The sequence below is a fragment of the Bufo bufo genome, chromosome 4 (genome assembly GCF_905171765.1).
Source record: "Bufo bufo chromosome 4, aBufBuf1.1, whole genome shotgun sequence".
NCBI classification, from domain to species: Eukaryota; Metazoa; Chordata; class Amphibia; order Anura; family Bufonidae; genus Bufo; species Bufo bufo.
In genome coordinates this window covers 108,384,592-108,456,680 of record NC_053392.1, presented here as the reverse complement: position 1 = coordinate 108,456,680, position 72,089 = coordinate 108,384,592, and the positions used below count along the sequence as shown (strand labels likewise).

Below are 72,089 nucleotides of genomic sequence, written 5' to 3'. Positions count from 1 at the left end.
GGTGTCCAAAAAAACAGTCTAGCAAAATTTGCCTTCCAAAAACCGTATGGCATTCCTTTCCTTCTGCACCCTGCCGTGTGCCCGTACAGCAGTTTACGACCACATATGGGGTGTTTCTGTAAACTGCAGAATCAGGACCATAAATAATGAGTTTTGTTTGGCTGTTAACCCTTGCTTTGTAACTGAAAAAAAAAAATTAAAATGGAAAATCTGCCAAAAAAGTGAAATTTTGAAATTGTATCTCTATTTCCCATTAAATCTTGTGCAACACCTAAAGGGTTAACAAAGTTTGTAAAATCTGTTTTGATTACCTTGAGAGGTGTAGTTTCTTAGATAGAGTCACTTTTATGGAGTTTCTACTCTAGGGGTGCATCAGGGGGGCTTCAAATGGGACATGGTGTCAAAAAAACCAGTCCAGCAAAATCTGCCTTCCAAAAACCATACGGCACACCTTTCCCTCTATGGCCTACTGTGTTCCCGTACAGTAGTTTACGGCCACATATGGGGTGTTTCTGCAAACTACAGAATCGGGGCAATAAATATAGCATTTTGTTTGGCTGTTAACCCTTGCTTTGTTACTGGAAAAAATTGATTAAAATGGAAAATTGAAATTCTTAAATTTCATCTCCATTTGCCAATAACTCTTGTGCAATATCTAAAGGGTTAACAAAGTTTGTAAAATCAGTTTTGAATACCTTGAGGGGTGTAGTTTCTAGAATGGGGTCATTTTTGGGTGGTTTCTATTATGTAAGCCTCACAAAGTGACTTCAGACCTGAACTCGTCCCTAAAAAGTGGGTTTTTGAAAATTGTCACGATTTTTTTCTAAACTTCTAAGCCTTGTAACATCCCCCAAAAATAAAATATCATTCCCAAATTAATCCAAACATGAAGTAGACATATGGGGAAAGTAAAGTAATAACTATTCTTGGAGGTATTACTATGTATTATAGAAGTAGAGAAATTGAAACTTGGAAATTTGCAATTTTTTACAAATTTTTGGTAAATTTGGTATTTTTTTATAAATAAAAATGAATTTTTTTTACTTAATTTTACCAGTGTCATGAAGTACAATATGTGACGAAAAAACAATCTCAGAATGGCCTGGATAAGTCAAAGCGTTTTAAAGTTATCAGCACTTAAAGTGACACTGGTCAGATTTGCAAAAAATGGCCAAGTCCTTAAGGTGAAATAGGGCTGAGGGGTTAAAGTTCTCCTCCAACATAAGTACGGAACAGATACAGTTCCTTGATTTGAATATAATAGTGAAGGAATCAAGGTTTTTATGCAATACTTATCAGAAGTCGATTGCTAGAAATAGTTTCATAATAAATTCCAGTTGTCATTTGCCCCATTGGCTGATAAATATGTCATTTAGTCAGTTTTGCCGACTAGTGAAGCTGTAATTTACATTTTGGAGTGTCCGTGCGCAAAACAGTACATTGGTTGCACAGCGAGGAAATTTAGGACTAGGGTTTTGGAACACATTAATAACATTAGAAAAGGATATGAAAAACACACTGTATCACATCATTTCAAGTTACATCATGCTAGCAATCCAGCAGGTCTAAAATATGCGGCCATCTAAACTCTGAAAAAAGATTGGAGGGGAGGTGACTTCTTATCTAAGATGTCTAGATATGAATCGAGGATGATCTACAAATTCGGTTCATTAGCACCTTTGGGACTCAATGCAGAACTGGAGATCTTCGGGAATCTATGAATGGTCCAGTGGTAGGCATGCATGACAAATCGACACACGATTATGTAGTGTGTCAAGGTGTCCTGCGTCCCCCCACTGTACCAATAACATCTTCTCAGAATATTAGTATGATCCAATCAAGTGTATTTTTGTCTTTTTAGTTATTATTTAAAACATTTTTATTTCATCTTATTATCGTGTTCTTTCTCACTGCATTTTTTTATTATTCTCTTTTTTTCCATAACCTTGTATAGTTAAGAGTATATAGAGAATGCCCAATATGCACTATATGGTCAAAATATGCAAATAAATCGCAAAATGCGAATAGTGATGTATAACATTCCCTATATGACCCTCTATAGAAAATATTGTAATATATATGTGGCGGCTTATATAAGTCTCCAATATTAAATAGAGGAGCACAATGGGAAATCGCAATGTATGAAAGGGAGGACAGCATTATATGGTTTAAATGGTAGAAATCTAGTAATAATCCAATGTGAATGATGGTCCGGTCCATGTCTAGACAATTGAGTGCGGTCCAGATTTTAGATGAAGGGACGAACCTAATAAAAGGAGTAATCCAAGCCTCTTTTCAAAAAATACCACTGAGGAAAAAAACTGTATAGGTTTCGAAACGCATATGGTGACATTGGCGGCATCGCATCAGATCCTAAGTGGGAAAGAACCCTTATATGAAAGAATAAGGATACTGACATACAGCTAATCGCGCGTCTCGCGATCTTCAGTCCACATGCGCGATGAAGTAAGTGTCGACACCAGTGCTAAAGACCAGCCACGAGACAAAGTAGCTGGGAGAGACGCACAGTCACGTATGTATCAGAACACCATATGAATGGGGCCACATGCTGGTAAGCGAAACTATGACAATAAGTGACTCTTGGTGTGTACTGATTGATAACACAGTGTGCGGAAACAATACATGGTTGCACACAAAGTAACAACACCACTGGAGGTATCTATGCATTTTAAGGGACTGCATTAACCATCCCACAATAGGACTACAATCATCGCAACTGCAGAGCAGTTTTTTGCAAGACCGCCATATCAGGATTATAAGCAGTCAAGTGAGTTCTGCAGCAGCTATGAAATAGGGACCATGACTATCATTTAAATACAGGCGTTTAAAGTTTTTTATGTAATCCATGCATGGTGAAAACATTTTTTAGTATTATGCTTAAGATTTTATATTTGTTTATGTACATATAGAGATTTAATAAATTATTGATTGAAGCTGGCCGTTAATTGTACATTAAAATTGACACCCTGGCCACGTTTCACCTTCTGTCCACAGATTCTACATATGGCCATGTTCACCTCCTCCGACGCCTTAACAAAAAACTGCCACACCGCCGAGTAGGTGATTTTACTCCCAACACTACGCACTGACACACTGCTACCGCCACTGTCTCCATGATGCCGTGCACTTCTACTTCCCAGGCAGGTAGGCTCCTGCAAAGCAGGTGGTCTACCCCGGGCATGCTCGGGCATGCTTGGCTCCCAACCTCGCACTGTGGCCACCCTGCTGACTCCCGGCCATGCTAGCGACTTGCTGGCTCCACTGCTGCCTCATGGGCAAGCTGCCACCCTCTTCTCCCAATGATAATGAAGCTCCTTCGTCACCTGGCTCCCAAGTGCGATCAGCTACATCATCATCATCGAGTACTGTCTGCGCATCACTGATCTCAACCGTCTCTGGGTCAGGACCCTGACTGCTCGCAACACCAGCTCCCACTTCACTCTCCTAATCACTACTTGCCCGCCTAGTGGAGGAAGCGGCGGATGTCTCCTCCACATCTTAGCTTGCCAGTAGCTGCTGACTCTCTTTTAGTAGCTCGTCCTCACTGTATAGTGGAGCTGAGCTCACAGCATACAATACTTCTCTGGCTGAGGGAACAGAAAAGGACAGAGGCAGGTTGAGGACAGGTGAGGGCACAGGGCCTGCTCCCGGGCCATGCCAACTAAGAGTTGAGTCTGACCAACCCACTGACTCTTGGCTGGGGGTGTCTGATGTCATTTGCAACGAAGTTGAAGATCGAGTCAACCATTCAAGCACCGCTGGGTTGCTGGTCAAGACACGACTGCTAGCTGACACGGGGAGCTCAGGCCTCTCGAAGTGACCCCTGCTGCCACGGCCCCTTACTCTGTTGCGACCTCTGCCTGCGCCAAAAACTTTTAGGCCTCTACAACTCCCCTGTGTAGGGCCTGGCACTTCTGACATACTGTTAGATCAAATAAATAAATAAAAAGGAAATTAAAACACTCCAGAAAAGTCTGTATTTTTCTCACTTCACCACACAATGGCTAATAAGCCTTTTTTTCACACTAATACACACAAAAAAGCGATTTAGAACATATTACTGCACCGCTGAACGTCAAATATATATTTATTTTTCCACTTATAAACGCCATAAAAGGCTTTAGAACATATAACTGCACCGCTGAACGTCAAATATATTTTTCTTTTGCCACTAATACACATCATAAAAGGCTTTAGAACATATAACTGCACAGCTGAAAGGTAAATATATTTTTTTTTTGCCACTAATACACGACAAAAAGTGCTGTCATTTTAGCACTTCACCACACAACGGCTAATAAGCCCTTTTTTCCCACTAATACAAGCCGCACAAGGGTAAATAAAACGTAGAAATATTTCCTTGTAATAAACCCTGTTAATGGCTGTATCAAACAGCACTTGCATGCTAATAACAATAATGGTTTGCTGGAATTACGGAGCTGTATAATGGCAATTTGGGTGCCCAGTCAGTGCAGCAGGGTGTAATAGGATTGTTCCTATTAACCAGGCTGTAACCTCCTTTACTGAACCCTGTTCAACATAAATGCTGTGGAATGATTTGTCTATATTCTTTCCCTACACCTTGAATAATCTTTCCCTGCACTTGTAAATCGTTTCTTTTAGCACAATGAAGTTTTTTCCAGCAGAATCCAAGATGGCTGAGGCTATTTATAGGGCTGTGACATCACAGGGCTGGCTGGCTGCTGATTGGCTGCATGCATGGCATTATGGGTGATACCGCCTTCCCAGAGTTCCCTGCTCCATTTCCTCTTACGTGCAGCAGCCATTTTAGGAAAAAATGTGATTCGTTACCACGAAGCGTGAGGAAATTCAGATTCGGTGCAAATCAAATTTTTCCTGAGATTCGGATAGAGTCCCACTTCATCAGCTTCGATATGCTCATCTCTAATGGTGAAATCAGGTGTGTCAGTTCTTTGTCAGTTTGAATGTGAAATCCCAGAATATTTTGGTACATTTGTTTTCATTTGTTTTCAACCACTTTATCAGGCTTGTGGTCACACCATTGTTTTGCTGCTGGTAACTAGTAGCTTTTGCATAGGTTCCTGTGGACCATTTTTGCTACTGATTTGTGCCATTCTTTATAGTCAGTCAAGCTTATCATTATTATTATTATTGTTATTATTTGAAAGCACCATCTGAGCACTTCTAAGTACAATGTGCATGGACTTGGTAACAGACTGGTACAGAGGTGGAGAGGACAGTGCCCATGAGAACTTACAATCTACAAAAGAAAGGGGAAAGGCACAATAGGTGACTCTCATCTGCTCACCTGACTGTGTGGTGGCAGCATACTTATAGTTGGTAGGCTTTCCTAAAGGTTTGGATTTTTTAGTTTGGATTTTGGGGGGAAGCCTGATGAGCTCTGATGAGTGTGAGTGGCAAATTCTTGAACAAGCAACAGAAGAAAGTGAATTTCCCAATGAGGGAGATAAAATGGATATGCCTTTAGGTCATTTTTTTAACATACCTTGAAAAATAAAAATAGAAGTCAAAGTTACAGGATAAAGTGCATATGATTTACAACCATAGATAACTCACATAAAATCAAATATAATAATGGATGCAAGATGGCAGCAAAGTACACTAAATATAGTCGTTAACAGTTATAACACTGAATGCAATTAATATGAATGAGAAACCATTAGCTGGGACAGAACACTCCCCATCTGAAATCCTTGGATTTACCGTAACTATATTAACTGACATTAAGGAGTAATGTCTGTCTGATGTTCAACAATTCTTCGTATAATCAAATGGATAACATCTTTGTATGGAGAAGCCAAACTAGGTCAGTTGTAATCCAGTAGTCAAGTTTGGTCGTACATATTCAGGCTGAACACCTAAGTTGACTGAAAGTTCTTTAAAAGTTCCTTACGGCCTGACAGCGATTTACTCCTCAACAGATAAGAGCAAAACAACCATGGATATAGGCCCAATAAAAGATTTTGAGTCACCTTGTTTTGCCATGGTAACTTCCACTTTACAAATTTTCTTGACTTTGCTAGGAAAGATCTTTGAAACACTGTAAGTCCCAAGGGCCAAGCATTGTTTTCCACTTTCTAGTCCTTCATTAGAACAAAATTCCTACCTGTTTTAGTTTTGTTTGGCATGCTGCTATTTTCTTCGTCCTTGAAGAAAAAGATATTCCTTTTCCATCTACTCCAGAAATAGCCAGATGTTGAACATGTTTCCACTGTCTCTGATACTAAATACCAGATCTAGATTTTTTGGGGTGGACTAGGAACAGTTCCAAGTTTTTTATGTGAGAATTGTAGTTAGAATGAGGAGATTCTGGATCCATCAATACAGGAACAAGAGTCCTTGAGTTGACAATAGCAGACACTTCAGCTAAGAAGTCTCATGAATAAGACTTAAGAAATTTGAATCCATGAACATAGAATCTAATATGTTACAAGTGATGCCTATCATCCTTTCCCATGATCCCCCATATGAGACGTATGAGGATGGTTTAGCGTTCATTTGAAATTCTCGACAAGCAGCTGTGTTCCACAGTCAGATCGCAACAGTTTTACTGTTGGTGAGAAATAATTATAAAACATTGATGAAACTGAAAGTGTCCATGGATTCTATCTCTTCTATGTGTATAACACGTACTTTCATGCATGTGAACAATACCGTCCATTGTAAACAGTGGCTCAGTACTAAGCTGTGGGCAAATTAGACATTTGCTGTTGTTCTAATTTTCCCATTGACTTGCAACACTGAACACAATTAGGTGGGCAATCTGTCTTTTTGTTCCTACTATCCAAAGGCCTCTAGCTCTTAAAGCACCCTCAGTAAAGTATTGGAGTTGCTGCTTGACCCTTTCATGATAATGGTGTATCAGCAGTGTGGTAACATTGTAACAGCCGGGAATAATGAGATAATTATTTTCTGAATTCTCCAACTTTTCTTGAAGTGACACCAACCCTCAGCATGCCATGACTGTCAATTACTGGTTTTAGGTTGACAGTGGGGCTATTTTTTTTTAATCTTGCTTGTTGAGTATACATTTAAGTTCTATGTCAAAGACACTCTGCTGTACACTACGTATCAAAATGTACTTAGGGCAATGTCCTTTACAAAGAGAGGCTTATGACATACAGTATATGCCTACCACAACGATGTTAGCGTTCTCAGTATGATACCATTGTACAATGTGAACTAACCTTGCAATGGCATGTGAATTGTTATGCTAGCAGCTTGTGTCCGCCGCTCCACTTGCTATGTGTCTGTCTGCCTGGTGTGAAAAGGATCTTAGTTCAGTGTATCTCACCTTAGGTTCAGCACTGAAGGGGCTACACCCTTTCTCGCTCTGTGTTTTGTTGTCCAGCTGCTGATTAACTAGCTCATCAGCTCCCATATAAATATTTGCTTTTCTCTTTCATTCCTTGCCTGATCAACAAAGGTCTTGATAGTTTCTGCTAGTCTGCTTTACTTTCCTATCTGAACTATAATACATCTACCAGTCGGTATACTGACAGTTGCTGTAACGGTCGCGTACACACACACACAGGGGGAAGGGAAGTGACCACTGCGCTCCACCCTTACCCCTGGCCCTGCCTACTTGCCTCGCGAGTCCTAATGACAGGGGACAACTGGACGGCAATCCCTAACTTGGAGTAAGTGCAGGGATGACAGACAGACAAACAACAGGACGTGAACGGACCGAGTCAATAGCAGGAAAGCTGCAAAGTACAAATGGAGCAAGCAGAGAATTGTCAGGAGAAGCCGGGGTCATAAATACCAGGAGAGCAGAGAAGTACAAGAGGAGTCCTAAGAGAGTAGTCAGGTGGGAGCCGAGGTTACAATACCAGGACGGATGCGCAGTACAGGATGATCAGGCAAAAGGATGGTCAAGGAACAGGATCAGGTAAGTATTCAGCAGTCCAACAAATACCAGGAACCTAGAAATTAACAGGCAACCTGTAGCCAGCAGGCTGCCTGTATTTATAGTGGGGAGTGAGGGTCATGTGACGTGGCCAGCGTCACATGACCGACAGACCAACCAGTCGAGCACCGAGTGATCAGCTCGGCGCTCAAGGCAGACTTAGGAGCAAGGAGCCACCCAGCTAGTAAAGCCGCCCTGGGAATGAGGTCAAACACAGAACCTCATTCCAAAAGCTAAGCAACAGTTCTGCGGGCAATGGGGGACCGAGTGCACCTTCGGAACCCCGTGACAGTACCCCCACTTTTACGAGGGGCCACCGGACCCAAGACTTCAGGCGATGGCTTTTCAGGGTGTTCTAAATGAAATTTACGAACAAGTCTAGGAGCATGAACCTCCCTGGCAGGTACCCAAGATCTCTCTTCAGGTCCATACCCCTTCCAGTGAATCAGGTACTGCAAGGAATTACGCACCTTCCTGACATCCACTATTTTAGACACCACATACTCGACAGCATCATTAACAAGAACTGGCGGAGGCGAGGCTTTTGATGGTACTACCGGTTCAAAATATTTTTTAAGCAGAGATTTATGGAACACTTTATGAATGTGGAATGACTCAGGCAGCTCCAACCTAAAAGATACCGGGTTAATCACTTCCGTGGTCTTATATGGTCCAATAAAACGAGGAGCAAATTTTTTAGAAGTTACCTTGAGAGATAGATTCTTGGAGGACAACCATACTTTATCCCCAACCTGAAAGTTTACCCCCCTTGAACGTCTCCTATCGGCCTTGAGTTTTTGAGAACATTGAGCCTTTTCTAGGTTCGATTGAACCCGGGCCCAAACTGTGCACAGTTCGGAGGAGAGTTTATCAGCTTCAGGGTTAGAGGAGGAGACGGACGACCCAGAATGAAAACGGGGATGAAAACCATGGTTACAAAAGAAAGGGGAGACCCCAGCAGAAGAATTGACACAGTTATTCAGAGCAAATTCAGCCAATGGAAGGAATTTGACCCATAATTGCTGGTCATCAGCAACATACAACCTCAGGAATTGTTCCACAGACTGATTAAGGCGTTCAGTCTGCCCATTACTCTCAGGATGGTAGGCGGAAGAAAAAGACAACGAAATTTTACATCTTTGACAGAAGGCTCTCCAGAATTTGGACACAAACTGCACACCCCTGTCCGAAACAATATTTTCCGGGATACCATGCAATCGAACAATTTCTTTCACAAAAATAGATGCCAGGGTTTTGGCATTCGGGAGTTTAGACAGGGGAATGAAATGGACCATCTTGCTAAACCTATCCACCACTACCCACACTACAGTCTTACCCTCCGCCAGCGGTAGGTCAGTTATAAAGTCCATCGAGATATGGGACCAGGGTCTACTGGGAATGGGTAGGGGTCGTAGGTTACCAGCAGGGCGAGTCCTAGGTGTCTTGGACCTGGCACAAACCTCACAGGCTGACACATAGGACTTGACATCCCTAGTTAGAGTGGGCCACCAATAAGATCTAGAAACCAGATCCTTAGTGCCCTCAACACCCGGATGTCCACAAAAGGCAGAATCGTGACACTCACCCAACAGCTGGAGACAAAATTGTACGGGAACAAACAACTTATCTGTTGGGGTGGATACCGGTGCCAGATGTTGTTCCGACCTAATGCGAGCCGAGATATCCTGGGTAAGAGCTGCTAAGAAGATTTTTGCTGGTAGGATGGATTCAGGTGGTACCTCAGTAGGTTGAAAAGCCTGGAAGCTCCGAGATAATGCGTCCGCCTTCACATTTTTACTTCCCGGCCTGAACGTGATGGAAAAATCAAAACGAGTAAAAAACAGAGCCCATCTGGCTTGACGGGGATTTAACCTCTTAGCAGACTCGAGAAACATAAGGTTTTTATGGTCAGTGACAACAGTTACACAATGCCTTTCCCCCTCCAGAAAATGCCTCCACTCCTCAAATGCCCATTTAATGGCCAGCAGCTCCCTATTCCCTATGTCGTAGTTTCTCTCCGTGGGAGAGAATTTCCTGGAGAAGAAGGCACATGGTCTCAGATTAGTGAGGCTGGCAGGACCTTGTGAAAGGACTGCTCCTGCGCCGTCCTCGGACGCATCTACCTCCACAATATAAGGTTTCTCCTGATCAGGCTGGATCAGAATGGGAGCGCTACTGAATGCCTTTTTTAATTTTTCAAATGAAGAAATGGCCTCAGTAGACCAATTCTCCAAATCCGCCCCTTTTTTAGTAAGGTCGGTCAACGGTTTAGCAATTACGGAAAAATTCATAATAAATTTACGATAGTAATTGGCGAAACCTAAGAACCGTTGTAAGGCCTTTAAGGATGAAGGTCTTACCCATTCCTTAATTGCTAGTACCTTACCAGGATCCATCTTGAAGGCGTGAGGAGTCAGAACATGCCCTAGAAACAGAATCTCCTGCACACCAAAGACACATTTCTCTTGTTTAGCGGATAGCTGATTCTCCCTCAACACCTCTAATACTTGTCTAACATGAGACACATGGGATTCGAAGTCAGGAGAGAATATCAAAATGTCGTCAAGATAGACAATAACAAATTTACCTAAGAATTCCCTAAGAATGTCATTCATGAAGTTTTGGAACACAGCTGGGGCATTGCTGAGTCCAAAAGGCATCACCTGATATTCAAAGTGTCCTACCGGAGTATTGAACGCCGTCTTCCATTCGTCTCCCTCCTTGATTCGGATTAGATTGTATGCCCCTTTCAGGTCAATTTTGGAAAACCAGGTTTCCCCCAGGACCTGGTTAAATAAATCCGGAATCAATGGGAGGGAGTATCTATTCTGGACAGTGATTTTATTTAATCTCCGGTAATCGATACATGGCCTAAGACCACCATCTTTTTTCTTAACGAAGAAAAACCCCGCCCCCATAGGAGAGACAGAAGGTCTAATATGCCCTTTACCAAGGCTCTCCTTAATATAATCTTCCATGGCTTTGCGTTCGGGAATAGAAAGATTATAAATTTGTCCTTTAGGAAACTTGGCCCCCTCTACTAGCTCTATGGTACAATCATAAGGTCTATGGGGGGTAGAACCTCTGGGGTTGGTGATGAGAATACATCAGAATATTCTCTAACAACAGAGGGTAAAGTATCAGACTTTACTGAGACCCCAGCCTGTACCACGGACAGGCACGAGTCACACTTAGGCCCCCATCTCACCAACTCCCCATTGGACCAATCTATAGTGGGGTTATGTAGTCGGAGCCAAGGCAACCCTAGTACCACCTCAGCAGGTAGGTTCTCCAGGACTAGAAGCGAACATCTCTCTGAGTGGCACACACCCACGGTTAGAGAAATCTCCGAGGTACATAAGCTCACCGTACCACCAATAAGAGGAGTAGCATCAATAGCCATGACATGGATAGGAGTTGGTAAGGCAAACATAGGAATACCCAATCTAACAGCATACTCAGAGTCAATAAAGCTAGCCGCTGAGCCAGAATCAATAAAGGCCTTACCCGCCCATTTATCTACTCCCAGAGAAATCGTAATGGGTACCGAAAGCTTACATTTAGAAAATTCAGGGTGTACCTGGTCTTTAGGTTGCCTTGCCTTAGGAGACTTGACAGAGAGGACCTTCTTAGGACACTGGTTGATCCAATGGTCAGAATCTCCACAGTAAAAGCATTCTCCACGTCTGCGGCGAAGATTCCCTCGGGTCATGCCAACCTGCATGGGTTCCTCGGTGGAGACCTCCGCATTGTCTCTGGGATAGGCCTCTGGCTGGACCACCATCTGGGAAGAGAACTGTTGTTCCTGACGTCTCTCTCTAACCCGTCGGTCAAGTCGGACAACAAGGGTCATCATCTCCTCTAAGGTCTCTGGAAGTTGATAACTGACCAGAAGATCCTTTAATTTATCAGACAGACCTGACCTGAACTGACTCTTCAGGGTTGGTTCGTTCCATCCTGAGGGGACACACCACCTTCTGAATTGGGTGCAATAATCCTCCGCTGGTAAATTGCCCTGAACCAGTGCCTTTAGAGCCGTCTCGGCTACTAGAGCCCTGTCTGGTTCATCATAGAGGGTACCTAGGGCCTGAAAGAACCCCTCCACAGAATATAAACAACTGGCGCCAGGAGGTAAAGAGAACGCCCAGTCCTGGGGATCACCCTGTAATCGGGAAATAATAATGCCCACGCGTTGACTCTCGGGGCCAGAGGACACGGGGCGCAAACGGAAGTAAAGTTTACAACTCTCCTTAAAAGAGAGAAACTTCTTCCGGTCTCCAGAAAAGGTTTCTGGGAGCTTAATCTGGGGCTCAAAATGCGGACTGGAGGCCTGAGGAGTGGAAGAGCCTTGCCCTAACTCAAAAGAGCTGAGTTTTTCCCCTAACTCCTGCACCATCTGCGTCAGATTAGAGACATAGTCAGTCAGGGTCACCAGAGGATTCATAATACAGTGGTTATTAGGCCTGTTAATCTGTAACGGTCGCGTACACACACACACAGGGGGAAGGGAAGTGACCACTGCGCTCCACCCTTACCCCTGGCCCTGCCTACTTGCCTCGCGAGTCCTAATGACAGGGGACAACTGGACAGCAATCCCTAACTTGGAGTAAGTGCAGGGATGACAGACAGACAAACAACAGGACGTGAACGGACCGAGTCAATACCAGGAAAGCTGCAAAGTACAAATGGAGCAAGCAGAGAATTGTCAGGAGAAGCCGGGGTCATAAATACCAGGAGAGCAGAGAAGTACAAGAGGAGTCCTAAGAGAGTAGTCAGGTGGGAGCCGAGGTCACAATACCAGGACGGATGCGCAGTACAGGAGGATCAGGCAAAAGGATGGTCAAGGAACAGGATCAGGTAAGTATTCAGCAGTCCAACAAATACCAGGAACCTAGAAATTAATAGGCAACCTGTAGCCAGCAGGCTGCCTGTATTTATAGTGGGGAGTGAGACCAACCAGTCGAGCACCGAGTGATCAGCTTGGCGCTCAAGGCAGACTTAGGAGCAAGGAGCCACCCAGCTAGTAAAGCTGCCCTGGGAATGAGGTCAAACACAGAACCTCATTCCAAAAGCTAAGCAACAGTTCTGCGGGCAATGGGGGACCGAGTGCACCTTCGGAACCCCGTGACAGTTGCCTTCCTGGACTTTTAACTTAGCCTGTTCCTAATTACGAGTTAGCTTAATTTCTTTGGTGCTCCACTCCGATGTCTCTGACCCCCATGGGTCAGCAGACTATCACTCCTGGGTGGTTGGCATAGTGGATCCAAATTCATAGATAATAACATTAATCACATCAAAGGTATATAGAGATTCTTTCCAAATACTGGGGGCATTACTGAAGGGAATTATACCTACTGGGAAACTATAAGGGTCCATTATAAATACTGGGTGCACTACAGAGGGGAAAATTTAAATACTGGGGGAACTACAGCGGGGCAATATAAATATTGGAGGCACTATAGCAGGGGATTGTAAATACTGGGGGCACTATAGGAGGGGCATTATAACTACATGTAGGGAGTTTTATAAATACTGGGGGCACTATAAGGGGGCATTACAACTACATTATTACTACTGGGGGTACTGTGGTAGCATTAATATTATTGAACACAATATGGAAGGCACTACTACTAATAGGGAACTCTGTGAGAGAATTATTAGTATTGGTGAGACTTTAGGGTGCACTATAACTATGAGGGGGACTATCTCTATGGTATAATAATTTTTGCAGTATAGCACTTGTGAGCATTATGGATCATAGCAGGCACAGTATTGTGGTTGATAGCAGGGTAAGGGCACATTCAGACGGCCGTATGTTTTCTTCCACACCCGTTTTCCATTCATTTCAATGGGGCCGCAAAAGATGCGGACAGCACACCGTGTGCTGTCCGCATCCGTTGTTCCATTTCGCAGCCCCGCAAAAAATATAGAGCATGTCCTATTCTTGTCCGCAATTGTGGACCGCAAAACACATATGGCCGTCTGAATGAGCCCTAACACTGTTTGGGTACTAGGAGTGTGAGGATGATGGAAAAATTATAAACCTAAGAGGTCTATGTAGCAAACTCTGCACAAACATGACATGGCTAAATTAATTGGTCATGGAGGTGTGGTCGGCAAGGAGAAGATGAGGAAAAAGAACATCTATATCAGAGGAGACTTCATTGGATGTAAGGTGCAGTTCGCATCAGCGTTTTCAATTCCGTTATTGTGAACAGGACTTTCTTTTCCATCCTGGATAACGGAAACCAGACAGATCCGTTATGTTTGCCTATAGACCACTATTATGACAGATCAAAACGAAATGCCTCTAAAGGTTTACATTTTGAATTCCGTCTTACAATTCCATTATTTTCCGTTATAACCATGTTATAATGGAAATCAATAACAGAATTGCAAAGCTGATGCGAAGAGGTATATGGTGCTGTATTACCCTGTATGTTTTGAAGTGCTGTATAGTATGTACTGTTTATCAAAATATGTCTTTAGCAGTAGGACTGGGGAGGGATTCGATTGAGAATTTGCACCGAAAAGGGAGGCGCTATTTAAATTTTCACCTCAGGCAGCAGAGAAACTAGAATCTGCGCTGTCATATGGTGCATCGTCTGGTCCATTGCATCCTTGGTACACCTTATGAACTATCAGAATATCTTTCCTGAGCAAGATTAGAATTAGTGTTGAACTAATCAAAGTTGACAAAGCATCAGAGGATTTCATGCTCCAATGCTCTCCCTTGCCATGCACTAAATTGCGCAGGGCAAGAGCTTTTTCTGGATATCCGGTGATGTACCAGGCTCTCCATGGGTAATCTAGGTAGAGGCTTCCACCAAGCAGTGAGCCCGATGATGACACCGGCACTAATGGGAGGGCTTTAGCGCTTCCCTAGTCTGTAAAATGGCTAGGGCAACGCTAAATCCCTCCCATCAGTGCCGATGATGTCACTGGGAACACTGCTAGGCGGAAGCCTCCACCTGTGTAAAAATGTAAACATCCCTTGGTCTGCGCAATAACGTGCAGGGCAAGGGAGAGCATCAGAGCATGAAATGCTCCAATGCTCATGTCAGAGGGGCTGAGTGGGGGAAGAAGAGGATCTGTCTGGACTAAGCTCTCAACCCGGACAACCCCTTTACTGACTTGATGTGCTCTGCAGATTTTGGGCCTAACCAGTTGATGAGCAAGTCAAGTGCTCTCTTTGCTGCCTGAGGTTGAGATCATGGATTATACCTTCAAAGGTCAATTTTTAGGTCCTTTAGTTCTTAGCAGAGTTGTCAAATTTTGAGACACTATTGTTCATTAGCTCCCTGCATGTAAGTTGTCTGGGGTATAAGGCTAAGATGTACATATCAGGAAAAAATTATGTAGTATAAGGGTTAAGCTGTGGTTTAGTCTCTAGAGGACCTGCTGGCTTGATTTTGGAAGTTACTTTGTCACTGGTCACTGGATGAGATGGGTCTTCCACTTCTCATGGGATGAAGCAGTCCAGATCATTATCTTTGTGTAATGCTTGTTTAAGGACTTTCAGTTTAGCTTAGGGCAGCTGCTTTTCTTTTCCAATTGGAAAATTCCTAACTGGGCTTTTTCTTTTGGTTTCCTTCTGTACTATTTTTGCACTACATGCCTTTTCCTGCACCATTTCTGCTCTTATCTCTGCTTCCTGGTATATGAACTTCTAACACTAGCTTCTTCTCTATTGGCCCGGAATTCTATTAGCTTGTCATATATAATGCTGACCTTCTACAACAAGACGATCTGGAAGATGGAGATGTAAGTTTGGTTGAAGTAGATGGATGTGATCTAACCTCTTGCAAAATGCAGAGTTCTGCCTTATCCTTGGCACCTTGTAATAAGGCATCCGTATTTTGGAGTAGAATCTTTCTCTGTGCTTGCTCTGCTGAGGCATCATCAATGTCAGTTACTCAGGAATATGATGTACTTTGCAGACAGTTGCTGGTAGCGATCAAAGATGGAGAGACAGATGATTCAGAGCTGTGGTTAACTCTGCTACATCATTGTTAAAGTGTGGAAGAATTTCTATGCAGTGTTCAGCTCTTTTCCATAAATCATCTAATTCATGCTATAGAAATTGTCTCTGGTTGCCTCAATGTACAGAGGAGCCTCTAGTGAGAGTGGCAATCTCTTGTACACGCAATGGAAGATAGTGAACTCGCTATAGTCATTCCCCTAATGACACAAGCTGAATGCAGAATTCCAGAGAGGGAGATACAATGGATATAAACAAATCAGATTTGTTCAAAATTTCACAAAAAATTATTTCCAAACAAATCTGTACTCTAAACAAATTTGCAACAAGGGATGGCAGAAGAACAGCTTAGGCCTCTTTCACACTTGCGTTGTCCGGATCCGGCGTGTACTCCACTTGCCGGAATTACACGCCGGATCCGGAAAAACGCAAGTGTACTGAAAGCATTTGAAGACGGAACCGTCTTCCAAATGCGTTCAGTGTTACTATGGCACCCAGGACGCTATTAAAGTCCTGGTTGCCATAGTAGTAGTGGGGAGCGGGGGAGCGGTATACTTACCGTCCGTGCGGCTCCCGGGGCGCTCCAGAGTGACGTCAGAGCGCCCCATGCGCATGGATGACGTGATCCATGTGATCACATGATCCATGCGCTTGGGGCGCCCTGACGTCACTCTGGAGCGCCCGGGGAGCCGCACGGACGGTAAGTATGCTGCTCCCCCGCTCCCCGCTACACTTTACCATGGCTGCCAGGACTTTAGCGTCTTGGCAGCCATGGTAACCACTCTGAAAAAGCTAAATGTCGGCTCCGGCAATGCGCCGAAACGACGTTTAGCTTAAGGCCGGATCCGGATCAATGCCTTTCAATGGGCATTAATTCCGGATCCGGCCTTGCGGCAAGTGTTCCGGATTTTTGGCCGGAGCAAAAAGCGCAGCATGCTGCGGTATATTCTCCGGCCAAAAAACGTTCCGTTCCGGAACTGAAGACATCCTGATGCATCCTGAACGGATTTCACTCCATTCAGAATGCATTAGGATAATCCTGATCAGGATTCTTCCGGCATAGAGCCCCGACGACGGAACTCTATGCCGGAAGACAAGAACGCAAGTGTGAAAGAGCCCTTACGCATTTTTCTGGCCTCCCTGTAGCTGTTGGTGAACCACACAGAGAAAATCATATGAAGGTGGAAGTGGAGGATGAAGAGCTACCACTGGAGAAGGAGAAGGAGTTGCTTCTGCAAGAGGATGAGGCTGATAATGATGACAGCAATATCGACCATGATGACTAGAGATGAACAAATCAAAGTTGACGAAGTCGAATTCAATCCGAATTTCAGGAAAAATTCTATTAGTCCTGAAGTCGAATTTCCTCGCTCTTCGTGGTAACTAATTATTTTTTTCTAAAATGCCTGCTGCACATGTTATAACAAGGAAGTAAGAAGCCCAGGAATGAGGGATCACCCACAATGCCATGCATTCAGCCATCCAATCAGCAGCTAACCAGCCCCTATGATGTCACAGCCCTTTAAAAAGTCTCAGCCTGCTCGGTCTCCGGCATTTTACAGTGAACTTAGTGCAGGGAGATACATTACAGGCGCTAGGGACAGTGTTTAGTAAACAATTAATTGGCAAAAAAAATATTGAGCAGTTCAGAGAAAGATTATTTGTAGTGTAGGGAAAGGATATGGAGGCATTATCCATACTGTAGGGAGAGAGCAGGGTCTAATAGGGGAGTGTAAAGCTGGGGTAATAGGAGTGATTACTATTACATCTTGCTGCACTAATTGGGGATCCAAAGTGCTCTAATACTACACATTTTTAGGTTTGCATTCTTTGATACATCAGTAATTCCAGTAATCCTTGCTTCTGTTACTGGTGTGAAATTGTGTTCTGATACAAACAGTTTTGGGGTGTTTTTATTTTCTATATAAGTACACCCATTCCTCCTTGATTCTGGTGTGAAATTGTAATCTGATACAAAAAGTTTTGGGGTGTATTTAATTGATATATAAGTATATCCATTCCTCCTTGATTCTGGGGTGAAATTGCGTTCTGATACAAACAGTTTTGGTGTGTTTTTATTTTCTATATATCGTATTTTCCGCCCTATAAGACGCACTCCCCCCCAAAAGTGGCGGGAAAATAGCAGTGCATCTTATAGGGTTAATGCTGCGATTTACAATGATACACGGCCGCCGCGATGCCGCACAGAGCAGTCGGAGGGTGTATCAACTGAGAGGGAGGAGGGGCTGGGGGCCGGCATCTGGATTAGGAATGACAGGGGGGACCGGTGCAGTCCCTGTATTTTATTGCACCGGCCCTGCTCACTGTTGTATAATTTTATCTAACCTGTAGGCATTGTTAAGATATAATAATCATGTGTAATCCAGCTGTATTACTTACAACTAAGTTCCGGAGCAGAGAAGAGGAGGCAGGCCAGGAGGGAGGGCGGGCTGGCGGCGTGTCACTCACTACGTCATACGCCTGCACCACCCACTTTATTAATGAAGCAGGCGGCACGGGCGCGTGACGTAGTGAGTGACTCATCGCCCGGCCCTCCTACCAGCCTGCCTCCTCCCTCCTCTCTGCTACGGAACTTAGTTGTAAGTAATACAGCTGGATTACACATGGTTATTATATCTTAACAATGCAGGTTAGATAAAATTATACAACAGTGAGCAGGGCCGGTGCATTGGAATACAGGGATTGCACCGGTCCCCGCTGTCATTCCTAATCCAGATGCCAGCCCCCAGCCCCTGTATTTGGGGTCATTCACAGTGCAGAGACACTGTTATGGGGGGAATCTGTGGATGGCATATAGCATAAGATGCTATATATGTGTCATCCACAGATCCCCCCATAGCAGTGTCATCCACATATCGCCCCATAGCAGTGTCATCCACAGATCCCCACATAGCAGTGTCATCCACAGATGTGCCCATAGCAGTGTCATCCACAGATGTCCCCATAACAGTACCATCCAGAGATCCCCCATAACAGTGCCATCCAGAGATCCCCATAACAGTGCCATCCAGAGATCCCCTCATAACAGTGTGTCATCCAGAGATCCCCATAACAGTGTGTCATCTACAGATCCCAAATAACAGTGTCCTCCACAGATCCCCCATAACAGTGTGTAATCCACAGATCCCCCATAATAGTGTCATCCACAGACCACCATTAGTTCAAAACCCACCAAAAGCACACCTTTTGGTTAAAAATATATTTTTCTTATTTTCCTCCTCAAAAACCTAGGTGCGTCTTATAGGGAGAAAAATACGGTAAGTACTACAGGTGATCATACCATAAAGGACCGCCGTTCGCCAAAGCACTTAGGGTGGTCAAATTCTTTTACACTTAATTTGATGCGTCAATCAGTAGTTGTGGAGTTGGTGTGAAATAGCGGCCTGATACTACACCCTTTAGGGTGAGTTCACGCTTCAGTTATTTGGTCAGTTATTTCCATAATTTTTGTGAGCCAAAACCAGTAGTAAAGCCTACTCAGAGATAAGGTGTAATGGAAAGATCTATGCCTGTTCTGTGCTTTTGACCCAAACCTGATTTGATACTACACGTTTTTGGGTGTTCAAATTCTTTTACACTTAATTTGATGCGTCAATCCCTAGTTGAGGAGTTGGTGTGAAATCCAGGCATAATACTACACACTTTCAGGGTGTTCAAATTCTTTTACACTTAATTTGATGCGTCAATCAGTAGTTGCAGAGCTAATGCGAAATTGTGGCCTGACACTATTGCTCTTTTACCCTTGCAGTTAATGTTACAGTACAGTATGTCCAACAGACAGGTGAGAGATCCACTGCTTCCTCCAGTAGGTGGGCAAGTAGCGATGATGAGAGTCGAGTGGGAGTTGATGTCATCATCATCAGTAGTGTTGGGCGCGAATATTAGAATCGCATATATTAATCGCGAATATCGGCAAATATCGGCAAAATTTGCGAATATTTAGAATATAGTGATATATATTTGGAATTTCGAATATTCTGGATTATTTTTTTCATCAGTAACATCCCTTCTTGCTTGTGGGCCAATGAGAAGGCTGCAATGTCTTTGTCTGAGCTTAGCAACATCCCTAGCAACCAATAGGAAAGTTGCCTACCCCTTACTATATAAGAACCTCCCCAGCAGCCATTTTCTACAGATATTTAAAGTTCTGAGAGAGACAGCAGTGTCATTGCTTGGCTCTGTGCTTTCCACACTACATTAGATACAGTAGATAGTTAGATAGCTTATATATATAATACAGATAGTTAGTAATGATGAGCGGCAGGGGTCATATTCAAATTCGTGATATGTCGCGAATATTTTGTACAATATTCGTCATATATTCGCAAATTCGTATATTAGTTATATCTTACATTCTTTTTTGCTTTACGCAAAAATTGGCAAGGTAATGATCGCATAATATGCGAATATTACGCGCTCAATACAGGCGTGGGTCAAAAACAAATATATAGCACTATAGAATATAGTGCTACATTTTCGTTTTTAAGAATATTCTGCATTTTTTCCATCTGAACACCCTGATTCCTCCCTGCTTCTTGCCTGTGGGCCAATGACTTAAGCAGGGAGGAATTATGACTAGTGTTGAACATTAGGAGCGAAGGCTGTTGCAATATAAACAAGATGTATGCTAACAATAAAGAATGCAATGGTACCACATCTAACGCACTTGACATGAATAGGGTGAAACTATGGTAGCACAGAACTAGACCTATCTGGGCCTGTATTCAAGCCAAAATCGCCCTTAAAGGAAGATTATGAACAAATAATATTGAAGAAAAATACAAAAAAAAGGGTAATGACTCAACATCCATTCCGGATTTTGTGTCCAGCCGTATGAGGGTATAAAAGCACTAAATAGAGAGTTGTGGGTTACCACTGGTGAAGAAGTCAGAGCTAGACTTCAAAACGCGTCTGGTGAAACTTATTATTGTACCCGCATACTTCTACACCAGGATGACCTTTGATTGATTAAGTTTTGGGAAGCGCTTTTCTGAATTCCAGTTTTCCATCGATACCGGCCCATGTACGCAACTGAGCATCTCAGTACATCAGCATAAAACCACTTGGGACGCTCAAACCTCGCGCGCATATACTGCCGACTACATAGCAGCGGTCAGCACATCTACCCGCATTGACCTGCACTTGTGCCTCAGCGTCCAGATATCCTATCACAGAGCCACGTGGGATGCAATCGAACACGGTGCCGGCTACACAGCAGCGGGCAAAGTCTGTGAAGACTTCAGGAGAGGTAACAGCGGCCAGTATACCAGTGCATGGTGGGACGCCACCGGAGGCACAAACTAATACTAGTCCGCTCTCTCATATAACATAACTCCCTAAGTACGGAGTAATGATATGAAATTGTACTGTCCTACATAACTACACCTATTAGATTGTGCAAATTGGAACCGCTCAGTAATTGCTGAAGTACCGATACTCCACTAGATTGGTATCAATCGCTATATGAAACAAAATCAAACTGATACTGCGCAATATAATATAGTGGGTCTAACTAATAGACAGTTTGATAACATTGTGGCCTTTTATATGATGGGATTATACAATTACCTCTAATATCTGAAAGACACAAGTTTATTAGCCCGGCTTTGACTTGGGGAAAGGGACCGGATCACCCACTACGATGTTCATCACTGTCATCCTGGACATTTGAGGTTACATTTGTTTTCAGCATTTTTTCTTCTTCTTTTTTATCCCATATTTTTTTTAATCTTTATCCTTGCATTTTTATAACATGTATAATTACATTTTGGGAGTAATATCTCTACCATTTATGTTTTTTCCTATTTTTTTTTATTATCATTTTTTATTGACTAATAAATAGACTATTTAAATCAACCATTTCTGTGTAACCCCAGATATAGAATGCCGGTCTACTTTTCTACTTTTCACAAGGAAAAAATATATTTTTCATTAAAACTCAGATCACACCACTAGTCCTCATCAAGCCCCCAAATCAGACCCACTTTCTTCATCAGACTTCAGATCAGATGCCAAAATCAGACTCTCAAAGTCAGTGAGACCTCAGATCAGACCCTAATTAGACCCCCAAGCTCCATTAGTCTCAGACCAGATCCCCTAAACTCCATCAGCCTCAGATCAGACCCCCAAGCTCCATCAGCCTCAGATTAGACCCTCCAACCTCCATTAGCCTCAGATCACACCCCTATCAGCCTCATATCAGATCCCCAACAGCCTCAGATCAGACCCTCATCAGACTCAGATCAGACCCCCATCAGACCTTAGTTCAGACATTAATAATATAAACTTACCTCACTTGCTCTGGACTGTGCTGCCACTCTGCAGATTCAAGATCCAGGACTCACCGCTCCCTGGTCTTCTTCCAGCCCACACTGCACTGTGACCTGACACACAGCATCAGGTCATAGTGCACTCCAATGTGCATACACAGTCAGGACACAGTGCAGAGCAGGGCCCGGAAGAAGACCAGGTAGGGTGAGTGCAGCAGGTGCAACACTGTAAGTGGAAGCCATCATTAGCATTTGGACTTTAAGACGAACTGCCATTTTTTCATCACTTTTGGGGGGAAAAAGTGTGTATTATAGTCCAAAAATACGGTATATATATTTTTTTTTATCTCAGACAATGCTTAGGAGTACAGTTGTAAGCCAAGGGGCCAGGGGAGGCAGTACAGAGTCATTAAAGGCTATGGACATCTTCAGGGCTTTTTTTTATGATTTATGTTTTCTCCTTTTAGGTTAAAAATCATTTCTAAATGTTTAAATACTCACTATAGCTAAACTCTTTTCCCATTGCTAAGAATATGACTTAAATGTGTGTTTATCAGGTCAGGAGATCAGAGATAAGGCTTCATATGAGCCATTAGCTGACAGAACTCTGGAAGGATAGTCTGCAAATAGCCTAATTTTTAACTGCATGTATAACAAAAACTACTTACTTGATGATGATTTTTAGCCCAAAATGAATAAAATTAAATCATAAAAACATTGTCACAGAGGTGTCCAAAGCCTTTAATCCTATTTATTAACTTCCACATCACTCCACTTGACTATGCAATTGATCCCCTTTATGGTTTCAGTAAGAAATTAATCACCACATAGATATACTTGCGATGCAATGTAACTTTTATGAAAGTTTTTCTAGCAAGACATAATAAGCCTGTGGTGTAAATTAATTCAACTTTTTTATATTTCTCCACTACTGCATGCGTAAATAAAAATCACTTTGTTCCCATCTACGTCTCTACAGATTCTTCAGAACTATCGGAAGTTTAGTCCAGAGCCATATTCCTTTTAAGGCTTTGCTAGAATTACCATTGTTTCTCTTAGCAGGTTATAGCCCATATTTCAGGAACAGTCCTTTTTGTCAAACTTGCTTCTTTTGCTTCCCACCGCAACTGTCAGATTTTTCTGTTATTCCTCATACCACAATGTCACATGCCACCTCACTCCCATCCTTATCTAATCCTCCTTATGTGGGCATCTGTGTGCGCTGATTACCACGTGCCTCCATATACTTAGATTAATCTAACAAGGCTATACTTCAGGTGTTGGGGTCTACTGCATCCCAAGCCCAATTATACAATAAATGCATTCTACTCCCCAAGGTCTCCTGTATGGATATACAAGCATGTTACTGTACTCTACACCACAGGCCATATATAACTATTTATTTTCGTATAGCTAAGGCTACTTTCACACTAGCGTTTTTTGCGTATGTGTCATGGATCTGCAAAAACGCTTCTGTTACAATAATACAACAACATGCATCCGTCATGAACAGATCTGGTTGTATTATGTCTTATATAGCCATGACGGATCAGTCATGAACACCATTAAAAGTAAATGGGGGACGGATCCGTTTTCTATTGTGTCAGAGAAAACAGATCCATCCCGATTGACTTACATTGTGTCAGGACGGATACGTTTTGCTCCACATCACATCGCGGACAGAAAAACGCTGCTTGCAGCGTTATTCTGTCCGCGATGGGAGCACAACCAATTTTGTGTAATTCCGTTTTGTTCAGTTCAGTTTTGTCCCCATTGACAGTGAATGGGGATAAAACTGAAGCGTTTTCAATAGCAGAATTGAAAATGCTAGTGTAAAAATAGCCTTACTCCAACAATAAATATCTTAAAACCTCTTATACAGTTAAAGGGATTGTCTTGGGAGGCACTTCTATAATACAGAACGTGATTCAAATGGACATCATGTAATAAATACTAAACTTGCCCTGTTGTGGCTTCTGCAGGGGAAATATCGGCTGGCTCTGCATTTCCTCAGCAAGTTTACATTTTGGCTTCTGTTTTGAAATCTTCTACTTTTATCCAATAGTATGAATCTGATTGTTTAGTTTGTTCACATATATCTTCCAATACCTAGTCATTTTTTTGGTTATGTGAAACTTACTACCTTTTATGAAAATGTTAGTTATGTTAGAATCGTGTAATAAATGTATAGTCTTTAAATAGCTCACACTGTGCATTTCATATATTTATTTCCTTTGCATATTAATCAAATTATCTATGAGCATTCATTAATGATACCTCAATTTTAGACGACATCATATTTCAGCTTCAAACTAACTGGTGATTGGCCTGTCCTGTGACCTCATAGTCACTCATTTACAACAGTGTATAACCTACAGTAGAGGGTGATGTAATTGGAGAATTCATCCCCAGGAAAAAATGTTTGGGAGAACCAGAAGGGTCCAGGTTGTTTTTATTGGCGCTCTCCAAGGCAATGATGCATATGGACACCAGGTGAGCCAGAAGAGCTGAACGTGTGGTGTCAAAGGCTAAGTGACTGCAAAAGCAACCACACCCGAAAGCAAAACCATTGGAGGAGTGGAGATAGCCTTCTGGACCGGCTTAAGTGTAAAGGAAGGTGCTCCCCATCAATATTGAATGCCTACCCAGGGGAATCCTGGAGAATCCCACTGCTTTATCTGCTCATATCTCCTAATGCTTTTACTTTAACTTTCAGCTGCATTCACTGGATTCCAATTTCTAACACTGATATCTTCCCATGTAGTGAAGATAATGCTGTGATTCTGGTATTGTTTAAAAGCTTAGAATTTCAGTTTCAAACAATCCAGAGAAAAGAGCAGCTAAAACAGCTGCCCCCCCCCCCCCCCTCTCTTGTTCAGTCTGGATGAGGAGGATGGGGGAGCCGTTGGGGAGCTGACAGTTGGAGAAGGAGAGAAATGATAATTAAACATGTATATAATTTTTTTTATTAACATCGTTGTAGCAACCAACATAATAAAGTTATGTTAATTATACCACACAGTGAATGCCGTAAATTAATTCTACAAAATAATGTAAAAATTCCACTCGCGCGGAAAAATCGTGCATGTTCCCGCAACGCACCCGCACCTTTTCCCGCAACGCCCGTGTGAAAGAGGCCCAAGAGGTTGCACCTATTATTAGGTTTAGTGGGTAGTGCAAAAAGTGCAGGATTTTAGGATGTTTTTAACATATAGACAGTGACATGGAAAATTAAATATATCACCAAAATTCCTAAAAAATATTTTAAACATAAAAGCTTAATTTAGACAATAGGTAATTTTCTGATGACACATTCCCTTTAGGCACTGTATACTGCAAAATGATCAAAACATACAACAAAAACTATCAGACTTGTCTCATGATTTTGACAAACACTATATTTTCTTTGCTTGTTGCTTTCTATGGGTGTAGCTACAAGGAGGGCAGAGGCAGCTGTTACACCACGGTCCTGATGACTGAAAGTGGTCATGTCAGCAGACACTAATATTAACGACATACAGTATGGTACAACTTTTGTATTGGGGACCAAGATCTTCAAGTTGGGCCTCTGTTGCCTTGATATCGCTTGAAGTGAGACCTATACCTTTGTGATGCACTTTGAATTACTTTGAGTTATAACCTACTGTATATGGGCAAAGCATTTGGACACATCTGCGAATCATTGAATTCATGTGTATAAAATCTAGCCCCTAGCCATTCAGTCTTCCTTTGGAAACATTTGTGAAAAGAACTGCTAGTTCTAAAGAGCCCACTGAATTCCAGTGTGGTACTGTGATAGCCACCCCTGCAAGTTAGTTTGTGAAATGTATCCCCTCCTAACTATTCCACAATCAATTGTGAGTGGTATTATTGAAAGAGGAACCACAGCAATTCAGCCAAAAAATTGCAGACCACGTAAAATTACAGAGTGCTGAGGCACATAGTGCATAAAAGTCGCCAATGCTCTGCTGACTCCATAACTGCAGAGCACCAAACCTCATCTAGCCTTAACATCAGCACAAAAACTGTGCACTGGGAGCTTCATGGCATGGGTTTCCATGGGTGAGTGCTGCATGGAAGCCTGCATGGAAGCACAATCTTGGATGAAGTGGTGTAAAGCATGCCACACTGTATTAGGCTACTTTCACACTTGCATTCAGAGCGTATCCGTCTGGGGTCTGCCCAGACGGATCCGCTCATATAATGCAGACTTTGGATCCGTTCAGAACGGATCCGTCTGCATTATATTGTAGAAAAAATTCTAAGTGTGAAAGTAGCTTCAGACGGATCCATCCAGACTTTACATTGAAAGTCAATGGGGGACGGATCCGTTTGAAAATTGAGCCATATTGTGTCAACTTCAAACGGATCCGTCCCCATTGACTTACATTGTAAGTCTGGACGGATCCGTTTGCCTGCAAGCAGCGTTCGGGTGTCCGCTTGCGGAGTGGAGGCTGAACGCTGCCAGACTGATGCATTCTGAGCGGATCCGCATCCACTCAGAATGCATTGGGGCAGTACGGATGCGTTCGGGGCCGCTTGTGAGACTCTTCAAACGGAGCTCACAAGCGGACACCCGAACGCTAGTGTGAAAGTAGCCTTATAGAGCAGAAGAAATGTGTTTTGTGGATTAATGAATCATGCTTCTCTATCTGGCAGTCTGATGGACGAGTCTGGGTTTGGCGAATACCAGGAGAACATTACCTGTCTGACTTGCACTGTCCCACTGCTACACAGTGTTCCATTGCTTAAGTGGTTACAAATGTGCTTTTATATGTGATATGAGCTTTTAATGTCTATGAGCTGTCAAGGAGTATCCAGGCTGTTAGTAGGTAGGTCAGTTACACCCACTCTACAGTGGTGGACAGAGAATTGCAAGGAGGCAGAAAGGAAAAAAACAGCTCTGTGTAGTGAACCATAGTGAACAGGACCAGATTCTGCTCAAAAGAGAGTTGATGTTTGCTGCCTGGTGAGGCACGCAACATTTCTGAATCTGGCAGCAGATTTTATGTGGAGATAGAAAGCAGTTCACCAGAGAGCCACTGAACTGTCCCAATTCCTATTTCTGTGGAGGTCAAAACAGCTGCGGTGATGGCCCCAATACTAGCTTCTCTCTGTTCTTTGGTGCAGATCCACTGAGGGTGGGACAGACAAAGGAGCCAGCTGTGACCTCCAACTTCGAAGAGTCTATGTATCTTAACCTAATACTAAAATCTGTTTGTCTGTTTTCTCTTGCAGATTTATACCGTCATACAATGACATTCACAAAACACTTCAGGATATTCCATTTCATATTATTGTTGATTGGTTCAGGATTTCTCTACAAAATCATCTATCAAAGGACCGATGTTTCCTACTTGTCCTATATCTTTACAACAGACCTTTTTCAAAATTCCTGGAATAAAAATCCGCCTGTGACTTCATTTACCTCAAAAAATACAGAAGAACACATAAAATCTAATGAAAAAAGGCTAGAAGATCTCTTAAATCAGGGAGATGGCATCATTTTTCTGGAGACTACTGACACAATGAAACCAAAACCTTTGGTTTTATGCTCTATTGAATCAGCAGCTCGTGTATATCACAATAGGCCAATAGTCTTCTTTATGAAAGGATTAGAAAAAGTAGAGTCAAATGTTGATGAGAAAAACACACTAAGATATTTTCCAACCCTATCTTCTCTGGATAACATCTTTATTTTCCCTCTGATATTCAATGATATTTTTAACAGCACCCCATTTCTTCCATGGTATAACAAGGTATTAAGGTTTTCATGATTTTCAAAAATTATACTTATTATTTCTTTGCCTTTTTTTATTTCAACATATCCTTCCATCCAAAATGTTTATTACATATTAACCTATATATGAATATTCTAAGGGCTGTTTCACACGAGCGGATGCCGTGCGTGGCATCCGCTCCGTGAAAGAGTGCCAAGACCCGATGCAGACTGCAGAGGCACGGAGCATTAACATGACTGATAATGCTCCGTGCCTCTCTGTGACCTCTTTACTACGAAATCACAGTTGTCACAAGGCTCTGGACAGGAACTAGTCTATATGAAATGACGTCAAAAATATTATACCAGTCCAGAGAACCATCATCCATTTTTTTTATTTTTTATTAAAAAAATCACTTAGGGCTGTTTCACACGAGCGGATGCCGTGCGCGGCATCCGCTCCGTGAAAGAGTGCCAAGACCCGATGCAGACTGCAGAGGCACGGAGCATTAACATGACTGATAATGCTCCGTGCCTCTCTGTGACCTCTTTACTACGAAATCACATGACACGGTGATACCAGATGTGTGTCTTCTTTCCAAAATGGGGTCACTTGTGGGGTAGTTATACTGCCCTGGCATTTTAGGGGCCCAAATGTGTGCGAAGTAGTTTGAAATCAAAATCTGTAAAAAATGGCCGGTGAAATCCGAAAGGTGCTCTTTGGAATGTGGGCCCCTTTGCCCACCTAGGCTGCAAAAAAGTGTCACACATCTGGTATCGCCGTGTCATGTGATTTCGTAGTAAAGAGGTCACAGAGAGGCACGGAGCATTATCAGTCATGTTAATGCTCCGTGCCTCTGCAGTCTGCATCGGGTCTTGGCACTCTTTCACGGAGCGGATGCCGCGCACGGCATCCGCTCGTGTGAAACAGCCCTAAGTGATTTTTTTTATAAAAAAAAAAAAAAAATGGATGATGGTTCTCTGGACTGGTATAATATTTTTGACGTCATTTCATATAGACTAGTTCCTGTCCAGAGCCTTGTCTGAACTTTTAGCATGGCAGAGACTTTTCACAGGTATTCACTGATGGGCATAGTAAGTTCATAGAACTTTTTATTTTTTGTCACAAGTTAGCGGAAAATGATGAATTTTATTTTTATTTTTTTCCTTACAAAGTCTCATATTCCACTAACTTGTGACAAAAAATAAAAACTTCCATGAACTCACTATGCCCATCATGAAATACCTTGGCGTGTCTTCTTTCCAAAATGGGGTCACTTGTGGGGTAGTTATACTGCCCTGGCATTTTAGGGGCCCAAATGTGTGCGAAGTAGTTTGAAATCAAAATCTGTAAAAAATGGCCGGTGAAATCCGAAAGGTGCTCTTTGGAATGTGGGCCCCTTTGCCCACCTAGGCTGCAAAAAAGTGTCACACATCTGGTATCGCCGTGTCATGTGATTTCGTAGTAAAGAGGTCACAGAGAGGCACGGAGCATTATCAGTCATGTTAATGCTCCGTGCCTCTGCAGTCTGCATCGGGTCTTGGCACTCTTTCACGGAGCGGATGCCGCGCACGGCATCCGCTCGTGTGAAACAGCCCTAAGTGATTTTTTTTATAAAAAAAAAAAAAAAATGGATGATGGTTCTCTGGACTGGTATAATATTTTTGACGTCATTTCATATAGACTAGTTCCTGTCCAGAGCCTTGTCTGAACTTTTAGCATGGCAGAGACTTTTCACAGGTATTCACTGATGGGCATAGTAAGTTCATAGAACTTTTTATTTTTTGTCACAAGTTAGCGGAAAATGATGAATTTTATTTTTATTTTTTTCCTTACAAAGTCTCATATTCCACTAACTTGTGACAAAAAATAAAAACTTCCATGAACTCACTATGCCCATCATGAAATACCTTGGCGTGTCTTCTTTCCAAAATGGGGTCACTTGTGGGGTAGTTATACTGCCCTGGCATTTTAGGGGCCCAAATGTGTGCGAAGTAGTTTGAAATCAAAATCTGTAAAAAATGGCCGGTGAAATCCGAAAGGTGCTCTTTGGAATGTGGGCCCCTTTGCCCACCTAGGCTGCAAAAAAGTGTCACACATCTGGTATCGCCGTGTCATGTGATTTCGTAGTAAAGAGGTCACAGAGAGGCACGGAGCATTATCAGTCATGTTAATGCTCCGTGCCTCTGCAGTCTGCATCGGGTCTTGGCACTCTTTCACGGAGCGGATGCCGCGCACGGCATCCGCTCGTGTGAAACAGCCCTAAGTGATTTTTTTTATAAAAAATAAAAAAAATGGATGATGGTTCTCTGGACTGGTATAATATTTTTGACGTCATTTCATATAGACTAGTTCCTTTCCAGAGCCTTGTCTGAACTTTTAGCATGGCAGAGAGTTTTCACGTGTATTATGCCTCATTCACACATCAGTGTTTTGGTCAGTGATTTCCATCAGTGATTTTGAGCCAAAAACAGGTGCGGCTCTAAATACAGAATAGGTGCAGATCTTTCCCTTACACCTTATATCTGTGGAGGCTCCAATCCTGGTTTTTGCTCACAATCACTGATGGAATCACTGACCAAAACACTGACGTGTGAAAGAGGCTGTACAGTGCATTAAAAGATTTTGCAGGTGATTGACAGGAAGGAAGCGTTCTTTCCCGGCAATAGCCTGGTCTTTCTGCTGCTATTACATGCAGTTATCTCCTCCATAGTCCCTATACTGACTTGTTGTTTGATTAGACGCCACGATCTGCGCCTGGCAAAAGATGTTTTCTAAGCATGTGTAATTGATGGCACTTTTATGGCTGTATTACATCTCATTATCTCAATAGAAATGATCTGGCCCACCATCTGCCAGTGTAATACAGCACTAACACCATCTATCAGACCATCAGTCAGACCAGAGAGGGTTCTAAAAATACTCTGTGTAATAGACGTTTCCTTTTTAAAACAATTTAATCCTGTAAAATTTCTGTTACAGATCTATGAATTCTCTGCTTCACCTCACTGTTCAGCTGTTCAGTTGCCATTGCAGCCTGTGGTCTCCTGAAAGCTCCCAGGCCGGGCATAGTTAAGTTATAAGCTATTAAGCCCTACCATTGGCAGAGTTTAAAAGGAATACAGTGAGTTTACAATAGACTGCAATAGTAAACTGTTTGCATGTTCAAATACCCTAGTGGAACAAAAAAATACACTAGAAAAAAGAGTTTAAAAAATAGTTTTAAAAATCAAAAAATTAAAACATCATCTATTCCCCATTTTACAAATAAAAATAAACAGTAAATAAATGTCATTGTCTCATCTGAAAATGCCTGAACCATTTTAAATATAAAAGTATCCCGTATGGTGAATATCATAACAGAAAAAAAATCAAAGAGGCTAAATTACAATTTTTTGGTAAATCAAGCTCAATTCGCTCAAAACTTCGTTTTAAGGCCTCATGCACACGAACGGTTTTTTTCACAGTCCGCAAAAACGGGGTCCGTAGGTCCGTGATCCGTGACCGTTTTTTCGTCCGTGGGTCTTCCTTGATTTTTGGAGGATCCACGGACATGAAAAAAAAAGTCGTTTTGGTGTCCGCCTGGCCGTGCGGAGCCAAACGGATCCGTCCTGAATTACAATGCAAGTCAATGGGGACGGATCCGTTTGACGTTGACACAATATGGTGCCATTTCAAACGGATCCGTCCCCATTGACTTTCAATGTAAAGTCTGGAGTCCCTTTTATACCATCAGATCGGAGTTTTCTCCAATCCGATGGTATATTTTAACTTGAAGCGTCCCCATCACCATGGGAACGCCTCTATGTTAGAATATACTGTCGGATATGAGTTAGATCGTGAAACCTCATTTCCGACAGTATATTCTAACACAGAGGCGTTCCCATGGTGATGGGGACGCTTCTAGTTAGAATATACTACAAACTGTGTACATGACTGCCCCCTGCTGCCTAGCAGCATCCGATCTCTTACAGGGGGCCGTGATCAGCACAATTAACCCCTCAGGTGCCGCACCTGAAGGGGTTAATTGTACTATCATATCCCCCTGTAAGAGATCAGGGCTGCCAGGCAGCAGGGGGCAGACCCCCCCCCTCCCCAGTTTGAATATCATTGGTGGCCAGTGCGGCCCCCCCCCTTTCTCCCTCTATTGTAATAAATCGTTGGTGGCACAGTGTGCGCCCCCCCCTTCCTCCCTCTATTGTAATAAATCGTTGGTGGTACAGTGTGCGCCCCCCATCGGCCCCCCTCCCTCTATAGCATTAACAACATTGGTGGCCAGTGTGCGGCCTCCCATCTCCCCCCCCCCCCCCCGATCATTGGTGGCAGCGGGTTACTAGCAATAGTACAATAGTAAAAGATTCATACTTACCTGGGAGCTGCGATGTCTGCTTCCGGCCGGGAGCTCCTCCTACTGGTAAGTGACAGTTCATTTAGCAATGCGCCGCACAAACCTGTCACTTACCAGTAAGTGGAGCTCCCGGCCGGACACGAACATCGCAGCAGCCGGTAAGTATGAATCTTCTACTATTGTACTATTGCTAGTAACCCGCTGCCACCAATGATCGGGGGGGGGGGGGGGGGGATGGGATGCTAAGTAACCATGGCAACCAGGACTGTTGCCATGGTTACCGATCGGAGCCCCAGCGATTAAACTGGGACTCCGATCGGAACTCCGCTGCCACCAATGATGGGGGGGGGGGGGGTGGGAGGCCGCACACTGGCCACCAATGTTGTTAATGCTATAGAGGGAGGGGGGGCCGATGGGGGGCGCACACTGTGCCACCAACGAATTATTACAATAGAGGGAGGGAGGGGGGGCGCACACTGTGCCACCAATGTTGTTAATGTTATAGAGGGAGGGGGGGCCGATGGGGGGCGCACACTGTGCCACCAACGAATTATTACAATAGAGGGAGGGGGGGGGGGGCGCACTGGCCACCAATGATATTCAAACTGGGGGGGGGGGGGGGGTCTGCCCCCTGCTGCCTGGCAGCCCTGATCTCTTACAGGGGGCCGTGATCAGCACAATTAACCCCTTCAGGTGCCGCACCTGAAGGGGTTAATTGTGCTGATCACGGCCCCCTGTAAGAGATCGGGTGCTGCCAGGCAGCAGGGGGCAGTCTTGTACACAGTTTGTAGTGTATTCTAACTAGAAGCGTCCCCATCACCATGGGAACGCTTCTGTGTTAGAATATACTGTCGGTTCTGAGTTTTCACGAAGTGAAAACTCAGCTTTGAAAAAGCTTTTATGCAGACGGATCTTCGTAAAAACTAACCTACGGCCACGGATCACGGACACGGATGCCAATCTTGTGTGCATCCGTGTTCTTTCACGGACCCATTGACTTGAATGGGTCCGTGAACCGTTGGCCGTGAAAAAAATAGGACAGGTCCTATTTTTTTCACGGCCAGGAAACACGGATCACGGATGCGGCTGCAAAACGGTGCATTTTCCGATTTTTCCACTGACCCATTGAAAGTCAATGGGTCCGCGAAAAAAAACGGAAAACGGCACAATGGCCACGGGTGCACACAACGGTCGTGTGCATGAGGCCTAATGCTGTATGGAGCCAAGTCTCCGAACAGCATTAAAATGTATGGGCTCCAGCGAAACAAAGTGAGTTATTCCCTTCGGCCATTGATTTTTAAACTTTAAAACCATTTTAACCCCTTATGGACCGGGCTCATTTTCACCTTAACCACTTCAGCCCCCTAGCTTAAACACCCTTAATGACCATGCCACTTTTTACACTTCTGCACTACACTACTTTCACCGTTTATTGCTCGGTCATGCAACTTACCACCCAAATGAATTTTACCTCCTTTTCTTCTCACTAATAGAGCTTTCATTTGGTGGTATTTAATTGCTGCTGACATTTTTACTTTTTTTGTTATTAATCGAAATTTACCGTTTTTTTTGAAAAAAAATGACATTTTTCACTTTCAGTTGTAAAATTTTTCAAAAAAAACAACATCTATATATAAATTTTTCTCTAAATTTATTCTTCTACATGTCTTTGATAAAAAAAAAAAGGTTTGGGTAAAAAAAAATGGTTTGGGTAAAAGTTATAGCGTTTACAAACTATGGTACAAAAATGTGAATTTCTGCTTTTTGAAGCAGCTCTGACTTTCTGAGCACCTGTCATGTTTCCTGAGGTTCTACAATGCCCAGACAGTAGAAAACCCCCACAAATGACCCCATTTCCGAAAGTAGACACCCTAAGGTATTCACTGATGGGCATAGTAAGTTCATAGAACTTTTTATTTTTTGTCACAAGTTAGCGGAAAATGATGAATTTTATTTTTATTTTTTTCCTTACAAAGTCTCATATTCCACTTGTGACAAAAAATAAAAACTTCCATGAACTCACTATGCCCATCATGAAATACCTTGGCGTGTCTTCTTTCCAAAATGGGGTCACTTGTGGGGTAGTTATACTGCCCTGGCATTTTAGGGGCCCAAATGTGTGCGAAGTAGTTTGAAATCAAAATCTGTAAAAAATGGCCGGTGAAATCCGAAAGGTGCTCTTTGGAATGTGGGCCCCTTTGCCCACCTAGGCTGCAAAAAAGTGTCACACATCTGGTATTGCCGTGTCATTTTAAATATACCCATGCTGGGTAGAGAAATATCTCGGCAAAAGACAACTTTTCCCATTTTTTTATACAAAGTTGGCATTTGACCAAGATATTTATCTCACCCAGCATGGGTATATGTAAAATGACACCCCAAAACACATTGCCCAACTTCTCCTGAGTACAGCGATACCACATGTGTGACACTTATTTGCAGCCTAAATGCGCAAAGGGGCCCAAATTCCTTTTAGGAGGGCATTTTTAGACATTTGGATCCCAGACTTATTCTCACGCTTTAGGGCCCCTAAAATGCCAGGGCAGTATAAATACACCACATGTGACCCCATTTTGGAAAGAAGACACCCCAAGGTATTCAATGAGGGGCATGGCGAGTTCATATAAAAAAAAAAATTTAGCACAAGTTAGCGGAATTTGATTTATTTATTTTTTTCTCACAAAGTCTCCCTTTCCGCTAACTTGGGACAAAAATTTCAATCTTTCATGGACTCAATATGCCCCTCATGGAATACCTTGGGGTGTCTTCTTTCCTAAATGGGGTCACATGTGGGGTATTTATACTGCCCTGGCATTTTAGGGGCCCTAAAGCGTGAGAAGAAGTCTGGAATATAAATGTCAAAAAAAATTTACGCATTTGGATTCCGTAAGGGGTATGGTGAGTTCATGTGAGATTTTATTTTTTTGACACGTTAGTGGAATATGAGACTTTGTAAGAAAAAAATAAATAAATAAATAAAATAAAATAAATCAATTTCCGCTAACTTGTGCCAAAAAAATGTCTGAATGGAGCCTTACAGGTGGGTGATCAATGACAGGGGGATGATCAATGACAGGGGGGTGATCAGAGAGTCTATATGGGGTGATCACCCCCCTGTCATTGATCACCCCCCTGTAAGGCTCCATTCAGACGTCCGTATATGTTTTGCAGATCCGATCCATGTATCCGTTGATCCGTAAAACACATATGGACCTCTGAATGGAGCCTTACAGGGGGGTGATCAATGACAGGGGGGTGATCAATGACAGGGGGGTGATCAGGGAGTCTATATGGGGTGATCACCCCCCTGTCATTGATCACCCCCCTGTAAGGCTCCATTCAGACGTCCGTATGTGTTTTGCGGATCCGATCCATGTATCCGTGGATCCGTAAAAAACATGCGGACGTCTGAATGGAGCCTTACAGGGGGGTGATCAATGACAGGGGGGTGATCAATGACAGGGGGGTGATCAGGGAGTCTATATGGGGTGATCAGGGGTTCATAAGGGGTTAATAAGTGACGGGGGGGTGGGTAGTGTAGTGTGGTGCTTGGTGCTACTTATTACAGAGCTGCCTGTGTCCTCTGGTGGTCGATCCAAGCAAAAGGGACCACCAGAGGACCAGGTAGCAGGTATATTAGACGCTGTTATCAAAACAGCGTCTAATATACCTGTTAGGGGTTAAAAAAAATCGCATCTACAGCCTGCCAGCGAACGATCACAGCTGGCAGGCTGCAGATCCACTCGCTTACCTTCCGATCAAGGAGAACGCACGTGCCTGTGTGCGCGCGTTCACAGGAAATCTCGCGTCTCGCGAGATGACGCACGGACGCGTCCAGGAGGAATGAATCGACCGCCTCCAGGACGCATCCGTGCGTTAGGCGGTCCTGAGGCAGTTAAGGACCAGGCCATTTTTTGCAAATCTGACCAGTGTCCATTTACGTGTGAATAACTTTAAAACGCTTTTGCTTATCAAGGCCATTCTTCATCACATATTGTACTTTATGACACTGGTAAAATGGAGTAAAAAAAAAAATTATTTTTATTTATTAAAAAATACCAAATTTACCAAAAAGTTTTTGAAATTTGCAAATTTTTAAGTTTCAATTTCTCTACTTCTTTAATACATAGTAATACCAAAAATAGTTATTACTTTACATTCACCATATGTCTACTTCATGTTTGGATCATTTTGGGAATGCCGTTTTATTTTTTGGGGCTGTTTACAAGGCTTAGAAGTTTAGAAGCAAATCTTGAAATTTTTCAGAAATTTTCAAAAACCTACTTTTTAAGGACCAGTTCAGGTCTGAAGTCACTTTGTGAGGCTCCCATTCTAGAAACTACACCCCTCAAGGTATTAAAAACAGATTTTACAAATGTCATTAACCCTTTAGGTGTTCCACAAGAGTTAATGGCAAATGGAGATGAAATTTAAGAATTTAAATTTTTGGGAAAATTTTCCATTTTAATCAATTTTTTCCAGTAACAAAGCAAGGGTTAACAGCCAAACAAAACTCAATATTTATTGCCCTGATTCTGTAGTTTGCAGAAATACCCCATATGTGGTCGTAAACTACTGTACGGGCACACGGTAGGGCGTAGAGGGAAAGGAGCGCCGTGTGGTTTCTGGAAGGCAGAAGAAGTATAGTGGGACTTGTCTCGTCAAACTCAAAGTGACAGGTGCCACGCCCCTTTTTCACACCATAACCCTTCCCAGAAACCCCCTAACCCCACCCAGATTCGCCCATTTCTCTCCCCTTACCATCCAAAACCATGCCTAAATGCCTCCTACTTTGATATGATTTTAATATAATTTTATGACTGAATATACATTTTATATCAAATGATAAGCTTTTCATATCACTTTATAAGTCCTTATCAAATGATAAGCTTTTATTAACACTTTATATCCCATTTATAACATTTTGATACGGTTTTATACCACTTTTATGTCATTTTGTGATTTGATATCACTTTGATATCATTTTGATATGACTTTTATAGATTGGCATACCCGGGTATGTCCAAAAGACGTATACTACACGGCAGGGCGTCTTTTAATTATAATAGCAATGATAAAAAATAAAGGATGACAAAATTTAAATCATTTTAAAAAGTTTTATTAATTTAATTATTATGCTACACCATGCAAATTAAAAGCGCTCTTATAACTGCAGCCTTTCATATACAGCTTAAAGTGTATGTATGTCTATGAAAAGTAAGTTTAATTTAACTCCATTGTGTGTGTGGTTCTTATTCATGAGTGTAATTTAATTCCCACACACTGAACAACTGAGTCAACACACTGAATTTGAATTAAAAATGAGTACATCCTGTCAACTATACAACCATTTCCTTAATTAAGGACACCTCAATACATTTTCCCACAGGTCCACAAGCGTACATTAGATTGAAACTTGAAGTGGGTTATGATCATAGCACAGAACGACAGCTGTTATCTGAAACTCACGGTCCATACATCCTAACATCAAACTTTTCATTTCCTACAAAATTCCCCACACATGAGTTTCAGGTCGCAGCTGTGGTAACCTGAGATGTGTTAATTTTCTCAGGATCTGTCTATAGCAGAGTTAACACAAAACTATTGGTAACACTGCGCAGTATCTATCCATATTTTTATAGCATCTCTTTTCAGGAAACAAAATGATTGTGATTGGCTGTATGACCACCAACACCTATTGCATATGCTAATGGTAAGAAAAATTGATTAATATAAATTTTATATCAAATGATAAGCTTTACATATCACTTTATAAGTCCTTATCAAATGATAAGCTTTTATTAACACTTTATATCCCATTTCTAACATTTTGATACGGTTTTATACCACTTTGAAATCATTTTGATATGACTTTTATATATTGGCATGCCCGGGTATGTCCAAAAGACGTATACTACACGGCCGGCCGTCTTTTCATTATAATAGCACTGATAAAAAATCAAGGATGACAAAATTTAAATCATTTTAAAAAGTTTTATTAATTTTTCCTTACTTACAACACGTCAACTTACATTTTTAACAACCACTTTGGGACCGACAAGTTTGTGTGTAATTACAACAGCGTATACATAATTGTTTCATGCACTTCGCTACAAAGGAGCGCACAACACGATAATTTTTTCTAAAATCACTCGAAACATTTTTAATACATTTTCAAAAGGTATTCCTTTAGCTATACAATGTAAGATACAGATGCAGTAATGGCCGCAGACCGAACTAGCGACGTCTTGGATTTGTCTGTTTTGATACCTTATATTATAGTCTTAGAATTTTTGTATAAAAATTTTATAAATTCAGCAGGAAATAGCTCAATAGATGGCGATAATCCATAACTATCAAAAAATATAGATACATCGTCAGGCTGTAATATAATTAAAATCCAGTGTCGTCCCCGCTTATACGAATTGTTCGTATTTACAATGTAGGCTGCCGGGCGGTCGATGATTTTATTTTTAGGTAATAAATTGCACGGAAATACACCTTTAAATATGCGACGGGCATGAAAGTTGGTTTTAATAACACAGGTAATTTCATAATTATAAATTTTTATTGAAAATCATATAAAACTTCCCTTCTATTATTTATTTCAATAATGTTTTCATAAACTGAATACACAATCATGTTAATAGTGTTTACAACCGTCTCAGCAAATCTAATTTCAGCTCTGAGATTTCCGCTTTTTACTATCAAGAAATGACCGCCGGGTTCTTGATCCGGTGATAAATCAAAAGCGAACAATGTGTAGCCGTTCAAAAATTCGGACCGGTCCGCGTTGTCTGCGTTGTCAGCCTTATGCTTTCCCGAATTATGCACGAGCAACATATATTCTCGAACTGCTGATTCGTCTTGGAAATTAGGTTGAAACGGTTTTGCGGGTATCTGTTGCCCCGTCCAAATATAAGGCCGCATAATTTGCATTATAGTGGTTGAAGCACAAAGGATTTCTTTGGTAATGACCTGAAAATGACTCGTTGTCCACAAATGTTAGTGTTACTGTTCTCGGTATGTTCCCCAGAAAAAGATTCTCGTGGTTAGATATGCAAACAAATTTTCGTACTTCTCTGAATAAGGGCTCTACGCCGCCATAAGAGCCGACAGCTTTCGGCGTGTAGCAATGTTTTTAAGCAGCGTCTATTAAACAATGTGACCCAACTGTTTACGCAATTTTAACTAATCAAGATAGTGGATTTATTGTCAAAGAAAAAAGCGGACTACATTTTATTTAAAAACGGTTTATGTAAAACTAATAAAAACATTACAAGACGTTGCATACAAACACATTTTATATACATTCAAAGTTAAAAAAATTATGTAAAACAAAAACATTATAATGCGTTACATACAAATACATTTTATATACATTTAAAAGTGTAGCATCTTCAAAAGCTTCTAAAAAGAAACGTGTTTTACCGGGGTACATTTGCCGCGCCAATGTAATAATCTGTAATTTATCACAAGGGTTCTTAAAAAGGACCATGTATTTAGTGTTTAAATTTATGGTTTGGCTTTTCTTTCGGAGCAGTATACATCGAATGTGCAACTATGGATAAGTTACATTGATGATGTGCTGATATTTTGGAAAGGGACACAAGAACATTTTATGGCATTTGTGGCAGCATTAAATGTGAATCAGATGGGGCTATTCTTTACATCTGAGGTACAAGAGCAACAGATTGCGTTCTTGGATTTGATGATCACCATTGGTACTGACAGAAAAATTACCACTAACCTATTTAGGAAGAAAACCTCGACCAATAATCTCCTACACTGGGAAAGTGGTCATCCACTGGCCCTAAAAAGAGGTATCCCGAAGGGACAGTACCTTAGGGCCAGGAGGAATTGCTCAGAACTAGGTGATTTCAGAGCAGCTGCATCTGACCTTAGAGGCCGATTCACTAATCGGGGGTACCCACAATACACTCTGAAACAAGCGTTCCATCACTCTATGAGTACAGTTCGCACCCAGCTCTTGGTTCCAAAACCAAGGAGCATTGAGGACCCTACGCCTAGAATTGTCGCAACCTTTGATAAGGCTCATAAAAATGTTCGTGACGTTTTACAAAATCATTGGTCCATTTTGCAATCTGACCCAGATATTGGGAAGTTAATTCCGGATTACCCCTCAATTACGTACCGAAGTAGCTCTAATTTACGTGACCATTTGGTACACAGTTTATACACACAACCTAAGTCTGAAACCTGGCTGAAAAATACCTTAAAGGGCACCTTCCCCTGTGGCTCATGTATTATTTGCAGGAACATCCTGAGAGGTAGATTTTTTACTAGCCATACAACAGGGAAAAGGTATAATATACGTTCATTCATCAGATGTATTTCTGTAGGTATTGTGTACTTAATCAGTTGCCAATGCGGGTCACAATACGTCGGTAAAACAAGGCGTGAATTGAGACGCAGGTTTGGCGAACATATGTCTGACATCCGAAACAAGCGGGACACATCAGTGGCACGTCATGTATGTGAAATGCATGACGGTGACCCTGATGTGTTGAAAGTACAGGGGATTGAACAAGTGAAGATATCAATCAGTGGAGGTGATATCGATATACCCTTATTACGAAAAGAAGCAATGTGGACATATAAGTTGCAGACAGTTCAACCACAAGGGTTAAATGAGGCCATATCATTTGCTAGTTTCATTTAATGTATCAGCCCCACTATTAGTAGGAGGATGTGTTTTATCTCATATAATGAGCTGCACGTCTATCTCCTATATCCTGCTTCATAACACTATGCATTTATAATATTATTTTTTACTATTTCTGTTGATGTGTACATGCTGATAGATACTTATGTACACTGGTCATACACCTTATATGCTGCAGCTGTGACCTACAGTGACATTATAAGAGTCTTCATTGTATTAGGTTGCCCTCCCCGCTGGTGATACATGACCCAGATGGAGATCGGTACCTACTGCTTCGGTTAATGAATATTCTGATGGATCCCGTCCAGCGGATACGTTCCGCATCAAGTGACAATATATGGCCGTGATTTTCATTCCCCCTTCAACCGCGCTATGCGCTATATTTTCCAGGAAGGGTAAGAATCATGACGGCATCGGCTGGTCAGAGGGAGGAGCCATTGAGCCCGCCCCCGACTTCTGATTAGAGATGTTACCGGCACACCCCGCCTGATAGGCAGGGCTTCGGCCATATGAACTTGGCGTTCTATCGGCCACGTGCGGCCATTACAGCGCCAAAGCCATAGCACTCTACAGTGCGGCTTGTTGTCTTGACATAAGCATAGAAAATAAGCTCCTGAAGATACGTGACAACCACAAGTCACGTGGAAACGCGTAGAGCTGCTGCTAATTACTAGGACACGGCTCTTTAGGCAGGGCTGCACTAGATGCAATATTCTACCCAATAGCCTTGGAGTGTGTATGTGATAAATGGATGGAGCCAAAATATACTGGCTACAGATGTGTGGATGGAGCCAAAACATACTGGCTATGAGTGACTGTATATAACCAAAAGATACTGGCTGCGGATATATGGTTGTGACCTATATACTGGCCGCAGGCTATACAAATAGATTGGTCTGAACTCTGTACTATACAAGGATACAATCTAGTCCACAGAGACTCCACTCTGGTATAGGCAGTGAGACCTACTGTAATTAGCATTATACGACCTGTGAACTAGGTGGCACAACCACATCTGCATAAATACCCACAGGATCACTTGTAATATACACACGTGTGTCCATTTCACACTGGTTACCGTGCCCTCAACTCTGACTTGCTTATCCATAGCAATCACTAGCTAGCAAGTCGAGTTCTCTAGCCCAGTCTCTTAACTGTACAGAGGAGTTATTTGCTACCCCTCTCTGTATAGGTTGGAGACTGGTTGCCTGATGGTCACAGACTGTGACATATAGGCCTTTTGCCCCCTTTTAAACAGACTTTTAATAAAGGTTTTGTTTTTTAATTTTAACGTTCATCAGGCTGTGATAGTATTAGTATTTAGGAACGTCTACCCACTTATCTCTTTACAGTGTGAATTAAATTTGGCTTTTCTTACCCTGACAAAAAAATTTTTTGAACGAGATACATAATGCTCAAGTTTCTGTGGTGTACGTATTTGGTGAAAGCGTTTTGCATTTCAAGATTTTCACAATCCTCCTCCATTAAATCATCAATGACTGCCAAATTTACATTGTCCGGCAGGAATAGATCAGCGTCTGTAAAATTTTGCGGCATTCCCTCGATAAACCTGATATATGTAAACAAACAGGTTAGTTCATCGTACAATTTGTACCAACAAGCGTAAAACCAAATGACGTTATCAGGTTTGTGCGACATTAACGTATCCGTTTGTATTAACAAACGTTTAACAAAAAAAACTCTTTCCGGAATTTGAGGGGCCTGCTAAAATACATGAAAAAGGGTGTTGAAATTGAGCCGCCTTGGTTTATAATGTCAATTTAAAATTTTTCGTTGATCAGCTCCTGTATAACAAAATAAGCGTCGTAACAAACGGCATTCTGTGCTATGAACGTGTAGCCGGAAAACTTTCCGGCGATAAAAAAGCATACAAAATCGCACGTACAGGATTTACCGCTAAATTACCAGGAATCAGGGCCGTATAATGTAGTCGCGTGAATGTAATTGGGTATATGTATGCCTGTTTCTTGCATGCACTCAAAGTCGTAAAAGATGTACTTGTCAGTCGCTTGTTTGGGGTTGTAAGGCTGCATGTAACAGACGTGGTCATCAAATTGCCAACCAGACCGCCACAGACGCTGCATTTTAGACCGCTACACTTGTGCTCAGCGCCCTAGTCTATATATCTGTAACAAAAAACACAAAAAGTTTTTTTCTTACAAAACGCGTTATCACTAAGTGATAGGTTTCTATGCGTTTTAAAGCACGTCCCTGAACGACAAAGCACCAGGCATATCGGGCATGCATTTTTGGGTAAGAAAAAAGGGTAAGAAGGGTAAGAAAAGCCGAACCATAAATTTAAACACTAAATACATGGCCCTTTTTAAGAACCCTCGTGATTAATTACAGATTATTACGTTGATGCTGCAAATGTACCCCGGTAAAACACGTTTCTTTTTAGAAGCTTTTAAAGATGCTACACTTTTAAATGTATATAAAATGTATTTGTATGTAACGCATTATAATGTTTTTATTTGTTTTACATAATTTTTTTTACTTTGAATGTATATAAAATATGTTTATATGCAATGTCTTGTAATGTTTTTATTAGTTTTACATAAACAGTTTTTAAATAAAATGTAGTCCGCTTTTTTCTTTTTACAATAAATCCCCTATCTTGATTAGTTAAAATTGCGTAAACAGTTGGGTCGCATTGTTTGATAGATGCTGCTTAAAAACATTGCTAAAATGACTGGTATTGCCGAGATATTGAGAAAGCAGTACTACACGCCGAAAGCTGTCGGCTCTTATGGCGGCGTAGAGCCCTTATTCAGAGAAGTACGAAAATTTGTTTGCATATCTAACCACGAGAATCTTTTTCTGGGGAACATACCGAGAACAGTAACACTAACATTTGTGGACAACGAGTCATTTTCAGGTCATTACCAAAGAAATCCTTTGTGCTTCAACCACTATAATGTGAATTATGCTGCCTTATATTTGGACGGGGCAACAGATACCCGCAAAACCGTTTCAACCTAATTTCCAAGACGAATCAGCGGTTCGAGAATACACTCACCTAAAGAATTATTAGGAACACCATACTAATACGGTGTTGGACCCCCTTTTTCCTTCAGAACTGCCTTAATTCTACATGGCATTGATTCAACAAGGTGCTGATAGCATTCTTTAGAAATGTTGGCCCATATTGATAGGATAGCATCTTGCAGTTGATGGAGATTTGAGGGATGCACATCCAGGGCACGAAGCTCTCGTTCCACCACATCCCAAAGATGCTCTATTGGGTTGAGATCTGGTGACTGTGGGGGCCATTTTAGTACAGTGAACTCATTGTCATGTTCAAGAAACCAATTTGAAATGATTCGAGCTTTGTGACATGGTGCATTATCCTGCTGGAAGTAGCCATCAGAGGATGGATACATGTTCTCATTCTGTTTACGCCAAATTCGGACTCTACCATTTGAATGTCTCAACAGAAATCGAGACTCATCAGACCAGGCAACAATTTTCCAGTCTTCAACAGTCCAATTTTGGTGAGCTTGTGCAAATTGTAGCCTCTCTTTCCTATTTGTAGTGGAGATGAGTGGTACCCGATGGGGTCTTCTGCTGTTGTAGCCCATCCGCCTCAAAATTGTGTGTGTTGTGGCTTCACAAATGCTTTGCTGCATACCTTGGTTGTAACGAGTGGTTATTTCAGTCAACGTTGCTCTTCTATCAGCTTGAATCAGTCGGCCCATTCTCCTCTGACCTCTAGCATCCACAAGGCATTTTTGCCCACAGGACTGCCGCATACTGGATGTTTTTCCCTTTTCACACCATTCTTTGTAAACCTTAGAAATGGTTGTGCGTGAAAATCCCAGTAACTGAGCAGATTGTGAAATACTCAGACCGGCCCGTCTGGCACCAACAACCATGCCACGCTCAAAATTGCTTAAATCACCTTTCTTTCCCATTCTGACATTCAGTTTGGATTTCAGGAGATTGCCTTGACCAGGACCACACCCCAAAATGCATTGAAGCAACTGCCAAGTGATTGGTTGACTAGATAATTGCATTAATGAGAAATAGAACAGGTGTTCCTAATAATTCTTTAGGTGAGTGTATATGTCGCTCGTGCATATTTCGGAAAAGCATAAGGCTGACAACGCTTTATCCGTGGACCGGTCTTGCTAGTAAAAAGCGGAAATCTCAGAGCTGAAATTAGATTTGCTGAGCCGGTTGTAAACACTATTAACATGATTGTGTATTCAATTCATGAAAACATTATTGAAATAAATAATAGAAGGGAAGTTTTATATGATTTTCAATAAAAATGAATAATTATGAAATTACCTGTGTTATTAAAACCGACTTTCACGCCTGTCGCATATTTAAAGGTGTATTTCCATGCGATTTATTATACAAACTAAGAAGACAGGTTGGCATTAGCAGGAGGTGCTCAAACCCACATGCAGTTGTGCATATATATAGGGGAGCAAATCCTGCACTTGTGGCCCGTTGCTAATGGCAATCCCCAGCAAAATGCATACAATGGAGAATGCCCGCGGCGAACCACAAGTACCACAATAGACATCCTACACAAGGTAACAAGTGCGGATGTCATAATTAATATAACAATATAACAATTATTTACATGCGATTTATTGCCTTAAAATAAAATCATCGACCGCCCTGCGGCCTACATTGTAAATACGGACAATTCGTATAAGCGGGGACGACACTGGATTTTAATTATATTACAACCTGACGATGTATCTATATTTTTTGAAAGTTATGGATTATCGCCATCGAGCGAGCTATTTCCTGCTGAATTTATAAAATTTTTATACAAAAATTCTAAGACTATAAGGTATCAAAACAGACAAATTCAGGACGTCGCTAGTTCGGTCTGCGGCCATTACTGCATCTATATCTTACATTGTATAGCTAAAGGAATACCTTTTGAAGGTGTATTAAAAATGTTTACGAGTGATTTTAGAAAAAATTATCGTGTTGTGCGCTCCTTTGTAGCAAAGCACATGAAACAATTATTTATTTGCTGTTGTAATTACACACAAACTTGTCGGTCCCTAAGTGGTTGTTAAAAATGTAAGTTGACGTGTTGTAAATAAAGAAAAATTAATAAAACTTTTTAAAATGATTTCAATTTTGTCATCCTTGATTTTTTATTGTTGCTATTATAATTAAAAGACGCCCGGTCGTGTAGTATACGTCTTTTGGACATACCCGGGCATGCCAATATATAAAAGTCATATCAAATCACAAAATGACATAAAAGTGGTATAAAACCGTATCAAAATGTTATAAATGGGATATAAAGTGTTAATAAAAGCTTAGCATTTGATAAGGACTTATAAAGTGATATAAATAGCTTATCATTTGATATTAAAATTATATTAAGCCATATAAAATGATATGAAAATCCTATCAAAGTGGGAGGTATTTAGGTGTGGTTTGGGACGGCGAGGGGAGAGAAATGGACGGATCTGGGTGGGGTTAGGGCATTTCTGGGAGGGGTTATGGTGTGAAAAACGGGCGGGCAACTGTCACTTTGAGTTTGACGAGACATGTCTAACTATACTACTGGCAAATTTTGCTGGACTGGTTTATTTACACCATGTCCCATTTGAAGCCCCCCTGATGCACCCCTAGAGTAGAAACTCCATGAAAGTGACCCCATTTTGGAAACTACGCGAAAGTTGGCAGTTTTGTTGGGACTATTTTTAGGGAACATATGATTTTTGGTTGCTCTATATTACATTTTTGTGAGGCAAGGTTACCAAAACTAGAAATTCTGAAATTTCATCTCCATTTGCCATAAACTGTTGAGGAACACCTAAAGGGTTAAAAAAGATTGTAAAATTAGTTTTGAATACCTTGAGGGGTGTAGTTTCTTAGATGGGGTCACTTTTATGGAGTTTCTACTCTAGGGGTGCATCAGGGGTTCTTCAAATGGGACATGGTGCCCCAAAAAAAAGGCCATCAAAATCTGCCTTCCAGAAACCATATGGCTTTCCTTTCATTCTGCGCCCCGCCGTTTGGTCATACATCAGTTAACGACCACATATAGGGTGTTTCTGTAAACTGCAGAATCAGGGTAATAAATATTACGTTTTGTTTGGATGTTAAAACTGATTAAAACTGAAAATTTGCCAAAAAATAGCAGTTTTGGCACCGTTTTTATTTTATTTTTTGACCGTGTTCATCTGAGGGGTTAGATCATGAGGTATTTTTATAGAGCAGATTCTTACGGATGCGGCGATAACTAATATGTCTACTTTTTTTTCATTTATTTAGGTTTTACATTATATTATCCTTTTTAAAAAAAAAAAACATTTTAGTATCTCCATAGTCTGAGTCAGGTTTTTTTTAAAATTTTTAGCCGATTATCTTAGGTTGGGGCTCATTTTTTGCGGGATGAGAGGACAGTTTTATTGGCACTATTTTTGGGGGCATATGACTTTTTGATCGCTTGCTATTACATTTTTTGTGATGTAAGGTGACAAAAAAATACCTTTTTTGAAGCATTTTTATTTTATTTTTTGACCGTGTTCATCTGAGGGGTTAGGTCATGAGGTATTTTTATAGAGCAGATTCTTACGGACGCGGCGATACCTAATATGTCTACTTTTTTTATTTATTCTCAAGTCTGAGAACCATAGTTTTTTTTTCGATTGTCGGTGGCTAAATGGAATAAAAATTGGGGAAGGGGATTATAAATTTAGTACGCCATGGAAGTGTGGTACTCCCTGAAGCAACAAATAATGCAGAGGCCTGGATGATTGGGGCATGTGTCACACTGAGTCGTGGTGTCCTTCCGTATCCCCCTCCTGTGACACACTCTGCACCTTTTTTGTGTATGTCTCTTCTTTCCAGTATGGGGGACCACACCTGGAAAGTGTTGGCCAGGGTCGATCCGGGCACCTCCAGTTCCCGAGGTACTCCGGCATGCACTTTGCCGGTCAGAAAAGATCAGGGCCTTGAGGACTGCCTCATAGAACTGGAGGAATTTCCCTGTGTTGCCAGCGCTCCGGGACAGCACATAAGAGTTGTACAAGTCAACCTGTACCAAGTAGACCGCAACTTTTTTGTACCATGCCCGGGTTTTGCGCATGGCGTTATATGGCTTGAAGACTTGATCAGAGAGATCAACTCCTCTCATATACCGATTGTAGTCGACAATACAATTGGGCTTGAGGACCGTTGCCGGGGTACCTCGCACAGGGACAAGGGTGATGCCATAACCGTGAATTGTGGACAGTACAAGGACATCCCTCTTGTCCTTATATCTGACCAGCAAGAGGTTTCCACTGGTAAGGGCACGGGTCTCACCCCTGGGGATAGGTACCTAGAGGGGGTGGGTAGGGAGGCCGCATTGATTTTTCCACACGGTCCCACAAGCGGAAGTGGATCTGGCGGCAAGGGACTGGAACAAGGGGATACTAGTATAAAAGTTATCCACGTACAGGTGGTAACCCTTATCTAGCAGTGGGTGCATAAGGTCCCACACAAGTTTCCCGCTAACACCCAGAGTGGGGGGCATTTTGGGGGTTCAATACGGGAATCTCGCCCCTCGTACACACAAAACTTGTAAGTGTACCCTGAGGTACTCTTACAAAGTTTGTACAGATTCACACCATACCTCGCCCGCTTAGAGGGAACAAGCTGGTGGAAAATGAGTCTCCCCTTGAAAGCAATGAGAGACTCATCAACCGCGACCTCCCTTCTAGGTACATAGGCCTCCAAAAATTTGGCCCCAAAGTGATCGATGACCGGCCTGATTTTGTACAGGCGCTCATAGGCAGGATCACCTTGGGGGAGACATGCTGCATTATCTGCATAATGCAGGCATTTCCGAATGGCCTCAAAACGGGAACGTGTCATGGCCGTACTGAAAAGTGGGGTCTGGTAGAGGACGTCCCCACTCCAGTAATGCCTGACACTGGGTTTTTTGACTAGGCCCATGTGCAGCATGAGGCCCCAAAACGTCATTATCTCGGCTGCACTGACCGGAGTCCAGCCACCGACCCTAGCCAAAAAGGAGCCCGGGTGTTGAGCAATGAACTGTTGGGCGTACAAGTTCGTTTGCTCCACCATCAGATTCACAAAGTAGTCACTGAAAAAAAGACTAAAATAGTCATATTCAGTGAAGCCCACTGTGGGAATCTGGATTCCTGGTTGGCCAACAAAATCAGGAATCACAGGCTCAAAATCCTCTTGGGTACACCATGCAAGTTCACCGGTAGGGGGCTCAGGTGGACTTATCTGGTGGGCAGGAAAACTAGTACAGGCCCCAGAGCTTCTCGTACTAGTGTGGGCCACAGGGTCCCTGGCATGGCGGTCCATTTGCTCCGCCACCTTGGGGGCTCATCATGATCGCTAGATGATGAGGAAGATGTGGATGACATGAGGAAAGTGGGGTCATCCTTGTCCTCACTGGGGCTCTCGGACTTGGAGGCAAGCATGGCGTATGCCTCCTCGGCCGAGAACGTCCGGCAGTCCATAAGGGAGTTTGTGTGTGCATGCATGGAAAACTTTATTCAGTGTGCGTGTGTGTGGGGCATAGGTGTTTGCGGACTTTGCCCTAAACCTAACAGAAAAAAAACCGAAATAAAAAAAATTGAAAACCCCAAAAAAGGCAAAAAAAAAAAAAAAAGATTCAAACTCGCTGATCAGCCGTCCGAAACTGATCAGCGGTGGGGTGGGCGATGCGCTAACAGTGGCTGGACGCCAAGAGTGCCGGCCACAGTCAACATACGCACAGTGATGCAACAGTTTTTTTTCCTAAACTTTCCCTGAATATCCCTGCCTAACCTAACCTTTCCCTAACCTGTCCCTATGTACCTTTTAGTGCCAGATGGCACTGTGGACAGTCAGAATGGGGGTGGTGGGCAGAGATGGGGGTTGCTGGGCACAGATCCGACGCTGCTCCTCTCTCCACGGGCTCCGGACACAGAAAGGGAGAGGAGGCAGAGCCACAGGAAGTTTAAACCTCCCGCCCGCCCAGCAGCCAATCAGAAGCGATCCTAAGAGGTGATGTCACCATCACCGCTCAGGATCGCAGGATGGTGATTGGTGGTGTATTATCACACCACTGATCACATTCCTGTTCCGGGTTATCGGGTCATCAGAGACCCGAATAACCCGGAAACGCAGCAAACCGCAGGTCTGAATTGACCTGTGGTTTGCCGCGATCGCCGATACGGCAAACCATTGCCGTATCGGCGATCCCCCCCCCCTGCATTGTTCCAGGGTGCCTGCTGATTGATTTCAGCAGGCATCCAGTTCCGATCACCGCCAGTCACGCGGTGGTGATCGGAAACACACATGAGGTACCGGTACGTCATGTGTCCTTAAAGGGAACCTGTCATGTGGATATTTGATTATAATCTAACTAATTATATACAATCATTAACTACTAAAAAGTGCCTTAGATGTATTCACTTACTGGTGTGACAGATGGTTATCTCATAATATACACACAAAGATGCCGCATGCTAATGAGCTGATTTGACGTGATATCTACGTACTTCAGATCCATGTTTTAATTATTTTTTTAAGTTTAATAATCAAATCCCAAAGTTATTCACCTAAGTCTCACGAGACTTCAGGAATAACAAATTTGCCTAACCGGAGCCTATACATTTGAATGCTGTACGGAGACAAATCTCCGTACAGCATTCAAGCTAGGTTTTGAACTAGGCGACTTCGGATCTATGATCTGAAGCTCGCTTCGATCAACACTAGTCACTTTGCCTTCTCCCCGAAAAATTGTATAAATAAAAACTACAGTTTACCGTGCCAAAAAAACTGTCTTTGTACAAATCCATAAATATAAATAAAAAAAAAGTTAACAGGGGTCAGAATATGGCTATACAAAGAAAAATTTATGTTTTTAGTATTTTTATTATTTTAAAAGGATCAAATGGGGTATTTCCACTATATAAAGCTATCCCTTATTTCTGCTGGGACCACCACTGATAAAGGGCCGAGCTAGGCCACCCGAAATGAACGGGTAAGCGCACGGCTGCTCCATTAATTTCTATGGGAGTTCCAGATACCAGAAGACTGTACTCAGCTATCTCTGGAACTCCCTATAGTAACGAATGGAGCGCCAGGGTGCTCCATTCCTTTCAGGGGGCTCCACGGGGTATGAGGCCCCATTTTCATGATCATTGGCGTCCCTGCTGTAGGATCTCCACTGATCTAATAGTTATCCCCTATCCTGCGGATAGGGAATAACTTCATATAGCCAGAATTCCTCTTTAAACCATAAGGAAAAATGATATAAATTTGATATGACTGTAAATGCACAGATCCACAAATTTAACTTAACAAAAAGCATAAAACAAGGGCAGACTTTTTTTAAATTCCGCCCTATTTAAGCATTTGTTTCCAGCTTCACCCTACATTGTATGGTATAATAAATGGCGATATTAGAGAGCACAACTTGTCCCACAAAAGCAAGCCTTCATACAGCTACAATATGCAAAAAAAACAGTTATGGTAGTTTTGAAGGCCTGGGGTATAAAAGAAAAAAATGGAAAATGCACACTGGCAGTCCCAGACACCAGAGAGACTATGCACAAGGCACAGCTCAGCAAACAGCGTCAGAATCCCATTCAAATTTTCAAAAAAATTATATTATGGTGAATGGGACAAGAGATCAAAAGTTTCTAGATTCCAGCCCGCTAAGGGAGCTAAACGTTATTGTTCAAAAAGTAAAAAAAAGTTCTAAAAAAAAAAAAAAACATAAAAAATGTTAAAATAGTTCAGACATTATAGAAAATGTCAGAACTATTTGGTCCCACCGAATTTTTTTTATAACAGTGATCAAAAAGTTGTATGTACCCCAAAAATGATACCAATAAAAACTACAGTTCGTCCAGCAAAAAACAAGCCCTCATACAGCTCTGTGGACGGAAATATAAAAAGTTATGGCTGTCAGAAAATGGCAATGTAAAGAAAATGTATTTTTTTTTCAAAGCTTTTTATTTATTTAAAAGTAGTAAAACAAATAAAATATACACATTTGGTATCACCATAATTGAATTGGGCCACAGAACAAGGACATCATGTCATTTTTAGCGCACAGTGAACACTGTAATATCAAAACCCAAAAACCCTTGTCGGAATTGTGTTGTTTTTTCCCATTTCCCAATACAAGATATGGTAAACTAAATGGTGCCATTAAAAAATTACAACTTTTCCGGCAAAAAATAAGCCCCCATATGGCTATATGAACAGAAAATGTAAAAAGTTATGGCTATAGAAAATGCTAAAATGAAAATGGCCACATTTAAATATTTTAGAACTCTTCATGTCATAACTTTTAATACACATATATTTTTGTTGTATTTGTAGACTAATCCCAAGCAAGAAAATTACTGGATCCATACTGTCGCAGACAGCTGTAGGTTGGCACTTATCTGGAAATATGGCGGCATTTATATGGATACAGACATCATATCTATTCAACCTATCCCACAACAGAATTTTTTGGCAGCAGAGCACTCTGCGCTTTCAAGCAATGGTGTTTTTGGATTTTCTTCCCAGCATAATTTTACATGGATGTGCATGGAAGATTTTGTTCAGAATTATAACGGTAAAATATGGGGATTTCAAGGACCACATCTCTTTACCCGGGTTTTAAAAAAATGGTGTTCTTTACAAAATTTTAAAGGCATAGAAGATATCAGTTGTGGGAACATTTCTTACTTGAACCCTCAAAGATTTTACCCTATTCCATATATATCTTGGAGAAAGTATTATGAAGTGTGGAAAAAATTGCCAACTTTCAATTACTCTTATGCTCTCCACTTATGGAACTACATGAACAACGATGAGCAAAGAACTATGGTTCCTGGTAGTAATATGTTGGTGGAGCATCTCTACAAACAGCATTGTCCTTCAACATATGGAGCTATTCAAAGAAATGAAAGCCTTTACCTATAGTCACAGGGTAATGAACTTATCAAATTGAGACTGGAGATATTTCTAACCCTGTAGATGTCTTGCAGTGCATTTTGAGAAAGCATTCACTACACTAGGATGATCATTGCTAAAATTGTGTAACAATGGAACGACTCTAGGCATGAATTTTATGATGGTTAATTTGACACATTGGACATTTTCTAATCAAAATTTGCCAGAATTGTGGGAAAATTTGCACCAAAAACTGGTGTACATACTTTGTGCTATATTTATTCATTATACGGTATTTATTAATTGTTTTAGACACTTTTTTTGGGCTTGCCTAACAAGGGATGTGGCTTAGCTCAAAAGGGGTGCGGTGTGCCATAAAGGGAATGTGGCTTACGAAACGGCAATGTGGGCCAAAAGAATGGATCAAAATTTAGCCATAAAGTAAGCATGCTAATAGGTGGTATTTAATGTTACGCTACTTTACAGCAAAAAAAAGTTTCCAAATTTTCACAAATATGGTTTTGTGCAAATTTTTTTGACATTTTATCATTTTATGAAACCCTCTCCATTTTTTAAAAGAGGGTGGGAAAGTGGGTGTGATCAGCTATAATTTGTTTAACTCTTGATTTATCAAATTCACCCTAGTAGGGGTATGTCATGGAAAAGTTGGAGTAGCAATTCTAGACAGGATAGGTTTAAAGTTTTTTAAACAACATGTGACATTTGATAAATTTGGTGCAAAGTATGCTAACACTGACTCAAGCAAAACTGACTTCAAAGGGTACTCTCGTGATAAAATTCCCTGAATGTCTATTCGAAGGGGTAATGTGTCAAGATTAGAGTTGAGCGAACACCTGGATGTTCGGGTTCGAGAAGTTCGGCCGAACTTCCCGTAAATGTTTGGGTTCGGGATCCGAACCCGAACCGAACTTCGTCCCGAACCCGAACCCCATTGAAGTCAATGGGGACCCGAACTTTTGGGCACTAAAAAGGCTGTAAAACAGCCCAGGAAAGAGCTAGAGGGCTGCAAAAGGCAGCAACATGTAGGTAAATCCCCTGCAAACAAATGTGGATAGGGAAATGAATTAAAATTAAAATAAAAAAAATAAAAATGAACCAATATCAATTGGACAGAGGTCCCATAGCAGAGAATCTGGCTTCACATCAGCAGAGAATCAGTCTCTTCATGCCATAGCAAAGAATCTGGCTTCATGTCAGCAGAGAATCAGTCTCTTCATGCCATAGCAGAGAATCTGGCTTCATGTCAGCGCAGAATCAGTCTTCATGTCATAGCAGAGAATCAGGCTTCACGTCACCCACCACTGGAACAGGCCACTGTCACACATTTAGGCCCCGGCACCCAGACAGAGGAGAGCGGTCCCGTAACAGAGAATCTGGCCTTATGTCAGCGCAGAATCTGTCTTCATGTCATAGCAGAGAATCAGGCTTCACGTCACCCACCACTGGAACAGGCCACTGTCACACATTTAGGCCCAGGCACCCAGGCAGAGGAGAGAGGTCCCGTAACAGAGAATCTGGCCTTATGTCAGCGCAGAATCTGTCTTCATGTCATAGCAGAGAATCAGGCTTCACGTCACCCACCACTGGAACAGGCCACTGTCACACATTTAGGCCCCGGCACCCAGACAGAGGAGAGCGGTCCCGTAACAGAGAATCTGGCCTTATGTCAGCGCAGAATCTGTATTCATGTCATAGCAGAGAATCAGGCTTCACGTCACCCACCACTGGAACAGGCCACTGTCACACATTTAGGCCCAGGCACCCAGGCAGAGGAGAGAGGTCCCGTAACAGAGAATCTGGCCTTATGTCAGCGCAGAATCTGTATTCATGTCATAGCAGAGAATCAGGCTTCACGTCACCCACCACTGGAACAGGCCACTGTCACACATTTAGGCCCCGGCACCCAGACAGAGGAGAGCGGTCCCGTAACAGAGAATCTGGCCTTATGTCAGCGCAGAATCTGTATTCATGTCATAGCAGAGAATCAGGCTTCACGTCACCCACCACTGGAACAGGCCACTGTCACATATTTAGGCCCAGGCACCCAGGCAGAGGAGAGAGGTCCCGTAACAGAGAATCTGGCCTTATGTCAGCGCTGAATCTGTATTCATGTCATAGCAGAGAATCAGGCTTCACGTCACCCACCACTGGAACAGGCCACTGTCACACATTTAGGCCCGGCACCAAGACAGAGGAGAGCGGTCCCGTAACAGAGAATCTGGCCTTATGTCAGCGCAGAATCTGTATTCATGTCATAGCAGAGAATCAGGCTTCACGTCACCCACCACTGGAACAGGCCACTGTCACACATTTAGGCCCCGGCACCCAGACAGAGGAGAGCGGTACCGTAACAGAGAATCTGGCATTATGTCAGCGCAGAATCTGTCTTCATGTCATAGCAGAGAATCAGGCTTCACGTCACCCACCACTGGAACAGGCCACTGTCACACATTTAGGCCCCGGCACCCAGACAGAGGAGAGCGGTACCGTAACAGAGAATCTGGCATTATGTCAGCGCAGAATCTGTCTTCATGTCATAGCAGAGAATCAGGCTTCACGTCAGCCACCACTGGAACAGGCCACTGTCACACATTTAGGCCCCGGCACCCAGACAGAGGAGAGGTTCATTCAACTTTGGGTTGCCCCGCAATATAATGGTAAAATGAAATTAAAAATAGTATTGAATGAGGAAGTGCCCTGGAGTAGAATAATATATTGTTAAGGGGAGGTAGTTAATATCTAATCTGCACAAGGGATGGACAGGTCCTGTGGGATCCATGCCTGGTTCATTTTTATGAACGTCAGCTTGTCCACATTGGCTGTAGACAGGCGGCTGCGTTTTTCTGTAATGACGCCCCCTGCCGTGCTGAATACACGTTCAGACAAAACGCTGGCCGCCGGGCAGGCCAGCACCTCCAAGGCATAAAGGCTAGCTCTGGCCACGTGGACAATTTGGAGACCCAGAAGTTGAATGGGGCCGAACCATCAGTCAGTACGTGGAGGGGTGTGCACAGGTACTGTTCCACCATGTTAGTGAAATGTTGCCTCCTGCTAACACGTTCCGTATCAGGTGGTGGTGCACTTAGCTGTGGCGTGTTGACAAAACTTTTCCACATCTCTGCCATGCTAACCCTGCCCTCAGAGGAGCTGGGCGTGACACAGCTGCGTTGGCGACCTCTTGCTCCTCCTCTGCCTTCGCCTTGGGCTTCCACTGGTTCCCCTGTGACATTTGGGAATGCTCTCAGTAGCGCGTCTACCAACGTGCGCTTGTACTCGCGCATCTTCCTATCACGCTCCAGTGTAGGAAGTAAGGTGGGCACATTGTCTTTGTACCGGGTATCCAGCAGGGTGGCAACCCAGTAGTCCGCACACGTTAAAATGTGGGCAACTCTGCTGTCGTTGCGCAGGCACTGCAGCATGTAGTCGCTCATGTGTGCCAGGCTGCCCAGAGGTAAGGACAAGCTGTCCTCTGTGGGAGGCGTATCGTCATCATCCTGTGTTTCCCCCCAGCCACGCACCAGTGATGGGCCCAAGCTGCTTTGGGTGCCACCCCGCTGTGAACATGCTTCATCCTCATCCTCCTCCACCTCCTCCTCATCCTCGTCCTCCTCGTCCTCCAGTAGTGGGCCCTGTCTGGCCACATTTGTACCTGGCCTCTGGTGTTGCAAAAAACCTCCCTCTGAGTCACTTCGAAGAGACTGGCCTGAAAGTGCTAAAAATGACCCCTCTTCCTCCTCTTCCTCCTGGGCCACCTCCTCTTCCATCATCGCCCTAAGTGTTTTCTCAAGGAGACATAGAAGTGGTATTGTAACGCTGATAACGGCGTCATCGCCACTGGCCATGTTGGTGGAGTACTCGAAACAGCGCAACAGGGCACACAGGTCTCGCATGGAGGCCCAGTCATTGGTGGTGAAGTGGGTCTGATCCGCAGTGCGACTGACCCGTGCGTGCTGCAGCTGAAACTCCACTATGGCCTGCTGCTGCTCGCACAGTCTGTCCAGCATATGCAAGGTGGAGTTCCACCTGGTGGGCACGTCGCATATGAGGCGGTGAGCGGGAAGGCCAAAGTTACGCTGTAGCGCAGACAGGCGAGCAGCGGCAGGGTGTGAACGCCGGAAGCGCAAACAGACGGCCCGCATCTTATGCAGCAGCTCTGACATGTCGGGGTAGTTGCGAATGAACTTCTGCACCACCAAATTCAGCACATGCGCCAGGCAAGGGATGTGCGTCAAACCGGCTAGTCCCAGAGCTGCAACGAGATTTCGCCCATTATCGCACACCACCAGGCCGGGCTTGAGGCTCACCGGCAGCAACCACTCGTCGGTCTGTTGTTCTATACCCCGCCACAACTCCTGTGTGGTGTGGGGCCTGTCCCCCAAACATATGAGTTTCAGAATGGCCTGCTGACGTTTACCCCGTGCTGTGCTGAAGTTGGTGGTGAAGGTGTGTGGCTGACTGGATGAGCAGGTGGAAGAAGAGGAGGAGGAAGCTGAGGAGGAGGAGACAGGAGGCAAAGAATGTTGCCCTGCGATCCTTGGCGGCGGAAGGACGTGCGCCAAATAGCTCTCCGCCTGGGGCCCAGCCGCCACTACATTTACCCAGTGTGCAGTTAGGGAGATATAGCGTCCCTGGCCGTGTTTACTGGTCCACGTATCTGTGGTTAGGTGGACCTTGCCACAGATGCCGTTGCGCAGTGCACACTTGATTTTATCGGACACTTGTTTGTGCAGGGAAGGCACGGCTCTCTTGGAGAAGTAGTGGCGGCTGGGAACAACATACTGTGGGACAGCAAGTGACATGAGCTGTTTGAAGCTGTGTGTGTCCACCAGCCTAAATGACAGCATTTCATAGGCCAGTAGTTTAGAAATGCTGGCATTCAGGGCCAGGGATCGAGGGTGGCTAGGTGAGAATTTACGCTTTCTCTCAAATGTTTGTGAGATGGAGAGCTGAACGCTGTCGTGTGACATGGTTGAGATGCTTGGTGACGCAGGTGGTGGTGTTGGTGGTACATCCCATGTTTGCTGGGCGGCAGGTGCCAACGTTCCTCCAGAGGCGGAGGAAGAGGCCGAGGCGGCGGCAGCAGCAGCAGAAGAGGCCGAGGCGGCAGCAGCAGAAGAGGTAGCAGGGGGAGCCTGAGTGACTTCCTTGTTTTTAAGGTGTTTACTCCACTGCAGTTCATGCTTTGCATGCAGGTGCCTGGTCATGCAGGTTGTGCTAAGGTTCAGAACGTTAATGCCTCGCTTCAGGCTCTGATGGCACAGCGTGCAAACCACTCGGGTCTTGTCGTCAGCACATTGTTTGAAGAAGTGCCATGCAGGGAACTCCTTGAAGCTGCCTTTGGGGTGCTCGGTCCCAGATGGCGGCGGTCAGTAGCAGGCGGAGTCTCTTGGCGGCGGGTGTTCTGATTTTGCCCACTGCTCCCTCTTTTGCTACGCTGTTGGCTCGGTCTCACCACTGCCTCTTCCTCCGAACTGTGAAAGTCAGTGGCACGACCTTCATTCCATGTGGGGTCTAGGACCTCATCGTCCCCTGCATCGGCTTCCACCCAGTCTTGATCCCTGACCTCCTGTTCAGTCTGCACACTGCAGAAAGACGCAGCAGTTGGCACCTGTGTTTCGTCATCATCAGAGACGTGCTGAGGTGGTATTCCCATGTCCTCATCATCAGGAAAAATAAGTGGTTGTGCGTTAGTGCATTCTATCTCTTCCACCCCTGGGGAAGGGCTAGGTGGATGCCCTTGGGAAATCCTGGCAGCAGAGTCTTCAAACAGCATAAGAGACTGCTGCATAACTTGAGGCTCAGACAGTTTCCCTGATATGCATGGGGGTGATGTGACAGACCGATGGGCTTGGTTTTCATGCGCCATCTGTGCGCTTTCTGCAGAAGACTGGGTGGGAGATAATGTGAACGTGCTGGATCCACTGTCGGCCACCCAATTGACTAATGCCTGTACCTGCTCAGGCCTTACCATCCTTAGAACGGCATTGGACCCCACCAAATATCGCTGTAAATTCTGCTGGCTACTGGGACCTGAGGTAGTTGGTTCACTAGGACGTGTGGCTGTGGCAGAACGGCCACGTCCTCTCCCAGCACCAGAGGGTCCACTAACACCACCACGACCATGTCCACGTCCGCGTCCGCGTCCCTTATTAGATGTTTTCCTCATTGTTCCCGTTCATCACAATTTTGAGAATGGCAAATTTGGGAATGCTTTTTCAACCCAGAACAAAAAGTCTGCTTTTACGGTCACTACAAATAACTTGACCAGCTAAAACTGTGCAGATTTGGTTGAATAGAGATGTGAGACCTGTTTTTTTTTTTGCGCTGTGTGACAGTTATAGGTTTAATCACAGAATGACACTTCTATCAGCACGCTAGCGTGTGTCTTAGGTTTTTCTGAATGACACTATCAATACCTTGTGACAGGACCAGGGGGAAAGTGGTGGAAGGAGTCTACATTTCACCTAGGTTCCTGTCCTATACGTTCTAAAAAGCAGCCAGGGAATTGACAGCAAGGAAAACTAGGTTTTCTCTTTGCAAGGGTTTTGTTAAAAACCTGGTTAGAAGGGCCTGGCTGCTTGGAGCAGGGAGAGTTGGGTGGGTCCCTGCTCCAATTAGCCACTCCAGGTATTCAGTGTAACTGTGGCTAATCACCTTGGAACCTGAGTGTGCTATAAAAGGGCAAACAGCTCACTAGCTGATCTCTCTGCTCCTGGGAAGAACCCTTATGTGTGAGTAAAAACAACAGTGTGTTTTGTTGATGGAGCTGGGCACAAGGCTCAGTTTCATGTAGTTAGGGACTACTACCTGTCTAGAAGTAGTGGCCAGACGGCCAGGTATTTCATTTGTTTTGAACTGTTTTGTTTAATTCTTTTTCTGCAAAAGTCAATAAAACTGGCTGAGGCCAGTTGCACCATACTTGCTTGGACTGGACTGTGTTTTATGTGCCTATAGCGCCCGTCTATTCCAGGAGACGGCGGTCCCGTGAGCTAATCCCGCTACATATGGTGGAGGCTGCGCTGGCACAAAAATCCAGCAAGTTTTATGTCCTGGGTTTAAGTCTGCTGTTCTGAAAAAAACAAACAGTGCAGATATGGAGGAAGTGCTGAAACAGCTGATCCAGGCTAACATACAGCTCCAAAAGGCGAATGCTAACCAGCAGGAAACCAATCGGTTGTTCATGGAGACTACACAAGCTGGTTTCAGAGAACAGCAATCGCTTAATAAAAGTCTGGTGGAGCAGATAGCGGTGCTGGCTGAAAGGCCCCATGTCCAGGAGGAATCCATCTCTGTGGGGAGGAGAGTGCAAGCTTCCCTTCAAAAAATGGTAGCAGGGGATGATGTGGAGACCTACCTCACCATTTTTGAAAGAGCCGCTGAAAGAGAGAAACTCCCAGCCGAACAGTGGGTAGACACCCTTGCTCCTTTCCTGAGTGGGGAGCCACAGAAAGCCTACTATGATTTGAGTGAGCAGGATGCCAGACAGTACCCAAAACTGAAAGCAGAAATTCTCGCTCGCTTGGGTGTAACATCTGCGGTCAGAGCCCAGCGAGTGCACAACTGGACTTTCCAATTGGATAAACCAGCGAGGTCGCAAATGTATGATCTTTTTCACCTGGCTAAAAAATGGCTACAGCCAGAGGTATCTACAGCCACTCAGGTGGTGGAAAGAGTGGTCCTGGACCGGTTTGTTTGTGCTCTACCAGTTCGGATACAGCGCTGTGTGGGACAAGCGGACCCCAGGGATGTGGATCAGCTCGTCGCCCTAGTGGAGCGGTATCTGAACACCGAGGAGTATCTCCAAGACCTCTCTCCTACTTGGCCGGCCCCAGGGAGCCAGAAGTCTACTGATCGCGGTAAGACTGTTCCTAATCTAAAGGGGGCGAGGGAGAGCAGTAAAGTAGGAACTGAGACTGACCTATTAGCCAGACCTCTTAAGCCAGTTAGCCCTAGACAGCCTTGGGCGTTCAAAAACATTGTTTGCTGGCGATGTCAAGGACTGGGCCACGTGGCTGCCAACTGTCCTTTGGCTGAGCCTATGGAGGAGTGTGACAGTGGGCGGAGGAGGTCATTGTTTGCGGGACCTGCCTACTCTGCCTTGCCGACCCCAGATATGGAGCGACAAACTTGCAGCTTGGTGATTGAAGGACACTCAGTTCAAGCTCTGTTGGACTCTGGTAGTCTAGTGACTCTTGTGCATGGCAGCCTGGTGGACACTAGGAAGCTGCAAAAGAGACAGATGGGGGTCATCTGCATACATGGGGATACAAAAGAGTACCCCACTGCTATAGTCTCTTTTGAAACCCCGTGCGGGAAAGTAACCCATGAAGTGGGGGTTGTAAACAGTCTGTTGCATACTGTCATTGTGGGGTGTGATTTTCCTCTGTTTTGGAAAATGTGGAATATGCTTGATAAGTGTTTAAGTGGGTCTGCTGTAGATCCCATTCCCCTGGCTGAGACTGAAAATGTGCAAACAGTAGGGGTGACCCAGAGTGAAACCGAGAATTTTCCCTTAGCAGTGCTTGCAGGTGATACTGATGATGTCCCGGAAATTGGTCTCCCTGACTTGCCAGTCTCCAATGATAACTTTGGGACAGCTCAACTCAGGGACCCAACATTAACCCACGCATGGCAAAGTGTGAAAGTAGTCAATGGGGTACCTCAAGATACTGGGGTAGAGAAAATATTTCCCCATTTTTCTATAGAGAATGAACTCTTATATAGAGTTGATGAGCAAAATGGGCAGGTTGTGGAGCAACTTGTGGTCCCAAAATCGCATCGCCAAAAGGTGATGGATCTAGCCCATTCACATGTGCTAGGAGGGCACTTGGCTTATGAAAAAACCAAAGACCGGATCTTGCAGAGGTTTTATTGGCCCGGGGTACATAAAGAGATAAAAGAATACTGTGATTCATGCCCAGAGTGTCAATTACACAACCCGGTAGCGACCTTTAGGAGTCCGTTAGTACCACTCCCGATTATTGAAACTCCCTTTGAGAGGATTGCAATGGATTTGGTGGGACCTCTTGTTAAGTCTGCCAGAGGTCACCAATACATTTTGGTTGTCCTTGATTATGCTACCCGCTATCCTGAAGCAATACCTCTAAGGAAAACCTCTGCAAAAGTGATAGCCAAGGAGTTGTTCCAGATGTTTACTAGAGTGGGCATACCTAAAGAAGTACTCACTGACCAGGGGACGCCCTTTATGTCAAAGGTTACAAAAGAGTTGTGTAAACTGTTGAAAATAACTCACTTGCGTACCTCAGTTTATCATCCCCAAACGGATGGGTTAGTTGAAAGGTTCAACAAAACCTTAAAAGGGATGCTCAGAAAAGTGGTGGCACAGGATGGGAAAGACTGGGATTGTCTTTTACCATATCTTATGTTTTCTGTACGGGAGGTGCCTCAAGCATCTACCGGATTTTCTCCGTTCGAGCTAGTGTATGGTCGGCACCCTAGGGGTCTTTTGGATATTGCAAAAGAGACCTGGGAGAGTGAGGCTACACCCTACAAAAGTGTGATTGAACACTTGTCCCAAATGCAGGAAAGGATTGGAAAAGTAATGCCCATTGTAAAAGAACACTTGCTGCAGGCCCAGGAGAGTCAGTCCCGGGTTTACAACAGGTCGGCTAAAGTAAGAAACTTCAACCCTGGGGATAGGGTATTAATCCTTGTCCCCACAGTAGAAAGTAAATTTTTGGCCAAATGGCAAGGACCTTATGAAATAGTTGAGAAGGTCGGAGAGGTGAATTACCGGGTTCACCAACCAGGTAGACGTAAGCCCTACCAAATTTATCATGTGAACCTAATCAAACCCTGGAAGGACCGAGAGGTGTTAGCAGCTTACAGCAGTGGGAAAAAGGAATGTAGCTTTGAGATACCAGAGGTAAAAATTGCAGACACTTTGTCAGGATCTCAAACCCAAGAGGCAAAGGAGTTTGTAATAAAAAATAAAGATGTATTTTCTGAGCTACCTGGTCGAACAGATATAATTGAACATGATATTATAACCGAACCAGGGGTCAGAGTCAACCAAAAGCCTTATAGAATACCTGAGGCTAGACGTAAAGCTGTCTCCCAAGAAGTCCAAACAATGCTTCAGTTAGGGGTTATAGAGGAGTCCCATAGTGACTGGTCTAGTCCTATAGTCTTGGTTCCCAAACCTGATGGCACCATACGTTTCTGTAATGACTTCAGGAAACTGAACACTGTCTCAAAGTTTGATGCTTACCCAATGCCTCGAGTGGATGAGCTGATTGATAGGCTTGGTAATGCTAGGTTCTTTACCACATTAGATCTTACAAAAGGTTACTGGCAAGTACCGTTGACTGAGAGGGCCAAAGAAAAAACTGCTTTTAGTGTCCCTGATGGCCATTTTCAGTATGTAGTCCTTCCCTTTGGTTTGCATGGGGCCCCGGCCACATTTCAGAGGATGATGGACAAAATTTTAAGACCACATCGTAGATACGCAGCTGCCTATTTAGATGATGTGATAATCCATAGCACGGATTGGGAAAGTCATCTACCCAGGGTAGAAGCCGTCCTGAATTCTATTAGGGAAGCAGGGTTAACAGCGAATCCAAAAAAATGTGCCATTGGGCAAGAAGAGGCAAAGTACTTGGGGTACATGATTGGGCGAGGAGTTATAAAACCTCAAATAAACAAAGTGGAAGCCATCCAGAGCTGGCCAAGGCCTTTGAACAAAAAACAAGTCAGAGCATTCCTAGGTTTAACTGGTTATTATAGGCGTTTTATTGAAAATTTTGCCAGCATTGCGAGCCCTTTAACAGACCTTACAAAAGGGAAGGATTCAACCATGGTCAAATGGACCACGGAAGCGGAACAGGCCTTTCAGAACCTGAAGCAGGCTCTATGTGCCCACCCAGTGTTAGTCACACCAGATTTTAAAAAGGAGTTCATTGTGCAAACAGATGCCTCGGATGTTGGTATAGGGGCTGTGTTGTCGCAAGTAAGGGCTGGGGAAGAGCATCCTGTAGTATACCTGAGTAAAAAGTTAAATGAACATGAAAAGAAATACTCCATTGTAGAAAAGGAGTGTTTGGCAGTTAAGTGGGCCATAGAAGCTCTCAGGTATTATTTGGTAGGGAGAACATTCAAACTGGTAACTGACCATGCCCCCCTTAAATGGATGTGCCAAAACCGTGAGAAAAACAGGCGAGTGACCCGATGGTTCATGTCTCTTCAAGATTATAGTTTTACAGTTGAACATAGGCCCGGGCGTCAGCTTGGAAACGCAGATGCCCTGTCCAGGATGTACTGTTTAAGGGCACAGAGTGTTCCTACCCCAAGGTCGAAACAGGGGGGGAGGATATGTGACAGGACCAGGGGGAAAGTGGTGGAAGGAGTCTACATTTCACCTAGGTTCCTGTCCTATACGTTCTAAAAAGCAGCCAGGGAATTGACAGCAAGGAAAACTAGGTTTTCTCTTTGCAAGGGTTTTGTTAAAAACCTGGTTAGAAGGGCCTGGCTGCTTGGAGCAGGGAGAGTTGGGTGGGTCCCTGCTCCAATTAGCCACTCCAGGTATTCAGTGTAACTGTGGCTAATCACCTTGGAACCTGAGTGTGCTATAAAAGGGCAAACAGCTCACTAGCTGATCTCTCTGCTCCTGGGAAGAACCCTTATGTGTGAGTAAAAACAACAGTGTGTTTTGTTGATGGAGCTGGGCACAAGGCTCAGTTTCATGTAGTTAGGGACTACTACCTGTCTAGAAGTAGTGGCCAGACGGCCAGGTATTTCATTTGTTTTGAACTGTTTTGTTTAATTCTTTTTCTGCAAAAGTCAATAAAACTGGCTGAGGCCAGTTGCACCATACTTGCTTGGACTGGACTGTGTTTTATGTGCCTATAGCGCCTGTCTATTCCAGGAGACGGCGGTCCCGTGAGCTAATCCCGCTACAACCTTCAATGTAAGATTTTCTTTTTGGGATAGATTTCAAGTAGGCCTCAAATACCACAAACTAGTTATTTTCAGAATGGCAAATTTGGGAATGCTTTTTCAACCCAGAACAAAAAGACTGCTTTTACGGTCACTACAAATAACTTGACCAGCTAAAACTGTGCAGATTTGGTTGAATAGAGATGTGAGACCTGTTTTTTTTTGCGCTGTGTGACAGTTATAGGTTTAATCACAGAATGACACTTCTATCAGCACGCTAGCGTGTGTCTTAGGTTTTTCTGAATGACACTATTAATACCTTCAATGTAAGATTTTCTTTTTGGGATAGATTTCAAGTAGGCCTCAAATACCACAAACTAGTTATTTTGAGAATGGCAAATTTGGGAATGCCTTTTCAACCCAGAACAAAGTCTGCTTTTACGGTCACTACAAATAACTTTACCAGCTAAAACTGTGCAGATTTGGTTGACTAGAAATGTCAGGTCTATTTTTTAGGCGCTGGGTAACAGGCTCAACTTGCCCCTGATGTAATATATGGCCAAAAAATAACCACACTGTTGATGGTTAAATGCACTTGGGTGACACAGGCTCAGCCTGCAGCTGATGTAGTATATGGCCAAAAAATAACCAGACTGTTGATGGTTAAATGCACTTCGGTGACACAGGCTCAGCCTGCAGCTGATGTAGGATATAGCACAAAATAACCACACTTGTGGCGCACCACAAGTCACAAAATGGCCGCCGATCACCCCAGAAAAAAAGTGATCTAAAAACGCTCTGGGCAGCCTCAAAAAAGTGAGCAAGTCAATAATAGCACTTCAATGATCCACAGCTGCAGATCGATCACAGAATGAAGTCTTTTGGAGGAGTTAATCTGCCTAATCTCGCCCTAACGTCGCAGCTGCAACCTCTCCCTATACTGATCATAGCAGAGTGACGTGCGGCGCTACGTGACTCCAGCTTAAATAGAGGCTGGGTCACATGGTGCACTGGCCAATCACAGCCATGCCAATAGTAGGCATGGCTGTGATGGCCTCTTGGGCCAAGTAGTATGACGCTTGTTGATTGGCTGCTTTGCAGCCTTTCAAAAAGCGCCAAGAAAGCGCCGAACACCGAACCCGAACCCGGACTTTTACGAAAATGTTCGGGTTCGGGTCCGTGTCACGGACACCCCAAAATTCGGTACGAACCCGAACTATACAGTTCGGGTTCGCTCATCCCTAGTCAAGATACCACTTTTTGCTCATTCTTTGGAGAGCCTGTCATGGGGTTTACAAAATGTTGCACGCCATTTGTTACCTTTGTAACCTATCTATGAATGTTTCAGTCTAAAATCTAGTCATGTTTATGACAAAGGCTCTGTCAGTTTGTACTTAACCAGGGGACTGGAGTACACTTGCAACTTTTCCCAAAAAGTTGCAATGATCAATCTGGATAAAAAATATAATTCCACCCACAAAACATCTGATGCACTTTTGGAAATGTAAATTGCCAGGCACTGTGTGTACCTCACTAAAAATGGAACAAATGCCTACTACACCAACAGAACAGGCAAAAATCACATCTTTCCGCATCTATTACGGCCCCATTTAAGTGAATGGGTCTGCATCTAAGCCGCAAAAAATGCGGCTCGGATGTGGAACCAAACCATGTTCATTTGCATGAGCCCTAACTGTTAGGCAGCATTAGTAAATCTGCCCCAATGACTTAAAAGGAACTCCAGAATAAAAAAATTGTCAAAACATTCAGAGAACCTACAGAAATCCATGTGTGCAAGGGACATGGCCCCCGGTCAATATTGGATGCTTATGAGGGGGCACCGCATTAAAAACAGACATAATTATGTACTAGAAATCACCTCATGAACACTTCCAGAAATCAGAAGTTAAAGTGTAACTGCCCTGTCTGTCATTTTATTTATTTTTTATTTTTTGGGCTAATCTGTAAGGTCAGAGATAGGAAACATTTTTCTAATATAGTTTATTTAGAGAATTTATAGTAGAAAACTTGCCAAGAAATATCCCTTAGCAGAATGTTGCTAAGGCACATCTGTCTTCCTAGTACTGTAAAGTGCAGTACAGGCTAGGAAGACAGGCTGCTGCCCTCACTGCTCCCTCACACAGTGGACAATATATTAAAGGGGTTGTTTCACTTCGGTAAATAGCATTTTTTATGTAGAGAAAGTTAGCACAAGCCACTTACTAATGTATTGTTATTGTCCATATTGCTTCCTCACTGGCTGGATTCATTTTTCCATCACATTATACACTGCTCGTTTCCGTGGTTACAACCACCCTGTAATCCTTCAGCGGTGGCCATGCTTGCACACTATAGAAAAAAGCACCAGCCTATGGATGCTCCCATGGTGCTGGTCACCAGAAAGGCCGGCACTGTTTCCTATACAAGGCCACCAGAGATGAACTGCAGGGTGATCATAACCATGAAAACGAGCAGTGTATAATGTGTTGAAAAAATGAATCCAGCCAGCAAAGGAAGCAATATGAATAATACCAATACATTAGTAATTGGTTTGTATTAACTTTCTCTACATGACAAATGCCACTTAAGTGAGACAGTGCTGAAGTGAGACAACCCCTTTAATATCTGTACCCTAAATATATATATTTATACTCCAAACTCTTTCTCACTGATCAGCGTGGCCAGCACTGCTTCTGCTGTATACTTCGTGTGCTGAGTCACTAACCAGCCTGATACATGTCAGCGAGCGGTAAGCGCTCGCTATTGAAACGAAAAATCCAGCAGAGAAGATCTAGGACTGTTGAGCAGCTAGAATCCTACATGAGACAAGAATGGGGCTACATTTCTCTCCTCAAACTCCAGCAAATGTCCTCCTCACTTCTCAGATGTTTACAGACTGTTGTTAAAGAAGAAGGGATGCCACACAATGGTAAACATAGCCATATGCAGTGGACAGGTGCGGATAATATTCTGAATTTGTCGTGACGCCAATTGTAGTGTGTGCAGGTTACTACCCCAGGGCCCTTCAAAGGTGTTATAACGCACGTCCCAGATTAGGAATGCCAGAATGGTGTAATGGCCTATAATGTCTCTATGGTTTGGTGGCAGTTGTGTCACGGTGTCTCCTACCTGGGTACCGCCGGACTCCCGGCTCCAGACTCACTTGCAAAAAATTTAAATGTAGTGATAGTAGGAGTAATAGAGGAACTTTACAGAATAAATTATGTCTAGACCTTTAGATGAAGTTCAAACGTTGCTTTACTTGAGGTAACTTGCATCCAAACAGTTGTAAGAGAATGTCTGGAGTGGTAGTGGATGGAAGATATGTACCACCGGGGGTCGTGGCCCTGGTGGAGTAAGAGCAGGGTGGACAGGTTTCAGTTGTTGGTGTCAGTCTACACTGATCCTGGCAGGTTGGTTATCTCTGGCCTTAGTTGGGTAGGGAAGGAGTTAATCCTTCACTATGCTTGCTGGGTGTGGTCTGCCTGCTACACCCAGGGCTGTGGATATAGGTTTGAGGCTCACTGACTGTGGTGCTGCTGATGAAGTGTGGTCTCCTGTCTCACTGCAGGAAGCTGTATGGGAGGCTGATCGCTCGGTCGGGCTGAGCGCTGTAGTCCGCTCGTCTAACAAGAACTGCCCAATTGCTGCAGGCTCAGCGAAGGACCAAAAGAAGGGATCCTGTGGCTGGAGCCAATCCCTTGTCCAGGCCGACACGTGGCCTGTCTAACTTGCATGAACTTGGACAAACCCGCCCCATGACAAGGTGTAGTACTGACCACTGATGTGAGAGACTGTGTGAACAGGCACCAAGACGCCTGCAGCGTTTGGGGATCCGTTGTGGGAGGTGGGGTTTATGGACATTGCTGTTGTGTGAATTGCACAGTTTTGATGTGATGCACTGAAGTGAATAAAAGAGCACGGTTTGGACACAAAGCCTGTCTCCTGAGCCTCTATACTGCCACCGCTACCATCTGCCTACCAGAGCAAACCCCCACACAGTATACAGCTTTGGTCTCTTGGTCCCAGTAGGTTTTGGCAATGATTGGCAGGAATGAGTACTTCTGCTTTAAATGTGGAGCTTTCAGGATAAACGTCTGCTTGGTAGCTCTGTAACTGTGGCAGGATTAGCTTCTGCACTTATCTGTAACTTCTGCTGTGTGGGGATAGACTAGCTGAGGAGGAATAGGCTTCTCCTAGGATTCTGGACTTATCTCACAGATGGATTCTCAGGGGATGCTTTCTTCCTGGAACTCTGGAGTTGGTCTGTAGTTTCTGCTTCTTCATCCAGCTGAGCTAAAGGTGCTCAGACTGGGTATATATATATCGACAGGTCTCAGCCGAGACTATGTCCTTGCTGTCTTCCCTAAGAAGGGGTTTTCCTGAACACTTTCACACAGCCTTCCCCTAGCAGGGGTGGCTACACACTGCCTTAAACTTCCTTCTCCATCCATACTGCAGGATGTGGCTCCAGCCCACCTCTCCACAGAGGGGGAGCTAATCTGGAATCAACCATTCCAGCTCAGATACACTAAACTGTTACTTGTTCCTGCCAATGAGTTGCTGCCACCTACTGGTAACCAGGCTAATTACATTAACAATTGCATTTAACATAGATTTATGTGCACATTTGTGGAAGACATAATGTAAATTACATCTGATGACATTATAAAGGCTCTTAGAAGATAGTGGCGTAGAGGCGTGTAGTAACACAACTCTGGGGTGTTACACATGTCCCAACTTATTTCAGATGCGTTGCTGTCGTCAAATTCTAAATGAGTTAATTTTTTCAGTAAAATGGTAAAATGTCTCATTTACAACATCTGATATATGTTCCATGATCTATTGTGAATAAAATATGAATCCATGAGATGTGTAAATCATTGCATTGTTTTTTCATTTACATTAATTTACATTTTACACAGCACCTCAACTTTTTGGGGATTGCTATTGTAGTTATCCCTTATCCTGTGAATAGAGGATAACTTCACAGTTTTTTGACTCAAGGATTTATTTATTTGCCATATTTCTACTCAGTTTCCCTATCATAAGAACAAATTGGAGGGCAGGGTTTTGTTATTATTAGAGTTGCCCACAATTTCAAAAATGGAGCCACAGCAGGAAAGCTAATAAAACGAAAGGTAAAAAGATTGTTTTCTTAGTATTTTCCTGTCTGTCACGCGCCTGATACCACACTGGCTGTGCGCTCTTCTGGTCAGGTCCAAGTGGATTTGTTCCTGAGTCTTGCTGTTTAGCTGCATATACAGGAAGAATCAGCAACACATTCCCTACCAAACAGCTTGGCTGGGGGGATAAAGAGGACACAGACGATACTCCTCCCACTGAGGACAGCTTGTTGTTGCCTCTGGGCAGCCTGGAACATGAGCGACTACATGCTGCAGTGCCTGTGCAATGACCGCCGAGTTGCCCAGATTGTTACCAGTGCTGATTACTGGGTGACCACCTGTAACAATGTAGGGGGAGGGGAGGTACATAGAATGACAACAGAAAATGACCAGAAACTAGGCCTCACAGCTAGGGAAACAGAAACGGTCACCACCTAGGAAACCCTAAACCTAGCCCTGACTCCTGTCAGTATGAATAGACCCTGAAGGTGGGAATATTCATACACCATAAACCTAGGCCCTAGTAACCCTGAATATCCCTAGGAGTAGTGACAGGGTCTGAGACCATTGGTTCTTTCATAGATGAATGAACCAGCATCTCCCTGAGGCCTAGTAAACAATGAGCAAATGGGAACAACAAAATACAAAGGGAAGTACACTTATCTTCAATAAAAAATGGATGAGCAGGAACTCAGATGAGGACCACACACCAGCTCTTCCAACTCCAGGCAGATAATATCAACCCCATGATATGAAGTGTGACTCCAGACTAAATAGAAGAGTGCAGCGTACTCAAGTTGTGTGTAATAGAGTTTCCGGGTGTAGTAGTGCAATGACACTAACCTGAGACGGCTGACTCTCTGCATAGGCAGGTGATGATAGAAATTGTTCGTGACGCCAGTGCCAATTAAACGGTGGCACGCCGTTTGCGGATGCAGGAATAAATTGAGGAACACGTGGTATTAAAACAGAACTCCAACTTTAGTAGTTTTCATGCAGAGACAATATTGGAATCGCAGTTCCTTGGCATACAGTCGATTTTGCAATACGGTTGATGCAGGCAGTTACAGCTTGAGCAAGGTGATTACAGAGTGTTGAACACAGGACTTGCAGCACAGGAGCTTGCACTCTATTTCTGTCTGATCCTGGAATATAGCAATTCTTCACCAAGGCCCAATAACCTAGTTCTGGCTTTATATCCTTGGCTATAGCTTTAGAAAGTACCTCCTCTGTTATTTTTAGTACCTCTTGCTTCTCTGCACTTTGCCTCTGTCTCTCTCAGCTGCTTCCTCAGGCTCTTTAGCTAAGATATTCCTGTTTCTGCATATGGGAATTCAGGAGGGAATCTTCTCCTGGACAGCAGGCTTCAGGCCTGGACTTGTCTCTGACATTGTCTAATCTCCTACTGTAGCTTACAGACACTAGACTCCGTCTGCCTTCTACTTCCCTGACTGGGCCTTATATAAACTAGGGCTCCCTAGCTCCCTCTAATAACTAGAAGCTGGAATGACACCCCTAGCAGGCCTGTACATGCAAGTGTCATAGTAACAGGGAAACACATAGCATTGCATTACATGACATTTTATAAAACTGACATATAACAACTTCCCCATAATTAGGAGGGACGACAGCACACCAAGTGACACTTTGGTAGTGACGGGTATTACAGTTCCCGTACACTACAAGAGCAGTAATGACCACAAGCTACACCTGAGACAAGAGGTGTGGTCATTACCAACAACAACACTGCAATAAGTGAAAACAGATAGGCTGTCAGATAACCTAACGTGCAGCCAGTCTCTCAGATCTTCTAACCTCTGTCACAGGAGGGATCGTGACACCACCCTGCTTGATCCCTGCTACAGGGACAACGTGCCGTCCTACCGGTATTACAGTTCCCGTACACTACATACCCCACTGCTTTAAGCTGAGTACGACCTCGTACTCCATCATGGGTCGCCCAACTGGAATCTCTACCTGAAATAGAAAATAGAGACATGCAGGCATACATACATGTAATTCATCTGCATTTACATTTACATCAGGTCCAATTGGCAAAGGTGAAGGGTAGTGACAAGGGGCGTCGTTCTCTTCTCTCAGGATAATGAATGGAACGGGGGCGCTGACCTGGCACAGCGTAACATTATAACCAGGATAGTCCATGACAATGAAGAAGTCCATG

The 72,089-nt window shown here is 43.4% G+C and overlaps 1 protein-coding gene across 1 annotated transcript; it reads left to right on the top strand.

The window, feature by feature from the left end:
• Window positions 1-14,015: 14,015 nt before the first annotated feature.
• Window positions 14,016-52,895, top strand: LOC120999028 (alpha-1,4-N-acetylglucosaminyltransferase-like). The gene is made up of 4 exons (XM_040429907.1): window positions 14,016-14,103; window positions 27,443-27,593; window positions 27,678-27,963; window positions 52,305-52,895. Exons 1-4 carry the CDS (start codon window positions 14,016-14,018, stop codon window positions 52,893-52,895), a joined length of 1,116 nt encoding a protein of 371 aa, XP_040285841.1.
• Window positions 52,896-72,089: the final 19,194 nt, after the last annotated feature.

Bases quoted from the DNA above. Each gene is read 5' to 3' on its own strand.
- LOC120999028 (XM_040429907.1), top strand. From the start codon at position 14,016: ATGGCTAAATTAATTGGTCATGGAGGTGTGGTCGGCAAGGAGAAGATG. The intron at 14,104-27,442 runs GTAAGGTGCAGT...TTTCTCTTGCAG, and splicing joins CAGAGGAGACTTCATTGGAT to ATTTATACCGTCATACAATG. The intron at 27,964-52,304 runs GTATTAAGGTTT...TTGTATTTGTAG, and splicing joins TTCTTCCATGGTATAACAAG to ACTAATCCCAAGCAAGAAAA.